The sequence below is a fragment of the Schistocerca piceifrons genome, chromosome 2 (assembly GCF_021461385.2).
Source record: "Schistocerca piceifrons isolate TAMUIC-IGC-003096 chromosome 2, iqSchPice1.1, whole genome shotgun sequence".
Taxonomy (NCBI): Eukaryota; Metazoa; Arthropoda; class Insecta; order Orthoptera; family Acrididae; genus Schistocerca; species Schistocerca piceifrons.
Genome location: NC_060139.1, coordinates 808872808 through 808929474, shown reverse-complemented (window position 1 = coordinate 808929474; position 56667 = coordinate 808872808). Strand labels below are relative to the sequence as shown.

General features: G+C 41.4%; 1 protein-coding gene across 1 annotated transcript; it reads right to left on the bottom strand.

The window, feature by feature from the left end:
• Positions 1–3476: 3476 nt before the first annotated feature.
• LOC124777670 (glutathione S-transferase D5-like) lies at positions 3477–56287 on the bottom strand. Its single transcript, XM_047253151.1, has 6 exons — positions 56235–56287; positions 17190–17342; positions 16682–16740; positions 15528–15666; positions 5544–5705; positions 3477–3748 (listed from the first exon to the last, which is right to left on the bottom strand). The coding sequence occupies exons 2-6, from the start codon at positions 17331–17333 to the stop codon at positions 3614–3616; spliced, it is 639 nt and encodes a 212-aa protein (XP_047109107.1). The 5' UTR covers positions 17334–17342; positions 56235–56287; the 3' UTR covers positions 3477–3613.
• Between the last annotated feature and the right edge of the window lie 380 nt (positions 56288–56667).

The window sequence follows — 56667 nt, the reverse complement described above, 5'->3', positions numbered from 1 at the left end:
TTTGGTCCCATTAAATCAAGGCAAATGTATAGAGAGAATTTATGCAGAGACCAGGTGATAAGGAAGCGTTTCGGCGTATTGCCAAAGAATGATCAACAACTTTCGCTACACAGAGTTCAAGATCTCCAAATTGAGGGGGAAACTGCCGAACGCTTTCAAGTATGAGTTGCAAGACGCCCATGTAAATAGTTAGGTTACTTGATGAAGTGACTGAAACGGGTGGAAGCTAACTTCAGTAATAACAGAGTAACTGAATCACGTATGAATTATATGAATGATTCACAAAGAAAAACTGGACGTAATGGACGTGGAGGACAAGCCAGAAGAGGAGAAAAAACAATGGAGGAAACAACAGAAGAATGGAGGAATAGGACGATAGAAGAAGCAAAAATTAACATTATAATGCTGAAAACAAAGGCGCGCTTGTGTGGCGGTCTAAACACAAGCAAATCGACAGTCAGGACTAGTAAATTGGCAGCTGCCAAGCAAGAAGCTAGCAACGAAATAGGAAATTATTTAGTATTATGAAGCCTGTTTTAAGGAATTATCGGAAGTAATCCAGCAAAGCTAAGCGAGCAGTGATCACGCAGACAGGGGTACAAAGTTAGAAAACTGTAGAATACGATGGTCATACAAACTTGGGTGACATCACGTGCACGTATGTGACATGATTAGAAGATTGCATACAAGTCGGTCATGCAGACAGGGCTGACGTCACACGCAACAATACTGAGCGAGAGGCAATTGAACCTGGCAGTTATAGCAACTCACATATAAATCCTTAGGGGGATGATTCACTGAGTACCAGTGTTTTAATTACAATGGTTTTAAACTACTTACAAATGCACGAGGTTAAACGCATGTGAAAATAAGGTGACACATTGTGTAATAAACAGAGTAGTTCCTGTTGATTTTAATAACTGCTTCTTCACCCTGTTAGTGAAAAAAAAGTCTGTCTAATTTTAGCTGCTGTCCTCGCAGCGTAGAACGGTATTCTGTTATGTTTCGATACCTTTTTAGCATAAAATGTCACCCTTCTTTGTTATAATGTTTTGACTTTCTCCTTGGCGCCAAAAATGTGCCACGACTGCGGAATGTGACATACGTATACTCATCGTAAGACTTTCTTAATTCAGGTGTACACTGGTTGCCAAAATTGTAGTCAATACTTAACATACATTAGTTACATAAAATGATTGCATATTTGATGTTACCAATGATTACGTGGAATTGTAACTTTATGTACAGTCTGACTGTAGCATAAAGACATTAAATTATCATATGATCTTCGGACGTCTAGGAATTTGCAACACATAGTGAATAACTAATGCTGTTAAAGTGTGTGTGTAATTTGTTTAGGAAATTAATATACAAGGTGATCAAAAAGTCAGTATAAATTTGAAAACTGAATAAATCACGGTATAATGTAGATAGAGAGGTAAAAATTGTTACACATGCTTGGAATGACATGGGGTTTTATTAGGATGGCGCTCCACCCCATATTGCTAGACGCCTGAAAGATCTCTTGCGCGCGTCGTTTGGTGATGATCGTGTGCCAGGCGCCACTTTCGTCAGTCCGAGCGATTATTGGCTTTGGGGTTACCTGAAGTCGCAAGTTTATCGTGATCGACCGACATCTCTAGGGATGTTGAAACACAAGATCCGACGCCAATGTCTCACCATAACTCCGGACATGCTTTACAGTGCTGTTCACAACATTATTCCTCGACTACAGCTATTATTGAGGAATGATGGTGGACATATTGAACATTTCCTGTAAAGAACATCATCTTTGCTTTGTCTTACATTGTTAAGCTAATTATTGCTATTCTGATCAGATGAAGCGCCATCTGTCGGACATTTTTTGAAATTTTGTATTTTTTCGGTTCTAATAAAACCCCATGTCATTCCAAGCATGTGTGTCAATTTGTACCTCTCTATCTACATTATTCCGTGATTTATTCAGTTTTCAAATTTATACTGACTTTTTGATCACCCGGTACACATAAAAAAAAAAGTTTTGCATCGCCCAGGTTCCCAGAACTCCTGAAGATAGACTATGACTGTGGATATTGTATCACAGACACAGTCCCTTTGACTGATCAGAGATGTCACTTAAACCCACCCAAGGATTTAAACAACCATGCATGAGCAGCGCCTATTACACGAAGGGGGTCCGACAGCCGATCACTTCCCGTCATTCCACTAGGAAGGAGGTACACAGCTAGTGTTGTCTGTAATTCAACAATGCCAATGCCTAGACGGTCAATACCGAGGTCCGAACGCATCCGATGTTACTTTGCGCCAGGAAGGGCTCTCAAGAGGGGAAGTGTCCAGGGGTCTCGCAATGAACCAAAGCGATATTTTTCGGACATGGAGAAGATAGAGAGACACAGGAACTGTCGATGACAGGCCTCGCAAAGGCCGCCCAAGGGCTAGTACTGCAGTGGATAATCGCTACCTACGGATTATGGCTCGCAGGAACTCTGACAGTAACGCCACCATGTTAAATAATGCTTTTCGTGCAGCCACAGGACGTCGTGTTACGACTCAAATTGTGCGCAACAGGCTGCATGATGCGCAACTTCACTACCGACATCCATGGCGAGGTTCATCTTTGCAACCACGACACAATGCAGCGCGGTACAGATGGCCCCAACAACATGCCGAATGGACCGCTCAGGATTGGCATCACGTTCTCTTCACCGATGAGTGTCGCATATGCCTTCAACCACACAATCGTCGGAGACGTGTTTGGTGGCAACCCGGTCAGGCTGAATGTCTTAGACACACTGTCCAGCGAGTGCAGCAAGGTGGAGTTTCCTTGCTGTTTTGGGATGGCATTATGTGGGGCCGACGTACGCCGCTGGTGGTCATGGAAGGCGCGGTAACGGCTGTGCGATATGCGAATATCCTCCGCGCGATAATGCAACCATGTCGGCAGCATATTGCCGAGGCATTCGTCTTCATGGACGACAATTCGGACCCCCATCGTGCACATCTTGTAAATGACTTCCTTCAGGATAACTACATCGATCGACTAGAGTGGCCACCATGTTTCCAGATATGGGCCCTATCGAACATGCTGGAATGGATTCAAAAGGGCTGTTTATGGACGACATGACCCACCAACCATGCTGAGGGATCTACGCCGAATGAGGAGTGGGACAATTTGGACCAACAGTGCGTTGATGAACTTGTCTACAGTGTGCCACGACGAATACAGGCATGCATCCATGCAAGACGACGTGCTACTGGGTATTAGAGGTACCGGTGTGTACAGCAATCTGGACCACGACCGCTGAAAGTTTCGCTGTTTGGTGGTACAACATGCAATGTGTGAGTTTCATGAGCAATAAAGAGGGCGGAACCGAGATGATGCAAAACTTTTTTTGATGTGTGTATGAACAGGTACATCTCAGAAAGGGTCTGACAGTCCAAAAATCGATTCTGAGGCATTAACAAGAAACTGAATATAATTTTGGCAGTCAAAGGCAAATTTATTTCCAGTTTCAATACAAACATAAAGAAATATAAGTTTTATTGCATACTCTAATAGGAAATGACTTACGTAAAATTCTCTTTATTTTTGTGACATTTGTTTCTTAAATTATTAGATATACTTTTTTATTGTCTCACGAAATATTTTCATGTTCTCTGTAACCTTGGCACTTGAGCTTTCAACACGAGAAATCCACTCAGCTATGTTTGCATGTTTAGCAGGGTTTATTCCACTTTTTGGATTGTACTGAAAAGAAAAAAGAAAAACATATCCTTAATTCATTCCACACAGGGTTGCTTCAACACTGTGTTGTTTTCACAACCTCTAAAGAGACTGAAGAAAACTGTGAAAGAACATTTATAAAAAGTATAGTATAAAAATGTATAAAAGTCATTGCTATAATACATTTTTTGTTAAACATGGTATGTGAAAAGGAAGAAAAATTTTATAGTATAATATTTGCAAGTAATTTAAGAAACCCTCCAAACACACACACACACACACACACACACACACATACACACACACACACACACATGAACAAAGCACAGACAAAATTTATGGCACCCTGTTGACATTGCAGTACATACATACATAGGTATCAACTATCAAGAACCCTGAATTCATCATCGATGTTCAATGTCAGAGTGTTCCTCCATAAATAGCGATCTTGTACACTTTGGAACCAGTTCTCAAGGACACCTCACTGCTGAAAGTCCTTCTGCAGTTCATCCTCCCTTCGTTTGCTCGGTCTCCGAATTGGACGAGTTTCATCAAGTTTCCCCGCAAGCACTGCTTTAGTCCAGGCTTGTTCTTCACGTTTTCATTTTCTGCGCGATGTTATATTGTTTCACTTGGTCATACAGGTGCTGATTCTTTCTTCGTCTCCACGTTTCTCTTCAGATTGGTCCACAGATATTTTCCGTTCAAAGATCAGCAGGTTCTGTTTCCCTTTCATTTGTGGAGCTTAATGTGTCCCATGTAACAACGCGGGTACTGATACTGTAGTGTACGTTTCTATTTTGGCCTTAACTGAAAGATGTTATGATGAAATTATCCGCTTCAGGTTGAAATACGTTTTTAGACCCATTAGCAACACAGTGATGAATTGTTTTAGGTTATTATGCCTGCTGAACCAGGTGCGAGGTATTTAAAACTTTCCATTCTTGTTGTATTCCATATTCTAACCTGATATGGGATATTATCATAGGCTTCTCTGGATACTTATTTCATGTAAATCTGCTCCATATTAATCAGACCAGTCCTACAGCCATTCTTTGCTAAGTCCTCTAAGGTTTCGGACATTTCTTCCTCTGACTCTCTTATGGCTGCAGAGTTGTCTGCATATTCCAATAGCTGTATTCTTCTATCCAGCTTCATTTCTTTACCTTCTCTTTTCATTTGCCGAATTACTTTCTCCAGGACTAAAGTAAAAGGCAATGGTGAAATGGCACCACATTGTGTCACGTCTTTTCGGATGTTGAATTCCTTGGATCGCTCCCCCTGATATTTCACCATGGTTTTTGTCTCTGCAGCACACACCTTTACGAAGTTAACTAAATTCGTTGCTCCGTCAGGATGTTGTACATACTTATTCTGTGTATACTATTATATGCCTTTGAGTAATCCACGAATATTTCCAGGATACGACGGTTTCATTACCGGCTCTTCTCCCCGGTTGTCTCAAGGTGTAAATTTGGTCCATGTAGACCCAAAAACCTGCCTGGTACACTGCAACAATATCTTCAGCAAAAAGACGTCAGCTATTCAAGAATAATTAATGATAACCTTTTGTATGCTACGCTTAGTAAACAAATACCTCTATAATAAGTTCCGTCTGTTGTTCTTTTTCTACTGTGGCTGACTTCCAGTCTTTCGAAATGTCCTTCTTTCGCCATACTTCTCTTATGAGGTTGTAGACATTGAAAATAAATTATAAGTATGTGCGACATGCTATTGAACGTTATGTCGACGTACAACCTAATTGTTCTACTAATAGCGCTTAACTTAAATAATGAAGTCTTGCGTAAGATAATGTTACCTCAAGTGTCGCCAAGGACACCACTGTGGCATAATCCGCTACTGTAATTTTCTCCCCTGCGAGCCATTGTTTTCCCTCAAGTATTCTGTTCAGAATCTCCAGTCCATTGTTCACCTTGTCAACATCACTCTGGGATAATGGCTTTCCGGAGAAGGACGGATCCTGTGGAAGACAGATCAATAGCATTCCAGTAACGGAAGCCGCCTAGATTATGTACGTGTACCAAAATTAAATCAATAAGTAACATAAAAGTCCGTCGCATAACAATTATCAATCACTCCCCACACTGACACGACAGAAACCTCTCGGAGACCACCGGGGCACATTTGAATTTGGAGACAAGTGACTTGTAATGACACAATGACGCTACGCACACTGATGCAGTTTACAGCAGCATGGTTTAAGTGGGCTGCTTCTGTGTTGGCACCGCTGCGTAGCGCTTTGCGTTGTGTCTCTGACTGCGCTTTCTTTGTGAAAGACTCTGTGGCTGGTTGGACTCGTTAGAAGTTAATCGTCAGTAGTGTTAGGCAGTTGGAAGTTAGTGCCCAGCTGTGACGGAAGTACTGTTGGGCAGTTGGAGGTGAGCAGTGATGGATGTTAGATGTGAGAAGCTAGCATTTATGGAGGGCAGAGGTCTGAAGTGTTAGCGTAGGCTAACGATCTGTACATGTTCGACTTGTGGACTGAATATTATTCATGATTATATACCTTGGTACTAGATGTCAATGACGATTTATATTCGTGTCTCAACTGAATGTCACATTATTAAGGTGAAAAAAAAAACATTATTTGGTTTGCAACAAGATCTTTCCTTTTTCTAATCACATGCCTATTAGTAGTTAGTGGCTTTAGTAGTTAGAATATTTTATTTAGCTGACAGTATTGACGCTAGGTGTATTGCAGTAGTTCGCGTAATGAAGATTTTTGTGAGGTAAGTGTTTAATGAAATGTATATTGTTAGGATTTCTTTTTAGTCAGGGCCATTCTTTAGAATGAATTATTTGAAACCAGGTTATCTTTTTTTTGAGCAGTCAGATTGCGTTGCGCTAGGATATTGTGGGTCTCAATCAATCATCAATTTAAGTACAGACTCACTAATGTATATAAAGAAGTTTCATGGTGACGCAGTGGTTTTGCAGCGGCGCAGTTCCTATTGTGGCAGCAGGCAGCCCCGCCGCTTAACTGTGCATGTATACCTGACGCTCACAGGTGAGCTATCTCAGTATCAAGCGATTTTGAGGAAGCTGCTCGGTTAACTTTCCTTTTTTAATAAATTCACATGTTACAGTCTCCCACCGCTACTTGACAGTCGATTAGTAACCTTTTCATTACTGCGCATACACTCAGGAACAAAAGTGTTTCATCATCACGATATGCCGTTCAAGTGTGTTGATATTTAACCGTAACGACAATGGAGTCACTACTGATGTTTTGTAAAGATAGTTACTGTGAGCATTGAATAATGGTAGAGCGCAACACTCGAACGGATTCCAGTATTTCAGCTGAAAGCAACGCATCAACTGGTACGCTTTAGATACGTCTGTGGAACAGTAGATGTAACATTTATCCCGGTGCTGAGGACAATCGCCATTAATGATTGGGTCTGCATCATAACGTTAGGCGCAGAATGTTTGTCAACAACGGACATTGTTAGATATCTGCACTGGAGACAGATGTTATGGGGACATGGAATCAATTCCTGTCGACAGGTAGTGTTGAGGACTTACACCAGAACGGCTGTCTACGTTCGACAGGTGCACAGGATGTTCGATATGTACGATTTCTGAATCAAAGGAAACGTGGGCTGAGTGCAGCACAACCCAATTCGGCGTTCAAAGAGGCTGCTACAGGACGTTGTAGACCTCATCAAGCTATTCGGACACAACTGCATGATACGAATCTCCATTCCCGACAACAATGGCGAGCACCACTTCCTGCACCATAACACCATGGATCCAACATTTCAAATTCCAGCAACACTATCAAGGACTACGGCCTCGAACCTAGCATATCCTCTGCTGTACAGGGAAAAGTCGTCCGATTTGGCGCATCTATATTTCTGGAACTAGTAAACACATAAAATGAATTTTGTTTCAAGATGAACGGGACACTTAGAAAGTTTTTTTCATACTTTGCCACAGGAGTTCAATATGGCCCCCTTGAGATGCACGGCATATGTCAATGTGGTATTCAAATTGTTCCCGCACTGCAGCGATCTTTTCTTGAATTACAACTTCCACACCTGCTGTTATGCGACGTCTCATTCATTCATTGTTGTTGGTAACGGAGGCACATGATCAGAATCTTTTATTAACCCCCATAAGAAATAATCACATACAGTAAGGTTCGGTGACTTTGGAGGCCAGTAGTGTAAAGCTGAATCATTTGATCCAGTGCGACGGATACATCGTTCAGCAATCCTTTGACTTAAAAATTCCCGCACATCCATATGCCAGTGTGGAAGTGCCCCATCATGTTAGTAAATGAAGTCGTTCGAATCAGTCTCCAACTGTGAGAACAGAAAGTTCTCAAGCATATCGAGATTTGTGCTTCCTGTAACAGTGTTCTCGGCAAAGGAAACTGGACCCTATACCATTCCTTGTGAAACTTCACGAAACACATTAAATTTTGGAGGGTCTCTCAACTTGTACAACTTCATGTGGTTGTTCCATACCCCATATTCTCACATTATGATGGTTTATCTTTCCATTTAAATGGAATGTTGCCTCATCAATAAACACTAAGGATAGAAGAAAAGTCATCCTCCATCTTGCCGTGAACGAAGTTACAGGATGTTCAGCTATCGAGCTGCACGGCGAACGGATTTCTGCGGACTTCTTGTGAAACCATGGCGGATGCGTTCTGCGTCTGTATCAGACACTCGGGGACGGCCCGGCGATTTGCCTTTACACAAACAACCTATTTCTAGGAATTATGCATACCATCGCCTAATACTGTGTGCTGTAGTAGGATCCACACTATACCTAGTACGAAAGTCACGCTGAACAATTATTACTGACCCGCATTGCGCGTAACGTAGAACACAAAACGGTTTTTGTTGTCCTGACACCATTTTTACTTGAACTGAAAGTGGGCGCATGTTGCTGCTATCTAGCGGGAACCAAGGAATACTCGACAGTTTGCTCTTTCCAACAGTACGGTCACGCACATATCTCAAATAACATAACAGTTTTTTTAAGAAATACGATGATCATTTTTTATATACCCTCCATTTACACGATGACCCTTTCGAAATACTGCCTGCATGAAACTTGATCTACCTGAATAGGGCGCATAAGCACAGTACAGATGTTACAGCGTTTTCAGCTGTACAGCAGGAGGTACCACCACCAAGTCACGGTAATAAAAATTTGATCCTCAGTAACCCTCTTAATCCAGGTGCTTGTTGTGTAGCTTCTGTCTCTCATTGGCAAAGACTTTCCCGCCCACCCAAACTTCAGGTTCACTACCACCCAACCCATTGGGTCGATAACGAAGTTTATGCAGTGTTGGTGCACCTGCCAACATACATCATTTGATGAAGGGTGTAGGGAAGAAGGACAGACAATATAAAAAATGTTTGATTAGTGATGCAGGAGAAAATGCATCGTGGGTGCAAGGGAAAAAGGTTGACTCAATAGTAACATTTCGTTTTAGTAGTCTACAGATGTAGAAGTAGCCTAAAATTCTTACGGAAAGGAAAAGTTGTGGCATTAACGGCCAAGTTAATGCAGGAAGCAATCAGGACGCGTACAGGCAAGCCACCTGGTAATATCGGAGACTGGGTGCTAAAATAATGCTGGCGTAGCATTGTGCGATATAGCAGTCGGCCATCGATGTGTGCCATGACGTAACGCTGTGCTTCCAAAGCCATGTACGTGAAAATAGGCGGGCTCCTATCAAATTTAGCGGGCCAGAGTTAAAGTGAATTCTCACAGGTCAGCCATGAGCAGCACTTGTTCCTGCACTTCCGACTCTGACTGGCGCCCTGAAAGCCATGATAGACGCCACGCCAGTCGACGGTGCAGTGTGGGGTCGAGTGCAACTTCAGCCACACGGAGCAGCGTTGCTAGTAGGACATGGTTGTCGTAGGTCTTGAGATGGTGCCGCTGGGTGGAAGCCACTACCAGGGTGTCATCGTCCGACATCCCAACCTTCTCCAAGAGCCCTGTGTTCGCGGTAGAGTGTCTGCGCGCCTGGACGACTGTGTGGCACTGGCTGCATTCCACCGTTAAGTGTGAGGAACAGAAAGAACATAAGTGGAGAAATTACACATTTATTTTCATATCGAGGATGTACTGCTTAACAAGGCAATGAATTCATTTGTTCTCAGTTCCTTCTGTTTCAGAAGGTTAAAGATCCAGAAAGGAAATTATTTTCTAAGTTTCAGTACCCCCTGCTCCTTACAGAAAAGACACTGTGTTACAAGATGACTCAGAATTTGCAACAAAAGGCATAATTTATTTTGGCCTCACTTGTTAACCTTCTCTCTTTCCAAAAGCGTAATTGATGACGATTTTTTCTAAAAAATTTTAGCAAGTCAGCTGACAATAAATCGCCAGTTCTGTTACAATTTCAGGGGAATCTTGTAGCGTAGTGTCTCTTTAATAATAAACAGCTGGGACAAAAACTTACCAAAGAACTTTCTTTCTGTACCTCAGTTATATTTGAAATATGAGAAGGTACGAAAATAGTGTACCATATTTCCGTTCCTATCCCATACAGAGTGGGGGAGTGAATCTTCTTACTATGAATATATTCCAGTTCATTAGTGATACTGACTTTGACAACTAGTTAGCAAGGTTTTACAAGACGTTAGTGTGTTCACAGCTTCAGAATTACGACAGAGTTGAATTGGGTCTGCGTACTCCGCTGCAAAAATGCATTACTGTTCTATTAGAACTAACAAAGTAGGTGCCTGTGTGTATGTGGATAACAATATTACAAAAACAAGATAGCCATTTATTTACGAACTGCTTGGTACTACTCATAAACAAGGAAATATATATACATCTTTAAACATTTACAAGCTATCTTTAACACATTACAATATGATTATGGTAGAGAAGTTCACCAGTTCACCTGAATGGGGATATAAAAAGAGATATAGTAAATTATTTGCTACAGTTTATTTTCATATTTCCGAGTGAAAAATTGGGAAGGAATCCTTTTGTAAGTTTCCATTCCAATCGTACAGTATTAAAAATACAATTTGCTACAACATTCCACCAAAATTGCAAAATTGCGATTTATTTTTGTCTTACTTGTTAACTTCTTCTCATTTGAAGAAACATCATCATTTGTCTTGTTGACGGGTTTAATTTTTCCCTTTTTGTTAAAACACGGTATAAACTGGCACAAACTTACCTTGCAATACTTACTGCTACAGAATTGTGAAAGAAATTGTATTATTAAAATGCAGCGGGCGACTAGGGTGATAAATAGCTTAAGGAAAACCTCATTGTGTCGGGGTGCTGTTAAGTAAAATAAGAAATTTCACTCAGCCGTAGTAGACTGTTCTGTCTGGCACCACTGGCTCAGGTGCAGTATCGACTATCCCTCTTGCGGCCATTGCCAATATCTATGAGGAAGAGTTGTTATCTGTGGGTTGTGTCCTTAGAAGGCCTTTGCTTGCCGATTTATATACGGAATTCGCTGGCCCGAGAGAGAGGCACGAAGTTTGGGGTTTGTAACTGACCCCCAGAGCTTTACTCGGTCGGCTCTTTGGTCGTAAATATAGCCAGTAGTGTTGTGTGTGTATTAAACCGAGACCTAGAAACGACGGAGAGGCTTCGTCCCTGGTACAGCTCTCAGTGGCTCACAACCCCACAATAGGTTACAGCAGTCCACTCACCCCACCGCCGCCCCACACCGAAACCCGATTCGGTCCCCAGTGGACATGCCCACCCCCCCCCCCCTCCCCGCGAATATCTCATCATATACCAAACCAGACGAGAGACGAGTGTAACCCCAAAGTTTAGCATGGTAGCGTAATTGTGGTGTATTCGTGTGCAAAAAGCCCTGACCTAAGCCGAACTGAATACCTGTAGGATGGGTAAGAACATCGACTTCGCTTCAGGCCTCAGGATTCATTATCACAACCTTCTCTGGTTTTGGATCTTGAAGAAGAATGGTCTGTCATTCAACCACATACATCTCACTGAAAGCGGCCCCAGCATTCAAGCTGTCATAATGTAGTAGGCTGGTCGCACATATTAATGTTCACTAATGTCCGTGTAACTTTTGATCAGGTAGTGTGTGTGTATGTTGTGGCCTTCAAACACTATGAAATGAGGTGTGGTGTGGTGGCCCTCATCTACGTTCCCTCAGACTTGGAGTTGAAATATTAGAAATTTTGGTTGGTTTCGTTGTCTAGGGGCTGGGATACGTAGTTGCCACATTACAAGCCAAATACTACTGAGTCTCCAGTATACAATATACATATGAATCGAATGCTCGAAGTTTCTACCACTAGGCAATTGCGAATTATGAACGTAACATATAAATTTATAAATGAAAGATTGCAATTAAATAAAATCTACAGATACTATCTTAACGAATTTAAATGATGAGTACGATAGTAAAAGTACTTTTGAGAATGCGGTATATTTCCGCAAAACACTCATTGGTGTCGATGGTCCAGCAATTAAATAAAATATAAGTTGTATAACAGGGAAACAATAGATTCCTACTGCACGTAATTAGTTATGAACAGCAACAAAGCTCGCGAGATATTCACTTCTAAACTCACACTACGTCTTCACTGTAGAGGACACGGAAATCTGACAGGTGCACAAGTTGGCACTCCGAAGTATTTCTATCTGCCGCGACTTCGCGCAAACCGCTCCACACTCTACTAGTCTCTCTAGCGTCCGTCGCGCCGTCGCGTCCCGCATTTTCCGTGTCCTCTCCCGTACTGTCCCGTACTATCCCTCACTCTTTCAAACTCCCCTGTGTCCTCTTCGCAAACAATGCTCTTCCCAAACCTCCATACATCTCTCTCAGTAACGAGCGCTGTGATTGGCTAGAGCGCTCCCTCCATGTCTCTAAGCCAACGTACACTCACAAATATAATGAAACACATACGAAACACTGGATTCACATTTAAATACCTTGAAATTAAATATTCATACGGCTGGACCATAAAGACGCTCTAACACATATTGTTAGGCACATAAACAAATTAAATTAACATATATCAAAGGAATAGAACAAAAAGTAGGCCAGTAGCCTAATATCTCTGTGCTTTCTAAAACACAGTAAATATTTAACCAATTAGTTCATGAATAGTATATATCGGATATAAACAAAGACATAAATGAATAAATATATTTATAAGCATGCTGCTACCGTTTTTTCGTGTCACTGTGGAGTACTTATGGCTTGACGCGATCGATAGTAATCGGCCACTTTGACCTCCAATAACTCATGTACTGTTCAAGTTACATGCCTGTTATTTATACCAATTTAGGTTTGCACTAATAGCTTTCTAAAGACTTGCAGATCGACGAAATCGGATGAACCGTTTAGATTTTTGAAATTCGGTGCTAGGTGTTACTTGTATAATTTATCGTCAGATACTAAACTTTAAACCAATAAATATACTGAAAATCTGATTACACTATCAGAATCGTCGTGCAAATACTGGTAATGTACATGTTTCTTTTTGAGGTGTCATGCTTCATCTGGCAACTATTAATGTCTATATGAAACGTGAAACGTCTGCCATTAAGGTTTCACAAAGTTCGCCATCTTTGGCACTCCAAGCGTGTCTCCTTCATCGACACAGCATCACGATGGAATTCCCAGCCACGTGGCTGGACCGGCCGTTGTGCGGCATCACGTGGTTGCTAAGCTAACATTTGGCACTACGTGACTGCTGCCGAGCTGCGACCCGCCGAGAGGCCGCAGCTCGGCCAACCAGGGTGCCACAACTCGCTCGTTACCTCACAGAATGTGTGTGTGTGTGTGTGTGTGTGTGTATTCAACGTTTCGACTAGTACCCGCGGCTGCAGATTCAGTTTGTGAACGTCTTTGCAAAAGGACGTCTTTACACTACTTGTGGGAAGTAACAGTTGGAGAATCAGAACATCTGAAGGAAATCACTTGCAGATGAACAAATCGTACGTGACAGTGATTTTATAGTATTTCTCAATTGGAATTACGCATTGTGCCAGCAGAGACTAAATAGAATGATATTGTTTCCATACTGTATGATAATAATTGAAGGCGTTGTAAATTCAAGAGTTTTTTTGCCGTGTCTCCTAGGCCACAGCGTCGTATTAGCAGTTTTAGTCGCGCGGGATTAGGCGAGCGGTCTGGGGCGCTGCAGTCATGGACTATACGGATGATCCCGGCGGGGGTTCGAGGCCTCCCTCGGACATGGGTGTGTGTGTTTGTCCTTAGGATAATTTAGGTTAAGTAGTGCGTAAGCTTAGGGACTGATGACCTTAGCAGTTAAGTCCCATAAGATTTCACACACATTTTAGCAGTTTTAACAACACACAGATAGTGTGCTGCCGTATAGGAACGAACATAATTAACTATGATGGAATCTGTCGCCAGCAAGAATATATTACGATAGACCGAGGAATATTTGCGAAATTAGGATGTGTACTGCAATAAATTGCTACTAATTGCAGAATATCTGTACAGCAATGTCTTTGTGGAGCCTATATAATGTTGGCTTGGAGGTTCAGATTTCGCTGACTAACATTCCATAAAGTTTATTGCTGAACCGAAGCAATTCTTTCTAATTTCCTCTAAAACACGGCGAACTACTCTGTGCACGTTTTTTAGCGGCATGTATCCCACTGAAGCCTTATTCAGTTGAGTTTGCTCTTGGAGGGCACAATGTCGCCAGTCACAACCATTACGTTAAACTGTGCTGTAACATTAGGTCTGTAAAGGTAGTCTTACCATGTTGAGCATGAAGTAGTTCACTTCAAAATTGAAGAATGACTAAATGGAAATATAGCCAAATTTGCACCCGTATCGCTCGGTGGTCACTCTAAAATCTGAGATGATGCTTTAAATAACTGACAAGTAAATCTATGAGCATGGATTATCATAACCGAACAAATGAAAAATATCCTCGATTTAATGCTGTACTGCCCCTTGTCATCTTCGTTTTCTTGTCATAGTCATAGTGTTAGTAATTCACGTTATTTATTGCATTATTCGTCTATCTCCGTTTTCCTCACGTTTTCATCCAACCCTAAGCTAAAATTTTACAGTAATCACCCGCTGAGCTGTTGGTTGATTTGAGGGAAAGAGACCAAACTCCGAGGTCATCGGTCTCATCAGATTAGGGAAGGATGGGGAAGGAAGTCGGCCGTGACCTTTCAAAGGAACCATCCCAGCATTTGCCTGAAGCGATTTAGGGAAATCACGGAAAACCTAAATCAGGATGGCCGGACGCGGGATTGAACCGTCGTCTTCCCGAATGACCCGCTGAGTGCATCGAAGTTACCTCCCATCCAGAGTTAACGCTTTCCGGGCGGAGGGTGGAAATCTGTATCACCCCCACGTTTTCAATGAAGTACAAAGTCATTCACTGTTGAATACTGTATCTCTTATTCATCAGGTTGAATAGCTGAATTTGATGGAATTCAACCTGCCGTTTTAGCCGCAGCCTCTCTTTGAATGTTTACTTCGACGCTGAGTGACATACCGTTCTATTTCTATTTAAAATGTATCTGGTTATTAGTGGCAAGCTATTCTACTACAATAGCTTCTTCGTGAAAAATTTCTGATTTATTAATAAACAATGATAAGACGATATTGAAACACCCTCTCAGACTTTGGGATGAGTATTCAGAAAAAGTACAAAATAAAATTCAGAAAATATTTTCACGTACTCTATAGGCTCGTGAGCGAAATTTTATTATCCACGCAAACTTTTGCACGAAAATCTCGATACGCTAATGTCAGCTACTTGTATAATTTTGAGACTCATAAATTACGTAGAGCTGCCATACTTACAATAACTTTCAAAATTCCATTGTAGAAATCTTGATCAAAATACAGCCTCTGGTCTACGAGGACACGTTTCTGTAGATCTCTTGGATACAGGGAATCGTCCTTTGCATATTTTGATACAAGGTATGTTACAATCGCTCGGCTGAAAAAGAAATAAGAATAAATTTCACTTAATAAAAGTCCATCGTAAACCATATTCTTCAGACTTTTAAACGGAATGCGCTGGGCCTGATTCCGATGGAATAAGAGAAGAAGTGTCACTATGCAACTATTGAATATGTATATTTTGCAAGCCAAGTTACGAAACATAAAAGCTCCATCTACATTGCAAACAATTCATTTGCATTTGGAACTGTACAAATAGTGAGCAGACTGTTGTACCGTTATTAATCAATATCAAAAAGATTCCATAGACCCTAGAAACATGGCACATGATGAATATAAAAGAACGATTCACGGACATTTAATTCCAAGTTACTGGAGGAAGGCATTACACGTGACGAGAAAATTCTTTGATACGGCTTCTGTATACTTATGCAATCTCTATCGAAAAGTTTGCTACCCAAATTAAGCCACAATGCTCCGAATCTAATCTGCAAATAGAACATACGTAATAGTAACATGAAATTTCTCATTATATATTTAAATGACGTTAACAGGTAGAAATGTTTAGGTCAGTTTCATATTCCTGGAGCTGTTACAGAAGTTAGTTATAAGTTAGTATTTCTTTGTCATCATTCTGCAGGAAAAGTTGTCCCCGACGCAAGTACATTAAGAATTTACGAAGCTGTTAGGCCTAGATAAAGTAGTTTTTATTTTCCTTCCTCTATGTTTTCTTCTCAGGAGAAGTATGAACTACTGGTCTTTCTTCATCGTCACAAACAGGATATGTGCTATAAGTAGGGCCTATTTTAATTAGTAACGAAATTACTCTATAGCGGAAGATATGGTGCGTTGGGAAGCCTAAAATTTTGTGTTGGACGGGCAATCTGAAAGGTTTGGAGTGGAAATGGAGCAAATTAACCGTTTGAGTCGAGGGCTTCTGGTCCCAATCCATGCATGGAACATAGTTTCAACTTGTCTCCAAGGTTCGTTCAGTTCTAACATGTCTCAATTAGTCGCTCAGTTCTAGCTTGCGTTTGTTCACTCATACTAACCTTTCTGCAATATTCAAACCATTGTCAACAAGTGCTGGAACCGTGCGCTGTGGATTTATCTGGAACGAAAAATTATTCGTTAATGAAATACTGAGAATGGTGTATCTTTTCCATGCTGCTTTAACTAAATACAAGATACAAGAACAATCATTTTTCCTCAGTAATAAAGCAGTCATATAGTAAACCGGGAATAATCAAGGGAGACCTTCCTTAAATCAGTGAAAACAACGTCTCAACATATCGAAATTTAACGCTATCAGTAATTACATAAACATTATCAGCTATCATTAACGTACTTAGTTTTCAGCATGACTGTCCTGTAACACCATAAAGCTATAAGCTCCTAAGAATTTATGTGAGTTTCACACATTTTTAAATTTAAGCCTATCTGTAAATGAAGATTCAGTAATGAAAGCAAAAATTATATTGTGTTACAAAGTCTTCTCGTTTTTTGTTGTAATGTTCAATAATAAGACTACATATTCTACATAAACAGAGTTTAACATACCTGCAGCCTCTCTGGGGTGCCCATTTCCTTTTCAATATCGACCACAGGAACTTTCTCGAGGTCAACTCCAATCTCATCAGCGACGATGCGTACAAGGCAACATGGGGGGCTGGCGTCGAGGTCGTACAAAATTAGAGGTGCCATTGTTGTCTTCTGCAAAATATAACAGATACTTACGGAAACCCTTTACAATGAGCTATCACTCATCTAATGTTTTGCATTTACTTTATTTAAATTGTTACAAGAGAGAATACAAATTACTGTGATGGTTTGTATGTAATTGTACTGTAATTGTTTGCATATTGGACCTGGTGATCTAGCAAAACAAACGTGACTGGAAACCAAGTGGTCGCGGGATCGAGTCCCGACAGGACAACAGATATTTTCAGTTTGCCTTTACGCTAGCCCTCATCTCTCAGTGGTATCAAAATATTTCAAGAGCGACATGTAGTTCGGATTCCGTGTTTAACTGTAGGTCCACCTTCCCCCGGTAGGTTAAACACAGGCACGAACTGGTATCCAATTGAAAGTGCTTGCACTTGGACGACTGAACATTCCTCTCGAGGGCCTCCCAGCTATTCATACGGTAAGAATTTACTGTACTTTACTATTTGTATAGTTGCCCCTGATGCTTGATATAAAAAAAACAATATATATCCAGGAGACATTATAAAATGACTTAACAACCGTACTTGGCTGCAACAAAATCACGTCAGCCAAACCGACACGAGCATTTCATCGTTTGGACGACCCACCACCGTTCGTCGGAAACTTGGGCGCTGCTCGTTAACCCGCTCATTTAGCTGCTCATTAAGCCATTACGACCAGATTAGCTGAGATACAACCTACCTCCGTAGCCGAGATCGCTAAGGCCCACTTGTGCAGTGGCGCTCGACTCGGACATTAGAATCGTTGCGAAGAATGAAAATTTCACAACAGGTATTTGGCCGTCAGCAGTAGGAGAGAAGGTTGTGTAAAGTAGCTGATCGCCTGTGTCCTGGATTAAATTATAAGCCTCTGCGCAGTGTCTCATAAAGCGAAGGTATGTGAAACCACTGATTGTGATCCGTCCGTAGGATGGAGACGTCAGATTCGACGACCTCATTAGTGCTTTTCGTGAGGAGAAAGCTATCTGTACACACCGAATTCCACCACCTCCGTCCATTCATCGCCATACAACACAAACGTAACATTACAGTATCCTTGCATCCAATACACTCACTTACACTCCAGGAATACACTATCTGAAGAATCTGAACATTTATTAGCGGACATTAATGTCGGATATGTTCAAATTTTGCCTCTATGACGGCTTGAACTCTGTAGGAGACACTTTCAATGAGGTGTAGGAATGTCTGTAGATGGAGGTGACATTCTAACTCATGACACAGGTGTTCCACTGGTTTCAGTTCGGGTCTATATGCGGGCCTGTCTATTTCAGGAATGTTGTCCACGGATGCACAAATGGGCTAGGGATAGCGTCTTTGATTGATACTCAATATATCACAGCTGAAATTTTGAATAAAAATCATAATAAATGGAGGCAGATGACTTTAGGAATAAGAAGTCGCCCTCACTCAGCCAACGGCCTTGTCAAAGAGAACAAAGGAGTGGATAGAGGTTCATGGCACTCTCTTGCCCTTGGGGTGGGAAACTGCCCAAAAAGACGAAGAATCAGCAATGATCAACGGCATAAGGATGCAGAAGGCAATGGAAATCACTGCATTAAAGACACAGATTCTCATCAGAATTGACAGCAAACCAGCACCGACGTAGATAGTTCAGGTACACATGCCAACGTCGCAAGCCGAAGATGAAGAGACACAGGAAGTATATGAGGAAATTGAACCGATAACTCAGTACATAAAGGAACATGAAAATCTAACAATCATAGAGGATTGGCACGAGGTTGTAGAGGAAGGAGTGGAAGATAAATTTAAGAAAGAAAGTGGGCTTGATAACAGAAATGAAAGAGGAGGAAAAGTAATTGATTTCTGCAACAAATAGCTGTTACAGAAATACTCTGTTCAAGAATCACCAGAGGAGGAGATATACTTGGAAAAGGCCAGGAGATAAAGAAAGATTTTCATTAGATTACATTGCTGTTAGGCAGAGATTCTGTGAGTTAACGCGCATTTCGCTCTCATTTAAGTATATGGCCGAAAGAGTCAGCCTTCAGTGAATGTGAAACGAACCCCTGTTGTCCAGGGCCGGCCGGAGTTACCGTGGGGTTCTAGGCGCTGCAGTCTTGAATCGAGCGACCGCTACGGTCTCAGGTTCGAATCCTGCCTCGGGCATGGATGTTTGTGATATCCTTAGGTTAATTAGGTTTAATTAGTTCTAAGTTCTAGGCGACTGATGACCTCAGAAGTCAAGTAGCATAGTGGTCAGAGCCATTGTTGTCGACGACCGTATGTCACAAAGGCGGAAATGGAGAAACTCACAGGTGTCTATTGTCTATTGAGGCCTAGGCGCTGTAGTGTGCGAGTAAGACAGATGAGAACCTACGTCATAGGGAAACCCAGCAGAAGGCTTTTGTGGCTGAGGAGACGTAGTAGTGCTAAATATGGCGGACCTAAGATCTGCTATAAAGGGAAACATTTATGAAAATTATTTAATTCTCTAGAAATGCTGGGAAATTAAGCCAAAGTAATTTTAATCTGCCATCTTCCATAAATTTCCATGGTGATCCCAATAAAACTTGAATAGTGATCGTATTTATAATAGGTTAGGATTTACAGTTAAAGTGCAATTAACAAGTTTTGTAACAAAGACCTAAATTCTAAATTCTGAACGCTTTGTTCGGTCTTAACGATCGACATTTCATATAGAAGCGCATCATTAAAATGACAAATGGTGTAAATATCAACCCTGTAACTTAATTTGTTTAGAAGATATAGTAAATTTAAAGTATCGGTATTTTCATTTAAGCATCAGATCGTCATTTCCTCCACACAGAACACACTGAACGATGGCAGCAAGCCACCTTATTGAATCTTTAGGTAATAGAATATTTGTTGTAAGGTTTAGTGCAAAGTAGTTACTTTTGTCCTTTATTTATTTATCAGAAAGCACAATTGCGCAGGTCTACTGGCCATGGCATTCAAAACAAAGAAGGAAATTGTATTGGTTTCATGTAAAATAATTTAACGTGTATTATGTAATGGATATTATCGTTACTTTATTTAGAAAGTCAAAGTGGTGAAGCTTTTATTATTTAAATAGGTTAAAATTTAAAGTAATGTATAATAAGCTGTTGCCAATCAGGTGCACGGCTTCAGGAAAGGGAACTGCGCTAGTCAGCTGATCAAAGATGTTCGGTGAGCGAGAAACGCGGTCGGAGAATGGCAGAGGGCAGTTCTGGTATAGACACCAAATAGTACAGTTTGCTGGAGACACCAAAGTGAACAGTTCGGACTGATACGCGAAAGCGGAGAGTCGGTCTTTAGGCAGCTAGGAAGTGAAACAGAAAATTTCGTGTTTCGTGGTTTCGCGGGACTTAGTCTCTGAGCGCTGAGCAGCCGCGCGCCTGATGAGAACTCAAACTTTACGCATAGTTAACTAGGTGTAGTATCGAACTCGTAATTCGCCATGAGATTGTGAATGATCGAACTGTGTCAAATGGATATGCGCTCGAGTGTAACAGTAGCTCTAAATACGACCACTCTCGCTATTAGTTGGCTTTCTCAATAAACATTATTCTAACCTAATCGCAACTGTGTGGCCTACATCACTTATGGGTCGTTAATTTAGTTCCCGATACTATTATCACCGTTATTATACGTTATGTTAACTTTGTATGTCACATACTTGCCGTCAGCCAATTTAACCAAAAGGTCACAGATGTCTAATTCAGGTCGTGTAATGCAACACGTGCGGTTCAACCCCTAGACGAGTTTGAGCCAAGATATTTCGATGAAGGGGAACCGCATGTGAGCCCGAAAATCTATGGGATGTTAGCTCGCAATTCCGAAATCAGATACTGGATTGTAAGGCGTATCCAGGAGCATATATAAATTCAGATAACAATTTAGTAATGATAAAGATTAGGCTGAAGTTTAAGACACTAGTCAGGAAGAGACAGTGCACAAAGAAGTGGGATACAGAAGCACGAAGAAATGAAGAGATATGGCTCAGTTTTCTCTGAGCACTATGGGACTTAACTTCTGAGGTCATCAGTCCCCTAGAACTTAGAACTACTTAAACCTAACTAACCTAAGGACACCACACACATCCATGCCCGAGGCAGGATTCGAACCTGCGACCGTAGCGGCCTCGTGGTTCCAGACTGTAGCGCCTAGAACCGCTCGGCCACTAAGGCCGGCGAAGAGATATGTTTGAAGTCCTGTGATGATATAGACACTGTGATAGTGAATACCGCAATAGGCAGTACAGTTTGAGCCTTGCGTGGCTCGCGCTCGTGCCATCTCTTATTTTACATCCTGTTTTGTTCGTGTTGGCACCTCGTTATGTTAGTTTAAATTTTCGTTGTCACTTAGTTGCTCCTTTGTCTGCCCGTCAGCGGCAGCAGCAGCGCCTATCGATATAGTCCTCATGTGATACCTTTGCTGCACTTCTCTTACTTTCCGGTTGTCGACTGTCATGGGGTCAGTTGGAACGTGCCATGAGGGCAGTTCGGACGTGCCAGTCGTGGAGCTGGATCGAGGCACTAGTTCAGTCGGGTTGGAGTAGCAGTGAGGCCTGAATGTCCATGGCTCGCCCGACCGTTTCCGCCACGCATCACTTGAGCCGGGGACGGTCTTTGTGGATCGTCGGTCGGTCGTCCTACTGGACGACGTGAATTGGCTCGCCGATCGCTTATGAGTTGGCTGTGTGTGTGTGTGTGTGTGTGTGTGTGTGTGTATCGACTCTCGATTTGTCTTCGTCATTCCACAGCCACTGCTGAGTGTCGTTCAAGTCTTCGTGCAAGTGTTTGTCAACTGTGTGTGTAGTTGGTGTTATTTCCACTGACAACTTGTTTTAAATGTTGTCGGTGTACGGGCAGTGAGTCGGTCGGTGGGAGCGGATCAGCCAGCAAGTCTCCACGTGGCGCGGTCGGCCGGGCCCGCTGGCGGTCTCTAAGCAGTGTCAGAGCATGTGGGGGCTGTTCCGAGTGCTATGAGGTTCGTGGCTTACCGACCCAGGACATGAAAGTTGGGTAGTGATTTTATTACCGAAGCCACGTCTGTTCACGTTGTACCCTTGGTTGATGGTTCGCTGTATAACTATATCTGTCGGTTTGAAATTCAAGTGCACCAGCGGAATTTTCTGCCTTGTGGTCGTTAGTGTTCCGGTTACCTGCCCTGGTCGCTGACGTAAATTCAGGCACCTGTTGTCGCTGTCCAACATGGTGCGTAGTTCTTGACAACTTAATGTATTTTTGGTTGTGGGCAGCTATGTCTGTAGCGTTTTGGCTTTGGAATTCTTGTATACTGGTCGGTGATTAGCAAGTCATCTTGTCGGTGGGTCCCTGACTGTCTCTTGGTTGTGTTGCCGGCGGATCGAATATAGTTGCGCCGACTTCTTGTCTCACATAAGCGAATGTTAAGATTTCAAGGGCAGACCGAGCCTCCTGGAAACTTCCGCGCTTCGTTGCCTATACTGCCTTCTTATTAGCGTTTAACTGTGTATTTTTAATGGCTCATAGCCGATAGTTGGAATTTGTATGCTTGTAATTGTGTTTTTCAAAACAAAGGCCTCCAGCCGTTTCAAAGTAAGTTATTCTAAATTAGGAAAGTCTTACGTTGTCTGAAGATAAGGCTTTGGCCTTCTGCCCGTCTAAAATTGATTGTATTGTTTTTAAAAGTATCGGCCTTCAGTCGCTTTAAGTTTTAAGGAATTTCCTTATCAAGTATTACCTTTTGAAAGAAAAAATCTGTGGGCATTCTGCCTGTTGAAAATTTATTGTCGTTGTATTGTTTTTAAAAGGCATGGGCCTTCAGCTGCTTTAAGTTTTACGGTTCTTATTTATCAAGTATTACATTCTTTCAAGATAAAGCTGTGGGCCTTCTGCCTGTTGAAAATTTATTGTAGTTGTGTTGTTCTTAAAACGATGAGCTTTCAGCCGCTTTAAAATTTTGGATTCATACTTATCTAGTCTTTGGCTTAAATACTATGTAAGTAGGCTGTTTAGGTTTTTTTATTGGTAACGCCACCTCTGTATGAAAATCACTGGCAGTGCTGTGCGCAGTCTGTGTCTAGTTTGCATTGTTGTCTGCCATTGTAGTGTTGGGCAGCGGCAGCTGGATGTGAACAGCGCGTAGCGTTGTACAGTTGGAGGTGAGCCGCCAGCAGTGGTGGATGTGGGGAGAGAGATGGCGGAGTTTTGAAATTTGTCATGAACTGCTATATTTATATATGATGATATCAAGGTAAATACATTGTTTGTTCTCTATTAATATCTTTCATTTGCTAACTATCCCTATCAGTAGTTAGTGCCGTCCGTAGTTTGAATCTTTTATTTAGCTGGCAGTAGTGGTGCTCGCTGTATTGCAGTAGCGTGAGCAGCGAAGATTTTTGTGAGGTAAGTGATTTGTGAAAGGTATAGTTTAATGTTAGTCAGGGCCATTCTTTTGTAGGGAATTTTGAAAGTCAGATTGCGTTGCGCTAACAAAATATTGTGTGTCAGTTTAAGCACAGTCATGTACAATTCTTCAAAGGGGACGTTTCATATGTCGACCCTTAGCCGAGGATACCTCACTGGAATCTTCTGATTTTTTGTTGTAGTTTGTGTAATTAGTGTAGATTTTCTTTATTGCTAGCGCGTAATTGAAGAGAAAATCTCCTTTGTAGTTGCAGACTTTCATTGTTGTACAGTAAAACAGTTGTGGCATGCATGTAGATTTGCACCAAGTATTTCGCAGCTGCAATTAACTAGATATTATTTTCAGTGCTATGTTAATGTGTTCTCTTATTTTTGATCTTCAAATTGTGTTTTTCTGTGTTGTCGTGTGAAATACTGTGACAATAATGGCGTGTGAAAAACGTAATACTAGGCTCCAAAGTAAACTGAGAAATGACAGTGAAAATGAAAGCAGTGTGTTAGTGCCACCGAGTAATGAATTAACTGATGTTCAAAGCAGTAATTTGGTAATTGTGCATAGGGAAATGGAGCGGGCGGCAAACAATGGCGTGGACAGTGAAACAATTAGTGAAGAGGGAAGCATTATCGATCGATCGGTCGGCAACAGCTCGCCTCAGGAATCGGGAATGACAGAACACAATATCGGAAATACTGTAGACTCAGGTTTTGGGTTCTCACCGTTTTCTCAAATGAGTCAAGAAACATTTTCTGCTTGTCAAAATGTGAATGTTGCCGGTGCAACTTCACTGCCGAAAAGCATTGAGGAACATGTTTCAGACACCAGTGCATTGTTATTACAATTAATGCAACAAATGGGACAAAAGCTTGAAAAGTTAGACACAATGGAACAACACCAGAGACAAACACAGCAACAGTTAGACACAGTGGAACAAAATCTCAAAAAGTTAGACACAGTGGAACAAAATCTCAAAAAGTTAGACACAATGGAACAAAATCTTCAAAAGTTAGACACTACACTGGAACAAACACGTGAAGATTTAACCACTGAGTTACATAACATCGAATCGAAATGTCAAAAGGTCTGTAATGACGTAAAAACACAAATTTGTGAGCATTTCCAACCTATTTTTTCGCGTCATGAAAATATATTACAGAATCACGAAGCAGCCATAAAAGAACTGCAAACTATTGTTCATGAAAATCATGAGACCTTGCAAGCTAAAATTGACTCAGTTGCATCTACCGATTTGGTTACGCAACTTGCAAGAACTCAGGAAAACTTAAAGGACACAGTAGATACCCTGAAAATTGGTTCAGAAAGACACATGGAGGAAATAAGTACACAACCGGAGAAAGTAGCCGAACTTTCGGATCCGGTCTCTAACTTATCTACAAAGGTAGATGATGATCTGAATGACACAAGACCCGTAGCCTTCACTGACACAGAAGAGTATGAACAAATTAGAAAATTCAAACAAAATCAAAATCAAATCAATACACGGTACAAAAGAGAAATCTGGGAAGTGCAAGATCAGTTGGCACAAGTAGTACAAGAATTACGTATTTCAGAGGACACTCGCGCTCCAACACGGAAAGAGGGACTTAGAAATACGGAAAAGCCGCAAAATAATAACACAGGGCATTTCGGAAGTTATGAAAGAAATTGGCAATGTGCACCGAATTTTGAGATGGAACGACCGACACGACCTAACAATGACCGACATGCGACTCGCCGACATGATGATTTTGACTATAAGCTGTTCATTACTACATGTAAATTCAAAACATTTAAGAATTCCGGCAACGACATTCATCCACAAGCGTGGCTCCATCAATTCTCTCATTGTTTTCCTCCCAACTGGTCATTGGAGCACAGGTTAGAATTTATGTGTGGCTATTTAGAGAATGAACCAGCTGTAAGAATGCGATCGGTCATTCACGATTGTCACAGTGAAGGAGAATTTTACCATGCCTTCCTCTCAGCATATTGGTCTCAAGCTACACAAGACCGAGTAAAACATGGCATCATAATGATGAAACATTTCTAACAATCTGAATTCTCCAGTCTTGTGAAATATTTTGAAGACATGTTGCACAAGAATCAGTACCTGTCAAACCATATAGCCCCTCAGAACTCATCCGCATTTGCTTAATCAAACTGCCTGAACATTTACGACATATTATTTTAGCAGGACGTTCCAAAGACGACATTGAAGCTTTTCAAGGACTCTTACAGGAATTAGAAATTGACACAGACAGTCACGGGATGCGAAAACAGGAAAACAATCACTACAGGTCACATACGTCACAATTCCGTGACGACAGAAACAATAACTGGACACGACAAGGCTATTCTTACAACGCAAATCGTGACCAAAACAGACACCACCCATATGACAACCACTGGCAGAGTAATAATAGTTACAGAGAAAGATCGCATTTCCGTAGTAATGAATATGACAGAGATAACCACAGAAACAGACAATATGGGAACCAAAACAATTATTACCAGGGGAGACAGAATAACTTCAGATGCAACAGTTCAGCGCAGAGTTACGATTCAGGGAGAAATTCTCCACCATGTGACCGACAAGGAAGAAATTACGGAATCTACCGACATGACGACAGACGATATGATCATAACGACGACGTCAATTTCATCAGAACTGGTGGGATTCTAACACGGCTGGGCCCTCTCGGCAAGGCGAATTTGTAGAAGTTAGGTCTCCTAATCCCAATAACGACGCGCGCCAACAAAGAGACAGACAATGACTCGCACTGCAGGCAGCCGCGTGCGCCAGGTGGCTCAGAGAAAAATAACATAGACGCTAACCTTGAGAAAAATTCCAGTATTTTTACCGACATATACCCCCTGACAATTGCATTCAGGTTCAAACTCTGAGTACTATGAAGAGTAAAGGATTGCACCACACTTCACATGTAAAACCGTTTATTGAAAGATAATCTGCTTTTTAACTTTGTCTTTGCCATATAACTTTTCACTTTACATTACTAGTATGCTTGTCAGACTTAGAATCTGTTAACATGCAACAATGTTTGAAGTTAAATATCCAGTCAAGAACCAAGAGAACTTATTGAAACAGAAATGACGAATGCATTGTTATAGTGAACAGACGTCACAGTGTTATTGTGTGTGTACATTCTTGCTTGTTAGTTGCACGATTATGGAATGACTATAAGGCTTACATACTTAGAACATTTACCAGTACTGCTAATGAGATTTTAATGCAACATTTTGGTTTACTTGAAAATATATTCTGGATTTAAAGTACTTTCAGTGAGATACCAGATGGCACAGTGACAGCTACACGATTTTATCACGACGCTACTAATGAGTGACAATATACAATGTTGCTTTTGCGGTGTTTCTGTTTTATATCTGCACAGTTTTTCTGTTTTATTCTGGAAAGTAAAACAGGTTTTAGTAGTAACTTTTGTGGTATAGCTACAATGAGACTGCCTTTTCCGTAGCACAACAATACGTTACAGCACAGTACTTTCCTCATCACGGCAATAAGCGTAATAACTAAGACATTTATACGCAAAGCATTTCACTTTTGTTTATCATGAGGTAAGTACATTGACTTCTGCAGAACTTAGCTTTCAGAGGACAATAACTACGACACTTTCACAGAGATTATCTTACAGCATGACGCACATTTAGCGCTACAGGACATGTGTTTGAGTGATTAATTTTGTACTTAAATCATTTATTTTTAAAGATATTTGAAGGACAATGATACAAAGAAAGTTTTCCGTGATACATTTTATTCCATTGCTGTTATCTGTAACACCTGAGGGTATAATTACATTAATCCTCAGGGGGGTACACGCTTACTTTGTGTACCATGTGTGTGGCAACCACAAGGAACCCTAGCCGATATGGTATTTGCTTATACAACTTTACACATCGGTACCATATTTCTCTAACACACAAATTACACAGCTATCTGATCATTTAACTGAGAGATAAACATTTTTTTACTACATCAGTGACACATGTTTACGCAATACACAGTTGGGTAACTTCACACTTACAAAATTGTATTTTGTCTGTACTGTGTGAACTGTTCATATTTTTTCGGACCCATTGTGATATTATGAGAGCTTTGAATGATGTATTTGGTATGAGATCATGATTTTTAAAGTACGTTTGAGGCAGATGACACTTTTGACATGAGCAGAGAATTTTTTTAGGTTTTGACATTAATGCAGAAAGCTACGACGTTTTTGAGATTTGACTGAGGTGTAATGATGTTATTTTTACGACGACGATGTGTTTTATGCTGTTGAGGTATGTTTATGATCAATAAGCTGATGTTATATGAGGAATCTGATTATGCTATGTAGTTATTATGTGTTGATGAATACGAATATGTATATGTGTAATAAGGTAAGGAATAATGAATAGTGGGTAGGGACTCTTGATTTGTGAAAAAGGATGTTGGAAACCAAGAATCGTACTTTAAGAGTTATGAAATGTGTGTAAATGCGTGAATGTATCACAATGCCGGCAAAAATTTTTTGGACACTGTTATATCAATAGCATTTTGTTTCTACACATTTGCAACGCAAATTCTTGACCTGTGAAATATTTTATATGAGACTGTCACTGTAGCGGAAACTGCTGTCGTAAATATTTCCGTAATAAAGTTAAGTGACCACCTGCACGTGCGTCATCGGCACACAGCTGTGTCAGACACCTGGAGAACAAGCCATTAGGGTGTGCCTTTCCGGAAGCACAGGTAAAAAAAAAAGGGGAGGCCATTATCCTCGCTATTGACATTTCCTTGTCGAAAGCATACTGTGGAGCTCGTAATTTATGATATTTACTGAAATGCCTACTGAAATGACGAGAAATATTTTTACATCTGCACACCTGATTACGACAAGCGTCTTTCTACGAGAGATGAGAGAATTTCTACTAATTTATTAAATGTCACATGACTATTGGATGATATTTTTATGCTTTGCTTTTCGTAGTTGCTTATTTCACTTGATATCTGTTTTTCCAGCTGTGTTGCAGCATTGCTTTTATAAAATAAAATGCATTTGCTAATGTGAACACGTTCTGTCAACAGATCTATTAAATAATAATTTTGTAATCCACATTCTTTAAAAAAGGAGGACTTGGAAAGGAAAGAACAATAAGAAGGGACTAGTAACAGTAACTGGACACATAATTTTCTTTTCAAGTACATGGTAATATTTTTTTTACAATAAGTTGTTGTGGTGCACCACTTTAATTTACATAGACATTAAGATGTGAATATACACTTCCCTTATCTGCATTGTTGTTTTTACTGTAATATCTTTTCTGCTTGAGCTATGTCATGTTTAGATATAAGCTGCTATTTGCCAGGCATAGTGCTACTGAACTTTAATTTGTGTTACTCTGCTAAGCCAGATTTATTTTTTTGTTTGCTGCGCATTGCCTCATATTAGTTGTAATGTTGAATTGCTTGGTAATTTAGATTTACTGTAGCTTGCTTGGCGATTTTCCATTTTTTTTCATTGCTGTTTATATTAATTGTTTTATGTGCTGCTGCATTGCCTCGTCCCTTAGTTTAGCATCTGAGCTCAGTAGATTTAAGTAAGCTTAAGAGGGGGTAGACTATATAAGAAACTGACTGTGGAGAATAGGTAAAGAATGCATTGCGAAGTTATATGAAAAAGATTTGGTCCCAAATGAGTATTGTACAATCAGAAATAATTATTTTGAAAGAAATATGAACAGAATACAGAAAGCAGGCTTAGATAGGACTTTTTGGGAATAATGATGAACAAAGGGAGATCTCCATGCAAAATACTGCAGTGAAACAAACCCTGTCCTTTCCCTTTTGTGTTATCCCACTATATGTTTGTGTACCCTTGTGTATTTGTTTTCTTCCTGTCTCTGTGTACTGTTTCATAGAACTTTTTTCTCTTCTAATACTAAGTTACATTCACTATGATGAGGAATACTGTTATCCTCAAATACAATTGGCATTAATAATATGTTATTTACCTTGTAAATATGCTTAGACATTATTTATTCTGTTTTGTGTGAATGCTCATGTGTAAAGTTGATGTTTCGAAAGTTATTCTGATCTTTTATGTATGTACTCATGTCATAATTTCTGTAACACTGACATATATGTCTATTTCTATTCTTTTGTAACGCCTGTTTTACTACAAATGTTATCTGTATTGTTATGTTCTTTAATGATGTATTTTGTACCTTTGTAATTGTATTCTCATGTTATAAAATTGTAATTGACACCAGTTCATCTTATTATTAACTTGTAAGTTACATTTCACTGCACACGTTTTTGTTGGTCATAATATATGCACAGTATGTGAGCAGTTGGGACTGTCAGTGTTTGCACGTGTGTTCATAATTCAGCAAGGGACTGGATAACAGCATTGCTGATTCTAAGGACAACTCCAAAAAGTTTGTGAGTGGACAAGTGGTAGGTTTATGGACTTGCTATATTCTCCGCAAGACTCTTCGATGGTGATTGTGCACCTGCACAGTCGCAACAGATGGCTGCTGGCCGTCTCTACAAGGACTACAGTAGGTCTGCATCTTTGATGGCCCACCAATATCATTAGTTCTACAAGGACTGCAGTGGGTCTGCACCTCTGGTGGCCCACCAATATGGTAATCTCTACCAGGACTCCAGTGGGTCTGCTCTGTGATGACCTACCCACCAATATTCTTCAAAACTTCGAATGACTCTGCTGTGCGTTTGCTCTGTTGTGACCCATTACTTGTCTGCATGTCAAGAGTCAGCACTGTCTTTCCGTTGGAAGGGCAACACTACTTCTTCAAGACGGCATGGAAATCCACTACTTCTGTGTGCATTGTCTTTTACTGCTCAGACTTTGAGAAAAGAAACGGCAGTTTCACTGTGATGAATGATCAGGACTGTCTTTATAGACTGTGAGAAAATTTGAGCTTTTGACCAACATTGTATCAATAAGTGTGTGCATTTGATTTCTTTGTTATAGTAATTATGAAAAATTTTTTTTCAAATCTGTATTGGCCACTGCCCAATCCAATTTGTAAAATTTTTTGTGGGAAGCATGGGGGCTATGTAAGTAGGCTGTTTAGGTTTTTTTATTGGTAACGCCACCTCTGTATGAAAATCACTGGCTGTGCTGTGCGCAGTCTGTGTCTAGTTTGCATTGTTGTCTGCCATTGTAGTGTTGGGCAGCGGCAGCTGGATGTGAACAGCGCGTAGCGTTGTACAGTTGGAGGTGAGCCGCCAACAGTGGTGGATGTGGGGAGAGAGATGGCGGAGTTTTGAAATTTGTCATGAACTGCTATATTTATATACGATGATATCAAGGTAAATACATTGTTTGTTCTCTATTAATATCTTTCATTTGCTAACTATCCCTATCAGTAGTTAGTGCCGTCCGTAGTTTGAATCTTTTATTTAGCTGGCAGTAGTGGTGCTCGCTGTATTGCAGTAGCGTGAGCAGCGAAGATTTTTGTTAGGTAAGTGATTTGTGAAAGGTATAGTTTAATGTTAGTCAGGGCCATTCTTTTGTAGGGAATTTTGAAAGTCAGATTGCGTTGCGCTAACAAAATATTGTGTGTCAGTTTAAGCACAGTCATGTAGAATTCTTCAAAGGGGACGTTTCATAACTATTTAAAGTTAAAAACTTTGGGCCTTCTGCCTTGGAAAATTGGTTGCAGTTTTTTGTTTTAAACACAGGCCTTCAGCCGTTTTAAGAAAGGCTTCTTATTGGTCATAAAGCTTGGTCCTTCTGCCTATTGAAAGATCATTGTAGTCATGTTGTTTTGAAAACTTAATCTATCTGACTAGTCAAGTCTTACATCACTTGGCCTTAAATACTACTTAAGGTTAAAGCCTAGAGCCTTCTGTCTAAAAAAAATAATTATAGCATTTGTATTTAATTCATGGGTCTTCAGCCATTTTAGAATTAAAGACGTTTTCTGTCGATAGTCAAGCTTAGAAGTTGTGCTGTAATGTTTGGACAAGTAAATAAAGTGCTATGTTTGGAGTGTAACTGACAGCTGCTCATTCTGGCCCCCTTCCACAATACCTACTTGTCCTGTCCTGCTGGTTTAGCAGGGCGTCTCACAGTTGATGAGGAATTAACTTCTTTAAACAGGGGAATCACAGAGCCATGGAAGAAAACTGTAAGTACAAGGAATACAACTGCGAGGAGACCATGGATAATAGACGAAATAATTTAGCTGATCGATGAAGGAAGGAAGTACAAAAATACTAAAAGCAAGGGTGGTACCATTAAGAGTGTATTGGAAATTGCACTGTTAAAGGCAGAGGAGAGAGCAGAGAGATGGAAGGAGTGCATTAGAGGCCTTTATGATGGGGAAAACCTGTCTGATGACATAATAGGAGAAGAACCAGGAGTCGATATAGAAAATATATGGGATCCATTATTAGAATCAGGAATTTAAAAGAGCTTTGGAAGACATAAGATCTAATAAGGCAGAAGGGATAGATAACATTCCATCGGAATTTCTAACATCATTGGGGAACGTTGCAACGCAAGAAGTGTTAACTTTGGTGTGTAGAATATATGAGACTGGCGACCTGAGGTCAGAAAACATCATCCACACAATTCCGAAAATAGCAAGAGTCGCCAGATTCGAGAATTATCGCATAATCAGCTTAACAGTTCTTGCATCCAAGTTCATGACAAGAATAATAAATAGAAGAATGGAAAAGAAAATTGACAGTGTGTTAGATGGTGATCAATTGGCTTTAGAAAAGGTAAATGCACCAGAGAGGTAGTTCTGATTGATAATCGAAGCAAGACTGAGGTAAAATCAAGAAACGTTAGTAGGATTTGTTGACCTGGGAAAAGCGCTTGACAGTGTAAAATAGTGCATGATATTCGAAATTCTGAGGAAAATATTGGTAAGCTACAAGAAATACGGGTAGTTTACAATATGTTCTAGAAGCAAGAGGGAACAAAAGAATGGAATCAAAGAGGGAGGTACTCTGATTAAAGAGGGTAGAAGAGAGGGATGTAGTATTTCTCCCCTATTGCTCAATCTATACATCTAGGAAGCAGCGAAAGAAGTAAATGAAAGGTTCAAGTGTGGGATGAAGAAAGGTTCAACAGTGGGACTATAATTCAGGGTGATACGATTCGCTGATGACATTGCTATCCTCAGTGAAAGTGAAGAAGGATGTGTTGAACGGAATGAACAATCTAATGAGTAGGGGATATGGACTGAGTGTAAATGGAAGAAAGGCCAAGATAATGAGAAGCAGCTGAAATGATAACACCGAGAAACTTATCAATACAATTGGCGATCACGAAGTACACGAAGTTATGGAATTCTGCCACCTAGGCCGCAAAATAACGTACGAAGGACCGAGCAGGCACTGCCGAAAACGGCATTCTTGGCCAAGTGAAGTCTGCTAGTATGAAAGATAGGTCCTAACTTGAGGAAGAAATTCTGAGAATTTATGTTTGGAGCAAGGCATTGTATGACAGTGAGACATGGACTATGGTAAATCAGAACAGAAGAGAATTGAAGCCTTTTGTACGTAGTGGTACAGAAGAACGTTGAAGATCAGGTGTACCGATAAAATAAGGAATGAGGAGGTTCTCTGCGGAAGGGGCGAGGAAAGACACATGTAAAAAAAACACTGACAAGAAGAAGGAACGAAATAATAGGACATGTTAAGGATCCAGGAGATAACGTCCATGTACTTGAGAGAGTTGTACAGAGTAAAAACTGTTGAGAGATTGGAAAGCATCCATCAAATAATTGATGACGTAGGGTGGATGATTGCTACTCTGAGATGAAAAGGTTGACGCAGGAGAGGAATTTCTAACGGGTTACTTCAAACTAGTCAGAAGACTGTTGACTCGAAAGGTAAAAAAAGAAAAGAAATAAATAAATCAATAAAAATCTTAATATCCTTTCATCCTGAATTATAATCCCATTCTTGAATCTTTCTTTTATTCCCGTCATTGCCACTTCGACGGTTAGATTGAACCGTAGGAGCGAAGAATACATTCCCATCTTACACCCTTTTTTAATCCATGCACTTCGTTCTTCGTTTTCCAGGCTTACAGTTCTCACTTGGCTCTTGTACATATTGCATATTACCCGTCTTTCCCCTATAGCTTACCCCTACATTTCTCAGGGTTTAGAATATCTCGCACCATTTTACATTGTCTAACGCTTTCTCCAGATCGGCAGATCCTATGAACGTGTCTTGATGTTCCATTAGTCTTGCCTCCATTATCAACTGCAACGCCAGAACATCCTCTCTGATGCCTTTACCTTTCCTAAAGCCCAACTGATCGTCATTCAACACACCCTCCATTTTGTTTTCCATTCTTCTGTGTATTATTCTTGTCACCAACTTGGATACCAGAGCCGTTAAACTAATTGTGTGATTATTTTCGCACTTATCGGCTTTTTCAATCTACGGTATAGTGTGTGTGTGTTTTGCCAAAAGTCAGATGGTATGTCGCCAGTGTCATATATTCCACATGTTAACGGGAATAATCGTTTTCTTGTCACTTTCTCCAATAATTTCAGGAATTATGACGTTATGTTCCCCATCCTTTCCGCCTTATTCGATCTTAAGTCTTCCAGACTTCTTTTAAATTCTGACTGTAGTAAGGATCTCCTATCTCTTCCATGTCGACTGTGTTTCTTCTTCAGCCGCGTCACCAGACGAGTCTTCCACCTCCGAGAACTTTCACTGTATTCTTTCCACATATCCGCTTTCTCTTTGGTACTGCACTATATCACCAAAGGTTGTTTTGACTTTTCTGTATGCTGAGTCAGTCCTTCTCGCGATCATTTCTTTTTCGATTTCTTTACATTTTTCCTATAGCCATTTCGCCTTAGCTTCCCTGCACTTCCTGTTTATTTCATTCCCATATGATTTGCATTTCTGTATTTCTGATATTTCCTGAATATTTTTGTACTTCCTTCTTTCGTTGATCGGATGGAGTATTTCCTATCTTGTCCATGGCTTCTTCGCAGTTACCATCCTTCTACCTACGTTTTTCTTTCCAACTTCAGTGATGGCCGTTTTTAGAGACGTCTATTCATATTCAGCTGCACTGCGTGCTGAGCTGTTCCTTATCGCATTATACGTAGCCTCAGAGAACTTCATTCATTCCTTAGTATTTCCATGTCCCACTTCTTTGCACATTGACTCTTCGTGACTGGTCTCTTAAACTTCAGCCTCCTCTTCATGACTACTAAATTCTGATCTGAGTCTATATCTGTTCCTGGATACCCCCTACAATCCAGTATATAATTTTGGAATCTTTGACCATAATGTAATCTAACTGCAATCTTCCCGTGTCACCTTGTCTTTGTTTCCTTTATTCGTCCTCCTCTTGTGATCCTCGAACAGAATATTTGCTATTACTATCTCAAATTTATTGTGGAACAAATTAGTCTTTCTCCTCTCTCGTTCCATATTCTCCCGTAAACCTATCTTCTATTACTTTTCCTTCAACTGATTTCCAGTTTCCGATCACTCTCAGATTTTCATCTCCCGTTACATATTAAATTATCCGGTAATTAATCGCATATACTTCCTCTATCTCTTCATCTTCGGCTCGCTACGTCAACATGTATACCTTTACCGATTCTGATGAGAACAACCATATTACTGAACTGTTCACAGGAACTCACTGTCTTTCCTAAGTTCTTATTGAGAAAGAATCCTACTCCCGTTATACCATTGTCTGCTACTATCGGTGTTACCATATACTTTTCTGACTAGGAATCCTCTCTATTTCACTTCATTGACCCCAACTATATGTAGACTGAGCTTCAGCATTTCCCTTTGTAGTTTTTCTATCTTCCCTACTACGTTCAAACTTCTTACATTTGAAACCCAGTCTCGTAGAATGTTATCTTTCCGTTGGTTATTCAATCTTTTTCTCTGGCAGTCCCTCCTGGAAATCCGAATTGGATCGTTGTCCAGAAGCTTTTGACAATTGCGAGATCATTAAGACATATTTTTAACTATAGGCAACATGACCTGTGGATACACATTATGTGTGCTTAATGCAATGTTTTCCATTGCCTTTTGCATCGTCAAGCCATTGATCATCGTTGATTATTCCTCCTTTAGGCGCAGTTCACACCGAAGGGCAAGCGAGTGCCGTGAACCTCTGTCGACACAGTCCGCCCTTCAACCCTGTTGGACAAGGCCGTTGGCTGAATGAGGGTGATTCTCATGCCGTAAGTCTTCAGTTGTCATTACTGATGATTATTATTCAAAATTTAAGCAGTGGCGCGGTTCGAATCCGAGACAGCGTAGGGTCTGATTAATAATCAAAGACACTATCCCCCTTTCCCCTTTTTTTATTGTGGAGGGGCGTGGGGGTTTGATCTATCTCCTTACCTAACTTTTATCTCCAAAAATAATAGAAACTAAAATCAAATCTACCTCTATTTAGTACCGCCACATTGCAACTACCATTAAAAAAATGAGCTATCCCACTTCAGGTGTTGCCCAAAAATGCTCCCAAGGCGATAGGCTCCACGGGTCTATAACATGGTTTTTTTTTTTGTTTTTCAGTTACATAATTATAATTATTAAATGAGCACAAATGAAATTTCTATAAAACAGAATGTTACAATAAAAATGTGATTCAAAGCATGAACTAAAATAGCTGTGTATATTGCTTGCGCTGCTTCAGATAACCAATCTTTCTTCAAGAAATGGTGCAACTGGAGTTTTCTTCTCCATTGCCATTGGTGTTATCTATTTGCAAATCCCTAGACCACGTGTATAATCCGTACTGTAAGACGAAGATTGGAATATATCCAACAAATAATATAGGATACTGATTCAAATGGCTCTGAGCACTATGGGACTTAACTTCTGAGGTCATCAGTCCCCTAGAACTTAGAACTACTTAAACCTAACTAACCTAAGGACATCACACATATCAATGCCCGAGGCAGAATTCGAATCTGCAACAGCAGCGGTCGCGCGGCTCCAGACTGTAGCGCTTAGAACCGCTCAGCCAGTCCGGCCGGCTAGAATACTGGAAGCAGATGCTGCTCCGAGGTGAAGACCTTGGCACAGGATAGGTGGGTCGCATCAGACCAGTCAGAAAACGGATGACCCAAAAGAAGTTACTTTCTACGAATAATGTCAGCTTGTATAGAGGTTTTCAGGATGAAATGCCGCGATCTTCCATAAAATAAAATAAAGGTGACATTACAACCTACTTCATTCATATGTCGGGAATTATATTTCCAATTATTATGAAAGAGTGTATCTAAGCTTAGAAGAACACTTACGGAGTTACCTTTCAGTGTCTTGAATCTTCAGACATTGGTTTGAGTGTTCTCATGTAAGGTAGTACACTTTAAAGCTATGTTTTACCTATAAGTAAACAGAAATGCTATCTCTCTCTCTCTCTCTCTCGTTCTCTCTCTCTCTCTCTCTCTCTCTACGTACACACGCACACACACAAAAACGAACACACAAACAGAGTGGGGGGCAACAGAAAAATGTTAAACACGAGCTTGGCAATTATTGGCAATTACTAGACACTCAGAAAAACTAACAAATGTTACGATTATAATTGCCATAATTGGCACAGAGTGATAGGAAAGTGACATTTCATCAAATAAGGTTTGTTACATTATAATGCTCCCTCCCCTCCCCCAACCCAACCCGCCTGCCACGCTTGTGAAGGTGCCTCTACTTCAGCAGTTTCTTAATACAGGGTTTCAATTATTAAACCACATGAAATGCAATCGTCTGAATGGTTTCCGTTAGGACGTTCAAACTGCCCGGGTGGCCGCGGGAATGACGGGAATTAGTATGCGCATGCGCACGTGCCTTGTTGTCGGCCATTTGCATTTGTATGGTTACGCCCATAAGCAAAATTGTCGCATTTTGGGAACTGAGAATTCGCATTTCGTGATCGAGAAGTCTCTTCACCCTCAACAGGTTATTGTGTGGTGTGCAATGTCCAATCACGGAATGATCTGTGCGATATTCCTTGAAGGCGCAGTGACAGTAGATGAAGACTTTAGAAGATGATTTCATCGCCGTTACACAAAATGACCCTGATTTCGACAAGATGTGGTTCACGCAAGACGGAGCTCCATTGCATCGAAGCAGGTGAGTGTTTCATGTCCTGGAGAAGTGTTTTGAGGAACGCATTCTGGCTCTGGGGAACACAGAGGCCACTCGCTTGGGCCTCGATTAGCCGCCATGTTCTCCGGATCTGAGCACATGCTCCTCTATTTTGTGGGGCTATATTAAGACAAGAAGTGTAGCAATACCCACAAAACCATTTATGAGCTGAAAACACCCATTCAGGAGGTCATCGACAGCATCGATATTCCGACACTTTAGCGGGTCGTGTAAAATTTCGTTATTCATCTGCGCCACATGATCGCAGACATATCGAACATGTCATAACTGAAATCCGAATATCAAAGGTGACGTTTACATGTTGAATAAAGTGAGTGCACGCTATAGTTTTAACTAATTTAAGTTCTTTTCATATGGCTTAAAAATTGTCACCCTGTATGTCTACAATCAGAAGCGCCATCACTCGTAACAGGCGGTAACGTAAGTGTGGTTTTTCCCTGAGGTCGTTCGTAGTAAGCGCACGCTTCAATGCATTCTAAGTGCATTGCCGATGTCTCTGTCGAAGTTTTAATCACTTATCCTATTTTGCACTGTTGCGCTGTTTCTTTAATCACCGAGTCCCGATAGTTCGAAGCATGGGCCAGAATTATCCTTTTTTTAAACATAATGTTGTGCTTACTTATTAGTAGGTGCTCTCTTATCACTAATCTTTTAAAGTTCCTGTACTTTAGGTGACGCTGATGCTCCACACACGGTGGGCAACAGTTCATGTGGATTAATCTACGTAACTGCTGCAATACTAGCAAAGGATGTTGTAAAATCCCTGGCGCTCTCAAGGCGAGGGTAGTTTAAACAGAAAGTGACATTTCCGTAATTTTCCCGGGCGGGAGCAACACCGGTCTGATTTCTTACCTGTTTAGACCTCTACGTAGCTATCGTACTGATGAAACTTCCTGGCAGATTAAAACTGCGTACGGAGCCAGAGTCGAACTCGGTACTGGCCGAAGTACAGCTACGAGAATGGCTCGTCCGTTGGGATGGGATAGCTCAGTTGGTAGAGCACTTCCCCGCGAAAGGCAAAGGTCCCGAGTTCAAGTCTCGGACCGGCACGCAGTTTTAAACTGCCAGGACGTTTTATATCAGCGCACACTCCGCTGCAGAGTGAAAATTTCATTACCTTACTGTTCTTACACTGCAGAATCAAAGCTGCGCTATGTGTTTACCTGAAACTTTTTATCTAAGCGAGATCTTTTTGTCTGTAGCGAAAGACTTCGTAGTCACAACAAGAATGCTACTCACAAGTTTTGAGAGAACCTCTATATCAACAAGGCTGCTGAAATCAAGAAGCGCTAAGAAACTGCAAACTGCTACCGCCGATTGGGAACGTGAATCACAACGGACAGTCATGTGGAAACCAAACACTCGCGACAACGGGTCCGTAAAATTGCTCCAGTCAAAATTAATCACTACTCGAATTAAGACATGTATCTCAGTAGGAAATGAGACGATCAATTCCTGTTTCGTGAAACACAGTCGGCCATTGACGGATCCACAACCGTTTCCAATCTTCCACTTCCTCGTTCGACTAAAACTGATGTTCACCCATGTCTTTCCTCACGTCTCCAACGATGAAAAATACGGGTTGTGTGGAGGATGATGCGGCGTTTCCCACCAAATCGCTCAAACGAAACCTTCGATTGGCAGTCCGGGGAAGGGCGTCATCGTACAACGGGATGGTTACGTTCGGCACCATTCCTGGATGTTTGTCCCTAGGGCGTGTTGCCATTTCTGCGAAGTGTCTTCTTAGCCCTGAGCATTGATTGTGGTTCAACGGTAGAGGAACTCGACGAGTAGAGGATCCCTGCAGTCGAAGAAGGAAGATGTGGCTTCAATCCAGCTTCTGACTGGGACAGAGCAGTCCTTCAGTCTTATCTTAACCCAATACTTGTTGACATGGCAGCACAAAATACACGAACTCTTAGAAGTAATGTGTGTTTTAACCGATTTTTTTAGAAAAATTGCTCCTGTATTTATCTTGCTAGTAAATATACTCTCAAAAGTGATAATCCACTCTCAAAAGTGTTTTGAGGGAATAATGGGCTTAGAAGCCCAGGTATCATTATAACAATCTTCAAAAAATTTCTAAGCATTTGGCGTGCAATCGATGTTAATAAATTCCAAACTACAATCGAGTTACGTACAAATCAAGAAATACTTGGATCAGCCCCATGTGTCTCGAGGGCCCCAATATTGTTCTAGATACTTTGTGACGACTGCAACATGTAGAGGATTATAAGAAATTTTTAGAGTTAATTATGATCTCGTGGAGTATCTTTCCGTACTGCAGGGGCTATGCATCGCGTGAGGTGGATAGTGAAAGTCTCTTACTAACTAAAAATGTTCGTGTTTCATGAATTTGAATTATCACTATATGAAGAGAAAGTAGTTTGTCATATTTGTACTTTTCCTTGCCAGTGTGTACATCGAGACATGGTTGTCTGCCCCTACTCCAGTGAAACCACTGTATACTGACTTCAGTATTCTGTCAAATGTTCGTATATATTAAGATGTTGATCACTCATGTGTATTTACAAAAGCAGAAAAGTCATTTATGTTACCTGTTTTCTGAATTTATAATCTTGAATTCTTTGATCCTAATTAGTCTTCTATACAGGGCTGGCATGTTTGTCTCAATTTGGCAATGTTAGTGGTGAGGTTGGTCACATGCCCTTGCTGCCACCACCACTCATTCCCCATGTCCTCCTCCCACACCATCAGGATGGGATTGTGTACCCCGCCTCCCTGTGTCTAGAGTTATCTCATCTGAATGTTTAAGACCGTTTTATAATTTTTTGCGAATTTGTGATCGAAGTGGAACTTCGGAACCAGCTCGGAATTCACCTACTCGAATGTGGAAACCGCCTGAAAACCACATCTAGGAAAGCCAGCACGACCCTCGTCTTCAGTCTGCCGGGCGGATTGAGTCCGGGGCTGACGTTGTAAGGAACGTGGCTATCTGGGCGGGTGCAACTAGAAATCAATAAAATCCTAGAAATCATCAATTTTTGGAATTAGCAGCGTAATAATAATAACAGAAGAATATTTTTACGAAAGCTGACTTGAGAGACGAGTTCCTGAACCTGTAGGCACATGCGGGGGCAAAATATTCTCCACTGCAGTTTTGATACATTGGTAGAATTGGGGGGTGAGGCAAATTCTACATCTATGACCTTCTGCATACCTTCCAGCAATGTGTAAGTTCTCCCAGTTTCACGCACTGTATTGCTGAGTAAAGGTGTGCCTTCTAGTGCCTGGATAAAGAATACCCCACGCTTGTGCAGGCGAAGCCACTGAACTCTGGGAATAGATTACCGATTCGAACATTATAAAGACAAAGCATCATATGCAGAACATTTTGCAGTTGAGTACGAGATAAATAATTCGTCTGATATTGGAAACTATCACATTATAGAGAATGATCATAACGGATACTGAGAGAGAGCTAAATATCAATGATTCATTCTGAGGATACGACTGAAATATCTCAAGAAAACTAGGAAGGAAATGATGGCACTTCGTGGAAAAAATCTGCACCACCAAGAAACACTCGCCCTGACTTATCAAATCTGCTGTGAGATCCATCACTGGAGTGGAAGAGCCAAAACAAAAGGAAGCTAGATTGTCTTTTGAGAGATGTTAAGTGCGTCCCCTGAAAAAGGACGGGAAAATCAAAACTGTGTGAAAGACCTGGTGCAGGTTATAATATGTAAGGTCATTCTTTTTAAGTTGGTGAAGAATGTATGGAAAATGATTCTGATTTGATACAAATAACAAACGTTCCAAAATACACTGTCTTTGTGACATTTAATTTTTATCATTATGAGAAGATAGTGGTTACATTTTAAAAATCATTCAATACATTTAAAAAATACTGTAATTTTGTTATGTAATTTCCTGAGTAGTTTCATGAAAATATATTTTATTTGTAACTGGGGTGAAAAATACCCCAGGCATGTAGCCACGTCACAAAAATCCGAGTGTGTGCATACGGGTTAAGACAGATTCTTGGTATTAGCCGAAAAATGAAGATTTCATCATCACTTTGTACTTTGTCAATAAACTGAAAATATTAAATTATCCTGCAGAAAGATGCGTCAAGTCAATTTTTAGAGCAACAAAAAAATTATTCATACAAAAGATAAATGACCAGTACATGCTTCAGGCAGTATCCGAGTACCGCTGTGAATTCCTACGGAATAAAAAGAGACTTTATCAAAGAATAAGGATTTGTAAAAGAGCATTTTATTTTCACTTCACATTTGCATCAAAACCGTTGCTCCTAGAAGTGTTGTAGACTGAATTATTGCAGTTAATATCACAGTTTAGTTGAAATTTTAACCATTTACTTCAGTGCAATATTTTTTAAATGATAAGTATATGACATTTTTATGTGATTTTCCGTTAGGGACACGGCTGCCTCTTTTCCTAAGCAGGCCAAATTAGTCGCAACTCATTTTCTCGTGCAATGAAAGCAAACTACGGGGAAAGGGAAAGATGAAATGGAACTCGAGAAATAACAGCCAGCCTTGTTTTTCACACAGAACCAGTTTCAGGAGAAGTGTATATCCATGGTGGTGCTGCAGTAAATGAGAACGAGACTAAATTATTTTTGATGCGAGCTCTACTTTTTTATCGCATATTATGATACTAGGATAAAAATTAAGCACCGTGTTGTAAACTAGCTTTACTCGATGTACATCATCAGGACGTTGTGCAAGCATACGTGAGGAGTTCATTGAAAAATTAAGCTAATTCTTGTTGTATTGTTGATTTCGTTTACTTAAACTTATGAACTGACTTTTTTCCTGGTTCATAAACATTTTATTTTTATCTGTTATTACTTTTATATTGTAATTTCATATACTGACACGTTCCATGACCTTGGAGATTTGCTCCTCAACTTGGTCCTATGGAATTGGACGTGCAAATAAATAAATAAATAAATAAAGTGAGGCTTCGTCAGCATACTAAGAAATACGGAGCTATTCAATATAACCTTTGCTTTGCAGCCGAGTAGAGTTAATTTCGGGCGCAATGATGTTATGGCACTTCCCAGCACATTTTTTGTGCTTTCGCTGAACAGTTCGTCATTCGAGATTTTAAAATAGTACACGTATATTCAATCCCACCGTAGCGTTCATTTTCCACTGCATCGGCCTCAGTGGACCTGAGAAAAGGTTGGGGGGGGGAGGAGGGTTTAAAGGGGCACACTTGCCCTCACCCTCTTGTAATCTGTAGTGCCGAGTTTTTATTCATTATAGAACTCTCATTCTCTTCTACAAGTTATTTCCCTTGAATCTGAAAAACCTCTCGTTTAGCGAGTTGTAGCATTGTATGGTTTATCGCAATGAGAAAATACTACTGCAGTTTCGATCCTCCCTTTAAATTCGACAGTGGACAATGGAGCGCGGGCTTCATTCGTTTGAGAGTCGTTATCGCTTCCATAATAACGAGCCCGCAGCTGTACAATAGATCAAATGAAGGCAGGAGAAAGCCGCTGTTGTTAGTCGTGTCGACCTCCTTGAAGGCAGGCCCTCCTGGCCGTCCATCTCCCTGATGGAAGGCCCTTCAGGCCCATCCTTCCTCCGTTTTATTGCTTATGTTAAGTTTATTTATATGTGTGCCGATCTTTTATATGCAGATACAGTGTTTGAGCACATTGTACCCTAACGACTTGATACTGCAAATTACTTTGGGTTGTGGAACTCTCTCCATCTCATCTTTTTTTTTTTTTATTTTTCCTTGGTTTTGTGGTACTTGGTACAGCATGCAGACGACGGGTGCGAGACGAGGGCGTCGGAGCAGTTCTTGGTATTGTGTACGACTACATAAACAATGATAGCGAGGAGTCGGTTATAGAGCTGTGTGGCAACTGTTGTAGGAAAGCTGGACAGGAGCAGAAGTAATTAGTGAACAAATTAACACAGCGAATAGAACAATTACTTAACTACTATTTCTCAAAGTGTACAAAGACTCATTACAAGTAATGCAGCAGGAAATAATCTCGTTCTCAAACTGTAAAAAGACTCATTACAAGTAATGCAGCAAGAAATAATCTCCCTATTTGAATGTGAACAAGGAACGTTCTCTCTGAACTAAAGCAGGAAAGATGTTGTCCGGATCATGCAGCGTGTGCGAAGTGCGAGTGGCCCATGTTGGCTGCTGGCAACCATTCTACATCGTGGTGGCGCAGGGCGGTCGTGGTACGGAGCTGCTGGTGGCATGGTTCAGCGGCCACGCACCACTGGGTCCGTCAGATACCGTGCGATCGCTATCGGCGTCTGACAAAAACTTGTAACTCCATTCCCAACTTTGACGCTCATGGGACGATATCGAGCGAGGTGGCGCACGGTTAGCACACTGGACTTGCATTCAGGAGGACGACGGTTCAATCCCGCATCCGGCCATCCTGATTTAGGTTTTCCGTGATTACCCTAAATCGCTCCAGGCAAATGCCGGGGTGGTTCCTATGAAAGGGCAGGGCCGACTTCCTTCCCCGTCCTTCCCTAGCCCAATGAGGCCGATGACCTCGCTGGTCTCCTCCCCCAAACAACCCAACCCATGGGATGATATAGATACGTGGTACCACACTTGGAAGCGTGGGAGGAATGGACAACAGCGGGGCTGCTGGGCGCTGAGGTAACCGTGGCTTTACGGTCGCCATTGTACGTTGGCTTGGGGCTCGTGGCTCAGTTTCGGTTTCTGCCCACCGTGCCGCCCTGGCGTTGTTTCTGGCCTTCTTGCAGCTTCCCAAGTTTATCTTTCAAACCAAGCCCACCACCAAAGTACATTTTTAGTGGGCACCTTTATGCAACTCTACATATTCTACCTCTTAGTGAATACTACTTCTAATTTTCATTCGGTCTCTTAGACGCCCCAGGCTATTCCCAGGACGTTGCCTGTTCCTAGGCACATGGAGCTAGGCCACTACTACCTGTTAACCACTGCCTGTACTTCTTTTTTTTAATTTTACAGTTCCCTCCACTACCCTTTAATTAATATAATAACTGCCTTATATCATATGATTTCAAACCAAACCAGATTAGGATACAATTTTGCACCTTTTGTGCCTTCTACGACATTTTACTTGCAGGTTGACGAAAATATGACTAGATGTTCATTCTTTAAATGTTAAAGATTGGTCTTTATCGTCACATGTCCGCTGCTGGTAGTGTGAAGCACCATCATCAAGGAATCACCCAGAGACATCCTCCTTATCTATCTTAAAGTAGATAGGGGAATCTCACCAGCACAGCTACCTTGCCCTTTATACTGACCCATCTCAGTCGAGTATTAATTTAACCACAGGTGGCCAGGTCATAGACTCGCCATGCCACTGGCGACAACGTCTCGTATTTTAACTTTGAGACAGATGCGAACACACCTCAGAACAAGCCGAAATGTGAGGCTTATTTTCGTAAGTTTCAATCATTAGTTTTTTAAGCTGTCCGGAGAAGTCCCGTCTTCTCAGAGGCGACTTGGGTAAAATGTGGATAGTCATATATAACATGTTCTGCCGTTCCTATAGGAGCTCAACAGACCCACTCCAGAGTCGGCCTTCTCCCAATTCTGTGTAAATATGCAGGATAAAGACTATGTTCGGTGACAAAGCGTATTTCGCATTGTGTTGGTGTCAAGTATTTAATTTTCAGTATTTTATCGGTGTTCGGAAAGAGTTCAAATACTCCTCGGCCCGTGTCTGACTGCCACAACTCTCTTGCTACAATTTTAATATCCTTAATTGAACCTAATAGCATTCCCGTTGGTTGTGTTATCCTATCTGGATCACTCTTCTTAAGCCGGTGAATGGCTGCATTGTGTCTCAGTAGAAGATCCAAAGGACAGAGCCCCATTACTACCAACAGCGTGTCAGTGGGCGCTAGTATTGGATGCACAGTGCTTACGAGCAAAATGATGATGGGCCAGCTGCAGAGCCAGCGGGCTTAGTTTGCTGACTTTCCTAGAACGGTATGTCCTGCCCCACAGGCCATGCGACCCTCTGACGCCACACATAGTCTTCGCATATTGCGTTTGCGTACTTCCTGGCCTACGGCTTCCTGCATGCAAAATCTGTTTTCTCTGTGATTGGTGGCTTAGCCGTCACGCCAGCTCACGACTGCAAGCGCCGTTTACTTTGGTGGAAAGCTACTACCTTGGAGGATGTTTACCTAATGTGTGGTGGGAATGCAGCACACTAGTTTCAGAAAAGCAATTGACGTGGAGTTTGCCGTTCAGCTAGGATTGGCAATTACGGGCTTTTGTCGGACTCAACGCCACGGGTTTTGGGTGGTTGCCGTATGGAAGGGAAGCAGTTCTCTCCTGGACTGCCGAACGCAAAACTTAGAAATTTCGTCGATGTGCTTATTTTGTTGTCTTCGCTCTAGGGTTTTTTGATCTACCTGTCGTGCAGCCACGCTGATTGAAGTATCGGCCTCCACCCAATGCAGCCATCGTCCACAGGAAGAATGTCAACAGCAGTGGTAACGCACACAGCTCCGGCATTTAGGGAATTAATAGGCTGTGAAATTATCCCAGCTGAAGTAGACTCAACTGTACCGAGGCTGAAATATGAATAAATTGCGCATGTTCCGTAGAGGACTATCCGGAGTGATCAATCACTGGTGCATTCTATGCTGATTCACTTCCGATCTTTTTGGCCTCCGGTACACATTAAGCTGCACAGTATCTCACAGAGAGCAGAAGTGGTGGCCAGTCTTCCAATAATTCAGTCTTGATTTCAGTTGCACTTGAGGCTTATCATTGATGTTCAAGTGCGTAATCACTATTCATATTAAAGTATTTAATTTCAATAAATCTGTTTCTGATATCAAGACTGTATGTACTTTCAGTAGGGAAACGTAGTTTATATACCCACTCCCTGTTTACAGATTTTGGTGGAAATGATTTAATTTTTCTAACAATTATTTGTGTGAAGTTAATGCTACTCAACTGGCGTTGCACGACAGTGAACAACTAAATTTTCTTACTCAAAATCTGGTGTAACACTTTTATGTGCAGTCATCTGAAGGTGGTTGGTATTAACTCTTAACTCACGAGATGTGGCCACTCAGACCGCACCAGAATTTTCCAAGTCGCTCTCGTAGGTCAATTATGGTGGAAAGTTTTTATACAACACCTACTCTCTTTTAATCACCAACCCTACAAATTATTACTGTCACTTGCGTTATCGCCTTATTTGATTGTTGTTGACATGTGTTGTCGGCACGTGATGGTGTCTCCTAGACTGCGCCTCGTGAACTATGCACCTGCTTTCGTCACTTCAGTAAAAAATGTTTTAGCAAGAATGTGACAATTTTACACTGTCTAAGTTCGATGAAATTTTTAGTCAGTGAATGGACAATGATGTCAGTGATATAGAACAAGAAGTAGATGAAGAAGACAACGATTTTTCAACAGCCAGTGATCACAATTCTGCTAGAGATAACAGCAAGACCATTCAGAGGAAGAACTTAAGAACAATGGTGCTGAGGATGTCTCTGTTTCTACAAAATATACTTAGTGTTAGTTAAAATTAAATGTGTTCTGAGTGTTGGTAAAGAGAGATGTAGATCTCAGTACTGAATATTAATTTTGCAGCCTTTCTTTTTCTGGCTTCCGAGCTCAGTTTTTATATGCAAGTTTAAAACCCAGAAATTAGTTTTAAGCGAAAATTTCCTTCCTACAGAGATACCATAATTTCTTAGAACGTGAATTTCAGGTCTCTAACACTTCGTTTTTTGTACTAGCGAAAAAGCTTCACAAAAGTATGCTATTTCTGCTTGATACAAAAATAAAATACTGTTGGCTTCATATAGTGCAATAAAATCAACAAGGAGTATTTAAATAACACTTATATAGTTGTAACCATAAGTGTTATATAAATTAAATTAAATTTTCAAATGATTTACACCTTAAATCTTGGTTTAAAGATAAGGGTCTCAGAGACCACACCTCGTAGTATACGTTACAGAAAAGTCACCTCGTGAGTTTCGGTTAATGATCTCGGCTCTGACACTGGTTTATTCAAACCAGGCATTTTCAAGCTGCCTCCCCTCCCTACATTGGGGTCCCCTTTCATCCTTTATTGATTTCTTCGAAATATTGCTGTCAAGTTGGCTATGAGGCGCATTCTGCTTGTAGCGGGATCAAACTCCTGACGCATCCTTCTTAAGCTAGCGTTGCCATGAGTTAAAGTGAACTCCCTACCAGTTTCAAGTGCAAAAACCACCAGAAAACCACTAACAAAAATTAGCACTAAATTTTTTAAAAATAATTATGACAGAAAATAATTAGGAATTAGTTTCCTTTATTATTAAGTAATGAAATATTCACAATAATTAAATGAACATACAATAAATAAATCATAAAGTCAAGGTCACGAAAATACAAAAAGTTCTGTAACAACAGCTAATTCCTCAGATCAATCATTTTTGTCTGCATCACCACCATCGTTGGTTTCAGATTGATATGATTCTTTTGTACTGATTTGTCTTACAACGTTTATTGGAGTTTCATATTCGTAGCATGAATTTTCCTTCCAACCCCAAACAACAGCGTATTCTTAATATAGCAGTTAAAAGATTTAACTTCATTCTATTCCTCTGCTTGTTTGTTTATTACATTCATACTGCTAACTAGTATCTCAACATCGGCATTGGAATGAGGCAGTATCAGAAGAGTTATCACAAAAGTCGCTAATTCCTGAAATCTGAATTCCCCTTGCGCATCTTTGAAATGCAATACTTCATTCCCAAATTATTTGTGAGTTTGGTTGCGTTTCAGCTCAACAAATGAATTTGTCGCCACTTATCATCAATTCTTGCTATAAATTGTACACTTTTATTGAACTGAGCCATTATATCAGTGACAGTTTCTTTCTTGTGATTAAGTCAACAACGTCAAATTTTCTGGTAACCTGGTTTTAATTTCTTCGATCAGACTTACTATAAATGTTATGCACCGATTACGCAACATTTCTTCGCTTCCCGTGGTCATCCTTTTCCTCTCATTTCAAAGCAACTGCTTTTCAAAGCGGAATCCCAGATAACATCTTCGATCGACGAAATCACGAACACTTTGAGCAAAAATATTAACTGTATTTGCAGGTACCGTAAATTTACTGACAATCATATCTATCAGGTTGGTCAACTCATCAAAGAGTTCAGTGCGATCTGTATCTTTCAACTCAAAACATTATATTACTCTATTTATTTCAATTAATATTGGATATAAAAGTGACATATATGCGTAATTATCCTCGTTCGCATACACAGCGTGCAATAACTCTGCCATGTGACACCTTTCCCGCTACGGAAGAATGTGTTTTTAGCTCAGACAAGTGTGTATATATTTTTGATACAGCGGATCCTACTGATAACCACCTTCTCTGGCACGCTTGAACTATTTTTAACGGTTTCTGTTCATCGTTGATGGTTTTGTATAGCTCCTTATAAAGAGACTGTCTGAAGAGGAGCGACTAAACCAATCTTATGTCTCATCAGTTAAAAATTCCAAATTTCGCTAAAAATTCTTTTGCAGCAGCTGAAACAGCCAGTTGCAAGGAATGGCACAAGCAGCGTAATGTATGGGACCCATAACATACAGGGGTTACAGGGCATATTGAAAATATACAAACTAGGGCAACGCAAATGGCGTCAATTTTGTTTTAACCGCAAGAGAGCGTTACTGAAATGATGAAAAACCTGAAGTGGCAGACGAATGCAGGGTGTTACAAAAAGGTACGGCCAAACTTTCAGGAAACATTCCTCACATACAAACAAAGAAAATATGTTATGTGAACATGTGTCCGGAAACGGTTACTTTCCATTTTAGAGCTCATTTTATTACTTCTCTTCAAATCACATTAATCATGGAATGAAAACACACAGCAACAGAACGTACCGGCGTGACTTCAAACACTTTGTTACAGGAAATGTTCAAAATGTCCTCCGTTAGCGAGGATACATGCAACCACCCTCCGTCGCATGGAATCCCTGATGCGCTGGAGAATGGCGTATTGTATCATAGCCGTCCACAATACGAGCACTAAGAGTCTCTACATTTGGTACCGGGGTTGCGTAGACAAGAGCTTTCAAATGCCCCCATAAATGAAAGTCAAGAGGGTTGAGGTCAGGAGAGCGTGGAGGCCATGGAATTGGTCCGCCTCTACCAATCCATCGGTCACCGAATCTGTTGTTGAGAAGCGTACGAACACTTCGACTGAAATGTGCAAGAGCTCCATCGTGCATGAACCACATGTTGTGTCGTACATGTTCTAGCAGCACAGGTAGAGTATCCTCATCCGCAAAGAGAACATTTGCACTGAAATGAGGATTGACACATTGTTCGATGAACCATTCGCAGAAGTGTACCCGTGTAGGCCAATCAGCTGCTGATAGTGCCTGCACACGCTGTACATGGTACGGAAACAACTGGTTCTCCCGTAGCACTCTCCATACAGTGACGTGGTCAACGTTACCTTGTACAGCAGCAACTTCTCTGACGCTGACATTAGGGTTATCGTCAACTGCACGAAGAATTGCCTCGTTAATTGCAGGTGTCCTCGTCGTTCTAGGTCTTCCCCAGTCGCGAGTCATAGGCTGGAATGTTCCGTGCTCCCAAAGACGCCGATCAATTGCTTCGAACTTCTTCCTGTCGGGACACCTTCGTTCTGGAAATCTGTATCTATACAAACGTACCACGCCACGGCTGTTGCCCCGTGCTAATCCATACATCAAATGGGCATCTGCCAGCTCCGCATTTGTAAACATCACACTGACTGCAAAACCACGTTCGTGATGAACATTAACCTGTTGATGCTACGTACTGATGTGCTTGTTGCTAGTACTGTAGAGCAATGAGTCGCATGTCAACACAAGCACCGAAGTCAACATTACCTTCTTTCAATTGGGCCAACTGGCGGTGAATCGAGGAAGTACAATACATACTGACGAAACTTAAATGAGCTCTAACATGGAAATTAATCGTTTCCGGACACATGTCCGCATAACATCTTTTCTTTATTTGTGTGTGAGGACTGTTTCCTCAAAGTTTGACCGGACCTTTTTGTAATACCCTGTATATACAGCAATATCAGTAGATTCATCAATTAATAAGCTAAGTGGTTGATCTTTACAATCTTGTTTTAGATTGTCAGTGAAATTCGGCGCTAACACGTTTTTTATAACTGAGGTGCACTTAGTTCGGTGCAGCTGAACTTTTCGATATCTGTTTCATGACTGTGATTATCTCTCCCAAATAGTCGACTACACGTATACCGGTATGCATGGCTGTGAATAATGTAAGTCTTGCTCCTTCCTTATTTGTTTATTCCCAGTGGCTCTGATTCAAAAGTAATTCTAGGCTGCATAGTTACAACCTGCAACAATGTACTTAGTCAAAGAGTGGTGGAAGATGTGAAACCGATCAGTGAATGACTAATCAATTAAAAAAGGTTGCTTACCTTTTTATTTTGTAGATACTTCTTTGACATCCCATAAGACTTCAAATCTCCATAGTGACTCGTTAAAACTGTGCCACAAAATTTGTACTTCGCTCCCTGACCCATAGTATTTTCAATAATTTGAAGCCAGTCTTTTAAATATGAGTCCTGAAGCCAAGAATTCCGACACTTTCGCGTGTATTAGGGTTTCAGCAGTTACACACGTATGAAGTGGTGAAATAATACCATACACTGAGAATCACAATTGTATATTGTACACCACGAACGACGAATCGAGATACTTTTTCTGCGTAACTGACGTGACGCACCCTGCGTGAGCCAACAAGCACTCAGTGGTTATTCGAAGCGACACTGAAATAGGTGAGCACCCAGTGTTTGAAACTGGTTGCTGAACTCCCTGTACCTGTGCAAGCCGCCTTCGCTCGTGAAATGAACTATAACTAGGTGCTACTAAATACTGTCCATTCTATGGGGAATCCCCGCATGTAGTCTATAGAGTGTGACTGATCGTTTCATGTCATACTGTACATCATCAGTGTTATCTTCGCAGGAAAAGTTAAGTACTCCTGAAACCAAATAAAGTAGAAATAACATATTTCGAATCATATAAATAGCTTTGTGATTGAGAGATGGCATTTTCAGTAACTGAAATTGAATTATCAAACCGCTATAAAACCCACCAGCCACTAGAATCAATAGTTCACCACTGAAAGGAGGGTAGAAACCACCAGTTTTAGTGGAAACTCTACTAAGTTAGCAACACTGGGTCAACAGTAGCTAAAAGTAGCGCTCTGTGGAGGACTGTTTGGTTTCACAAAATGGCACGTGCGGTATCACGTGCCTTAACGATCGATTTCGCAAAAGCTTTGCCGTCTTCACAACGAAATGACATCCAAGATTATGATACGCCATTGGCTAGTACTGGAAAGAAATGTAGCCTGGGTAAGAAAGTTTAACGAGTTAGAGTACGAGGGCTATTCAGAAAGTAGGGAACGTTTCCGTCTGACGCCGCTAGGCGCGCGCCGATTGCATATACACTCCTGGAAATGGAAAAAAGAACACATTGACACCGGTGTGTCAGACCCACCATACTTGCTCCAGACACTGCGAGAGGGCTGTACAAGCAATGATCACACGCACGGCACAGCGGACACACCAGGAACCGCGGTGTTGGTCGTCGAATGGCGCTAGCTGCGCAGCATTTGTGCACCGCCGCCGTCAGTGTCAGCCAGTTTGCCGTGGCATACGGAGCTCCATCGCAGTCTTTAACACTGGTAGCATGCCGCAACAGCGTGGACGTGAACCGTATGTGCAGTTGACGGACTTTGAGCGAGGGCGTATAGTGGGCATGCGGGAGGCCGGGGGGACGTACCGCCGAATTGCTCAACGCGTGGGGCGTGAGGTCTCCACAGTACATCGATGTTGTCGCCAGTGGTCGGCGGAAGGTGCACGTGCCCGTCGACCTGGGACCGGACCGCAGCGACGCACGGATGCACGCCAAGACCGTAGGATCCTACGCAGTGCCGTAGGGGACCGCACCGCCACTTCCCAGCAAATTAGGGACACTGTTGCTCCTGGGGTATCGGCGAGGACCATTCGCAACCGTCTCCATGAAGCTGGGCTACGGTCCCGCACACCGTTAGGCCGTCTTCCGCTCACGCCCCAACATCGTGCAGCCCGCCTCCAGTGGTGTCGCGACGGGCGTGAATGGAGGGACGGATGGAGACGTGTCGTCTTCAGCGATGAGAGTCGCTTCTGCCTTGGTGCCAATGATGGTCGTATGCGTGTTTGGCGCCGTGCAGGTGAGCGCCACAATCAGGACTGCATACGACCGAGGCACACAGGGCCAACACCCGGCATCATGGTGTGGGGAGCGATCTCCTACACTGGCCGTACACCACTGGTGATCGTCGAGGGGACACTGAATAGTGCACGGTACATCCAAACCGTCATCGAACCCATCGTTCTACCATTCCTAGACCGGCAAGGGAACTTGCTGTTCCAACAGGACAATGCACGTCCGCATGTATCCCGTGCCACCCAACGTGCTCTAGAAGGTGTAAGTCAACTACCCTGGCCAGCAAGATCTCCGGATCTGTCCCCCATTGAGCATGTTTGGGACTGGATGAAGCGTCGTCTCACGCGGTCTGCACGTCCAGCACGAACGCTGGTCCAACTGAGGCGCCAGGTGGAAATGGCATGGCAAGCCGTTCCACAGGACTACATCCATCATCTCTACGATCGTCTCCATGGGAGAATAGCAGCCTGCATTGCTGCGAAAGGTGGATATACACTGTACTAGTGCCGACATTGTGCATGCTCTGTTACCTGTGTCTATGTGCCTGTGGTTCTGTCAGTGTGATCATGTGATGTATCTGACCCCAGGAATGTGTCAATAAAGTTTCCCCTTCCTGGGACAATGAATTCACGGTGTTCTTATTTCAATTTCCAGGAGTGTATATTTTGTTATGTTAGTGCTCGGCAACTCAGTCGGCATCCATCCGAGACAGCGGGAACGTCTCTGCGCGTCTGGCTTTTTCGATATACGAATTTGAAATGTGCATTGCAATCGAAAATCCCTCCAGTTGTGAGGTGCGGTCTGTGATACGGTTTTTGTCAGCAAAAACCTAAAACCTATAGAAATTTATTGTTAATTGTATGGAAACAACGTATTGAGTGAATGTTCCGTCAGGAAATGGTGCATTCGGTTTAAAAATGGCCGAGCCAACGTTCATGATCATGAGAAGAGTGGACGCCCGAGCATTGTGACTGACGATCTTGTCGCTAAAGTTGATGAAACGATTCCTGAAAACTGCCGCTTCACAATAGTAGAGCTTTCGCTTTCTTTCCACAAGTCTCACGGACTTTGCTGTTTGAAATTGTCACTCAAAAGCTAGGCTACCACAAATTTTATTCACGATGGGTGCCCGTAATGCTTACAGAGCACCATAAATAACAGCAAAAGGGGGCAACATGGCGATTCATTACTGGATCGAATCATAACCAGTGACGAGACTTGAGTGAAACACGTCAACTGAGAGACAAAATCACAGTCCATGGAGTGGGTGCACACAAGGTCCCCCCAAAAACCAAGAAAATTTTTGCAAACCTTGTCAACAAAGAAGTTCATGGCGACAGTGTTTTGGGATAGGCAAGGTGATCTTCTTATTGATTTTCTCGAACATAGAGCAACCATAAATTCTGCCCAGTACTGTCAAAATCTGCACGGCCTTAGAAGAGCAGTTCAAAACAAATGCCGAGGAAAGCTGAAGTCCAGAATTTCGTTTTTGCACGACAATGCCCGACCTCACACGGCAAACCGCACTAAGGAACTCCTTAATTCATTCAAAAGGGAAATTTTCCCCTCATCCGCCCTACAGCCCCGATCTTGCACCAAGCGACTTGTTTCCTAAGATGAAGAAGTGGCTTGCAACGCAGCGCTTTGGTGACGACGCGGAACTCCAGGCGGGCGTGACTCACTGGCTGAAGTCTCAGGCCAGAGGCGATTCTAAACGTCGGTCAAGGGGCCCATCTATGGGCCTGGGGTGGGGGGGGGGGGGAGGGGGGGTTGGGGGAATGGAATATCGCTTAACAAATGAGAGTTTGGGTCCTCTAGCGACAAATTGGTAAAATTTAGTGTTGCTTAAAGTAGTTTATGGTAACTGTTTTGGAGTTCAGGGTAAAAAATGTGTTTTAATAAATAATAAGACGCCTATTTTAAGCTAAATGATATTTATTGGTTTAGATAGTAAGCTGTATTCACTTTTATTCTTTTGATAAAATGTGTTTGAAATACATTGTAACCTATACTGCTACATAATTATTAAAAAAAAAATTACTGAATCTGTGGGAGCAATATATTCGCTGATTTATGAAGTAATTTTATCCATTGTAATATGATACGCCATGGGGGGGGGGACGCTGTAGCACCCATAGCCCCCCCCCCCTTCCCACCGCCCCTGTCTGAGTCGGCAGAATTTTATGACGAAGGTCTTTCAAAGCTTGTCCACCGCTATTTTCAAAGCTTGTCCACCGCTATAAGTGCCTCAATGTGTTTGGTGACTATGTGGAGAAGTAGTATGTCAGTCCCTCTTTCAGATGTATATTATAAAATGTATTTCTTGTACTTAGTTTTTTTTAATGCCAAAACGTTCCCTTCTGAATATCCCTCGTATTATGTTTATTTAACACCAAGGGAACGCTTCTGCCAGGTCCTGGGGCGCTGGGCCTGGAGTGCCAAGCTTAGAGGGGCGTGTCCAAGTGTAAACTTTGTATACATTGCGTTTCACAATTAGTAGCGATATCTTCCGTGGGCGAAAGTGTGCGACATAAAAGAGGAGAGGCGAGGCGCCAAAATGATAAATCACTTCTATGGAAAAATGTTCTCGGACCGGCTCTGCCGTTATTGAAAGTGTGAAGTTATCATTACACATGGACTAAGTTCTTGGAAACAGAAACTATCAATTTCATCAAAAATGTACGGGAAACGTGGGAACGTGACATGATACGTGCTAACAGCGCGCTTCCAATGTGAAAACATTGTGAAGTGGGTGAGACAAGCGGAAGGAAAGTCAAATGGTTGGTTTTACGAGAAACGATGCATGTTAATGTCTTATGCCTAAAAGTGTTTTGCAAAACGAGAAACATTGTATAATATTCTAGAATGATTGCGCAAAACGCTATTTAAATGAAAGTCAAAACGCGTATTTGTTAAAAATACCCAGCATTACAGCATACTAAATAACAGTTTCGTTTTTTGCAAACAAAAAAATAATAGTTGTACCTCTACTAACTTTATCACCTTCTGTTATGTTACGTGATGTCACAGACAAAAGAACACACAACACCGTGGTGAATCGTACCTGTATGCAGACGCTACGAACCGTGCTGTGGCCTGCAACGCCGCGGACGGACTGCTAAGTCATACGCTTAGATCGTTCCTCGTGTCCAAGGCCAGGGGCACGTGCGCTGCTGCCGAGTCGTCGGCTGCGCAACTCAGTGCAGTGTGGAACATAACAAACCAAAAGAATGAATGTTATCGCTCAAGAATTTTGTTATTTTTTTCGTGCAAACGTCGATTCGCTCGTCGGTCAAACTTTTTTGTTAGGCAAAATACCATCGGAATAGTTACGAAACTAATAATGTGGAAGCAATAATTGAGCCCACAAGGGATAGAGCATGTCGGTACGTATTTGTCGCGCAGTGTTTATTTTGACTGTGACGTTATCGTACCAGTTTTAGCGCATGAGCGATGGTTACGAATTAAAACCCGCGTCATACAGAAGGGCGGGCACG

Bases quoted from the DNA above. Each gene is read 5' to 3' on its own strand.
- LOC124777670 (XM_047253151.1), bottom strand. From the start codon at position 17,333: ATGGCACCTCTAATTTTGTACGACCTCGACGCCAGCCCCCCATGTTGC. The intron at 15,667-16,681 runs GTTAGTATGAGT...TTTCTTTTTCAG, and splicing joins GGTTTGAATATTGCAGAAAG to CCGAGCGATTGTAACATACC. The intron at 3,749-5,543 runs GTAACATTATCT...TTTTCTTTTCAG, and splicing joins TGTCCTTGGCGACACTTGAG to TACAATCCAAAAAGTGGAAT.